The 70,270-nt window shown below is 38.8% G+C and overlaps 5 protein-coding genes and 1 long non-coding RNA gene across 36 annotated transcripts; all 6 read right to left on the bottom strand.

The window, feature by feature from the left end:
* Positions 1-21: 21 nt before the first annotated feature.
* LOC104428432 (putative disease resistance RPP13-like protein 1) lies at positions 22-7,044 on the bottom strand. Of its 3 annotated transcripts, XR_005548693.1 has the most exons (5): positions 2,742-7,019; positions 2,604-2,658; positions 2,260-2,320; positions 1,328-1,407; positions 22-692 (listed from the first exon to the last, which is right to left on the bottom strand). XR_005548693.1 is itself a non-coding variant. In XM_039307749.1 (2 exons), the coding sequence occupies exons 1-2, from the start codon at positions 6,930-6,932 to the stop codon at positions 5,348-5,350; spliced, it is 1,494 nt and encodes a 497-aa protein (XP_039163683.1). In that variant the 5' UTR covers positions 6,933-7,044; the 3' UTR covers positions 5,217-5,347. The 3 variants fall into 3 exon arrangements, 1 of the variants encoding a protein (XP_039163683.1); XR_005548692.1 differs by lacking the exon at positions 2,604-2,658 and having other exon boundaries at positions 23-692; XM_039307749.1 differs by lacking the exons at positions 22-692; positions 1,328-1,407; positions 2,260-2,320; positions 2,604-2,658 and having other exon boundaries at positions 5,217-5,383; positions 5,475-7,044.
* Positions 7,045-19,719: 12,675 nt separating this feature from the next.
* On the bottom strand, positions 19,720-29,386 carry LOC104428421 (putative disease resistance protein At3g14460). Of its 15 annotated transcripts, XM_039306123.1 has the most exons (13): positions 29,256-29,386; positions 25,614-26,722; positions 25,205-25,266; positions 24,570-24,714; positions 24,295-24,380; positions 23,831-23,893; positions 23,612-23,740; positions 22,176-22,348; positions 21,997-22,082; positions 21,485-21,605; positions 21,292-21,396; positions 20,475-20,606; positions 19,720-20,354 (listed from the first exon to the last, which is right to left on the bottom strand). In XM_039306123.1, the coding sequence occupies exon 2, from the start codon at positions 26,706-26,708 to the stop codon at positions 25,659-25,661; it is 1,050 nt and encodes a 349-aa protein (XP_039162057.1). In that variant the 5' UTR covers positions 26,709-26,722; positions 29,256-29,386; the 3' UTR covers positions 19,720-20,354; positions 20,475-20,606; positions 21,292-21,396; positions 21,485-21,605; positions 21,997-22,082; positions 22,176-22,348; positions 23,612-23,740; positions 23,831-23,893; positions 24,295-24,380; positions 24,570-24,714; positions 25,205-25,266; positions 25,614-25,658. The 15 variants fall into 15 exon arrangements, 12 of the variants coding, with proteins under 12 accessions (XP_039162057.1, XP_039162048.1, XP_039162050.1 ...); XR_005548126.1 differs by lacking the exons at positions 25,614-26,722; positions 29,256-29,386 and adding an exon at positions 25,377-25,488 and having other exon boundaries at positions 24,570-24,727; XR_005548125.1 differs by lacking the exons at positions 25,614-26,722; positions 29,256-29,386 and adding an exon at positions 25,377-25,485.
* A 24-nt stretch (positions 29,387-29,410) lies between these two features.
* LOC120290508 (putative disease resistance protein At3g14460) lies at positions 29,411-32,001 on the bottom strand. The gene is made up of 2 exons (XM_039306785.1): positions 30,986-32,001; positions 29,411-29,862 (listed from the first exon to the last, which is right to left on the bottom strand). Exons 1-2 carry the CDS (start codon positions 31,080-31,082, stop codon positions 29,411-29,413), a joined length of 549 nt encoding a protein of 182 aa, XP_039162719.1. The 5' UTR covers positions 31,083-32,001.
* A 10,466-nt stretch (positions 32,002-42,467) lies between these two features.
* On the bottom strand, positions 42,468-50,881 carry LOC108957422. Of its 4 annotated transcripts, none has more exons than XR_005548129.1 (6): positions 50,444-50,881; positions 48,213-49,666; positions 45,587-48,117; positions 44,435-44,522; positions 43,048-43,149; positions 42,468-42,956 (listed from the first exon to the last, which is right to left on the bottom strand). It is a non-coding gene; the product is annotated as an uncharacterized LOC108957422 (long non-coding RNA). The 4 variants fall into 4 exon arrangements; XR_005548128.1 differs by having other exon boundaries at positions 45,587-49,220; positions 49,319-49,666; XR_005548130.1 differs by having other exon boundaries at positions 43,048-43,204; positions 45,587-49,666.
* A 9,159-nt stretch (positions 50,882-60,040) lies between these two features.
* Positions 60,041-68,967, bottom strand: LOC104428429 (putative disease resistance protein At3g14460). Of its 12 annotated transcripts, XM_039306104.1 has the most exons (12): positions 66,124-68,967; positions 65,711-65,772; positions 65,099-65,243; positions 64,823-64,909; positions 64,576-64,706; positions 64,325-64,387; positions 64,106-64,234; positions 62,665-62,837; positions 62,478-62,563; positions 61,965-62,085; positions 61,772-61,876; positions 60,041-60,831 (listed from the first exon to the last, which is right to left on the bottom strand). In XM_039306104.1, exon 1 carries the CDS (start codon positions 68,362-68,364, stop codon positions 66,169-66,171), a length of 2,196 nt encoding a protein of 731 aa, XP_039162038.1. In that variant the 5' UTR covers positions 68,365-68,967; the 3' UTR covers positions 60,041-60,831; positions 61,772-61,876; positions 61,965-62,085; positions 62,478-62,563; positions 62,665-62,837; positions 64,106-64,234; positions 64,325-64,387; positions 64,576-64,706; positions 64,823-64,909; positions 65,099-65,243; positions 65,711-65,772; positions 66,124-66,168. The 12 variants fall into 12 exon arrangements, with proteins under 12 accessions (XP_039162038.1, XP_039162040.1, XP_039162034.1 ...); XM_039306106.1 differs by lacking the exon at positions 64,576-64,706 and having other exon boundaries at positions 65,099-65,256; XM_039306100.1 differs by lacking the exon at positions 64,576-64,706.
* LOC120290507 (putative disease resistance protein RGA4) lies at positions 68,580-69,768 on the bottom strand. Its single transcript, XM_039306784.1, has 3 exons — positions 69,154-69,768; positions 68,766-68,877; positions 68,580-68,587 (listed from the first exon to the last, which is right to left on the bottom strand). The coding sequence occupies exons 1-3, from the start codon at positions 69,766-69,768 to the stop codon at positions 68,580-68,582; spliced, it is 735 nt and encodes a 244-aa protein (XP_039162718.1).
* Positions 69,769-70,270: the final 502 nt, after the last annotated feature.

Below are 70,270 nucleotides of genomic sequence, written 5' to 3'. Positions count from 1 at the left end.
ATAGGAAAAATATAGGATCGCGTCAAATGTTGTCAAGAGATGGAATGGATATTTGAATATAAGAAAGATGATCTAGGCAATAGTTTGAATATGGGTTTTTATGTGAAGGGCTCATTCAGAATTTTGCTGTTATATTCACGTATTCAAAACCTCTGTTTTCAATCCATTCTTCCATCTCTACAGTAGTTGTTATTGCAAGAAAGTACAAATTTTTTGTTGACTAAGAAAATATTTTCTATAAAATTCTCCTAAACAGTGCCAAAAAAATGAAAATGGGGAAAATGTTTCTCTACAGTTGACTTCTCGTAAAACAGACACTTAGTTGCCTCCGAAACTATTGGCAAATGGCACTGCATACTCAATGTAAAATACTTGAGTTCCACAAGCGCTAATCAAGTTTATATGATAAATAAGGGCTGATGTAATTGTAAGTATGTCCTGCATACCAGCAGCCATCCTCTGTCCTTCTTTGCTTTCTCTCTGTAGCTAAGACTCAATTTCTGTTTTGTAAGGAAGTGTGACCCCGGTGAACCACTCTTTGCTGATGACAAGAACTAAACTCATCTGATTCCATGAGAGTAGAAGTATCTTCTTATAAATCCTGGAAATCTGCATGGAAAGGCGTCACCTTGCCTTTAGGAACCACCCAGAGCTCGTCCATGCTTACAGATTAGATGCTCATCTTGACTAACCTGCAAATCAAGGTGAAAAGAAGGCAATTAGCTGTGAAGATGATCCATCGTTTGCCAAATTGAAGTATTTTGGCGAGGAAATCAATCTCACAACCAGAATTCCTCCTTGGAACAAGACCTTGAATGAATGCCTCAACTACATCAAAATCCTATAGTTGGGGATGGTGAAAAATGCAAAGTCATACTCTGTCTATCCTTACTCCTTAGATAAGAAACTATTAATTTACAACAATAACACTTTAGTAGTCCCTGGTCATTAAAGCAGAACTTAAAGTCCACATTTATAAACAAAGAAACTTCCACATTAATCATGTGCAAGGCCCAATACTGCCGATAGGCCCAGATACCCGAACTACTTGGTATCATAGATCACTGTAATACAAAAACACTAGCCAGGCTAGCATAAATGTTCTATTCCCAATATTGCCAGTCGGAACAATTAGATTGGTTTTGGTTCCTATATAAATTAGATATATGATGGCAGAGGCTCCCTGTAGCTGTGATCACTAATTGGTTGTACTATATTCTCAATGTAAAGACTAGATTCCGATAAGTTCAATTAGTGTAAGAACAATAACAAGCTGACTAAAAAGTTTATCGAAAATCATAAGGTGGAGAAAAATGAGTTAACTTACCAGATGATAGCCGTCAAGCAAAGCTATCTGAGGTTTCTTGAAAGTTATCTTGGCAAATGCAACTCTGCTTTTCTGACCACCTAATTGTATGATCAAAGTACCATGTTATATGTGCGATAACATCCAAAAAGCCTCAGATAAAGTAGAGAGTGAACCACAATTCAGATTAGAAATTGGCTGCCCTCTAATATAGCTTCACAATGTCATAATAAAATTGCTTCAACAAAAACTTTACATATGCAACAGTTTTAGAGGAGGAGATGTGCCTGAAAAGTTACACATTGGTTGAAGCGCAAAATTTCCAATTACACCAGATAAACCCAAGCGAGCTCAAAGCTTTTGTTTCTTTCAGATACAATAATGTATGACATTACTATATTCCACGGTGGAGAAAATGCAAACGACTAATACTTTAAAGAACCGAATAAATATGCCCCAGAGGTCATTGCTGACTGCAAACATAGAGGCGGGCAGACTATTGTTATAATCTCAATCAAACAAGCATTAGTATATTAGCTGAAATTTCGAGCAAGTTGTAAGTCTTCGTTCCTAGCCCACCAGAGATCAAGACCTAAACAGGAGGTGATTTATGGAATATCAATGCTGTCATGAATTAGAGTTCTACTGAAAGCTAAAGCCATGACATGCCGAAAATTTTTATCCTGGATCACCTGGTTAAAACTACGAAGGATTATCATCAATAAAAAGAAGGTTCTCGATTCTAAAGAAAACCACAAGAAAAAAATAAAATTGCGTCCCCTAGCCTCCACATTAGATTTCGAAAAAGATTATTCTTATTTAGATCTTATATACTAGAAGAAAATTTAGAACATATTAGTGCACCAGATAAAATTAAACACTTTTTTTTTCCTTTTTGGGGATGGGGTTGAATTGCAGAAAACAACACATAACATTGACAGCATTAGCCCTACCTCAATAGCATTCGCAAGTGATCCTTCCAAGAGATTTTGCCAATACAAATCACAATATTATCTGCAGAACAACCAAAGTGAATGAGTTGGGACACAAGAAAAATATGTTGGAAAGAGAGCATACAACAAGCTCTGAAATTTCAAAGGAATATAATTGAGGAATGCTATAATTCTTCGTGATTCTCATGCAAAGTATAGTCCATTTTCATGCACAACTTGTTTGGACATCAAGCAGAGTTAAAGATATGTCAGAGATATAGCAAGAAGCAGCACTAAGAGCATTTCGTCCTACACTTCAATTGTCCAACAAAACTGAACTGATGCAACCAGATGAGAACACCCACCCAAATGTCAGTCTTTGAGCTTCAGTGGTTGGTTTTGGAAATTTATGTGAAACATCTTCATAGAAAAAATTAGGTTGTATCACACATTGAATTGAGGAAGGAGAATCGAAATTGATGCCTTCAAAACCAAAAGCTTACCTGAACTTTAGGAAACTTGACTGTAGTCAACAAAGACAAATCTTTTAGCATGGTTCGGATGTAGTCGATCGCAATTCATTGGATCTGAACCCGATCAATGTCGATGAGAGGGATCTCTTGGATTAGGGGCCAATACTGTCCGGTGAGTTTTGAGCATTGATGTTTTAGCATCTCGCATCCTTCTATCCCCAATACTTGGAGGGAGGGAGGAAGTCCATCCGCTGGCAAGTACCTCAATTTCGGGCAAATCATAAAGCATAACCATTTGAGAGACGAGAGATGGTTGCGAAAACCACTTGATAGTCTTTCAACGTTCCTCATATTGTAAATGGAAAGATAGGTTAGAGAGGAAGGAAATAGAAGACTCCACGCATCCTCCTCCTTCTTGTCCTCCGAAGGAAACCACGCTTTCTCTCCCTCCCTTCCCATGCTCAAGTCAATTGTCAAATACTTGAGGGATGTGAGCATGTATAAGCCCCATTCTCCTACTGGCTGCTTTAGATTCTCACACCCTAAAATTATAAGCCGCCGCAAATTGGGAGGCAAACCTCCTTCGGGGAAGCATTTGATATTTCCACAAGCACTAATGTATAGTTCCTGGAGGAATGTAAGATGATGCCATTGATTTGGTAGAGACTTTATCTTCGGACATTCAATGAGAGATAAAAGTGACAGGGTGATGGGAACGGGAGGGAAGTCCTCTATCTCCAATGTTGGACAATTAAATATTTCCAAATGAGTGAGATGAGAGAGCGTGTGAATGCACTGTGGTAGGCTTCCCAGATTCTTGCAGCTAGCAATACCCAAAGTATTTAGTGATTCTACGGTAATTTCTTCCAAATACTCCACTCCATTGCACCCACAAATATAAAGTGTCTTCAAAGCAGGAATTGTACCCTTGGCAAAGGGAAAGGATGTTAGAGAATCACATTCATCTAATTTCAAATATTCAAGTTGAGATATCAAGTTGTTACTGCTGCGATCATCTAGAGGAATGGTTAATCCTATGAGTTTAGGACAATTCCAAATGCTCAAATGTCTGAGTGTGTGCATCTTGCTTGGAAGCTTTTCTAAACTCGTGCAACCCCTCAATTCCATCCTTTCAAGGTTGCAAGGTAGTTGTATTTCTCCTTCTCCAGCCACAAAAGATGTGAATTGAAGACAACTATCGATGACTAAACTCTGAAGGCAAATAAGATTTTGCATTTCATTTCCATCTTGCCACAAGTGTGTTAACTTGTCACATTGTCCTATATGAAGCTCCTTTAACTTGACCAAGCAACTCATATACCCATGATCAAAGCAAACAAGCTTTGCAAGATTCCTAATTTTGAGAATGGTTAAAGAAGTTAGGTTTGCAAAACTCTTCATGATCTCCTCATTACAATCCTCAAGGTATAACTCACGAAGAGATGGAACACAAACTACACTGGTTGAGTTATTCAAATGTGGGCATGAATGAATTTCAAGCTTCGTGAGATGATCAAGTTGATGAGGCAATGTCCCAACTAACGAAATACAGCTTCGGACAACAAGATGCTGAAGACAAGAGAATGGGACTTCTTCTCCTGAGCCCTTAGCATACCAATCCTTCCATTCCCACATTTCGTCAAATTTCAAAGTTGTTAAGGATGAAAAAGGCTTTTTACCTCCATAAAATTCAGAGCTTATCATGCTTATTGTATTTAAACCTTCAAGAGATAATTCTCTAAGTGAAGGTAGCTGTCCAAGTGACGGCAACAATGTAACTTTAGGACAATCCCGCAAGCATAATGACACCATTTTAGAATAGGATGGATCATCTAACCATCTTGGGAATATTACACCACCATAATCAGAGATGGTGAGATTTTCAAGATTAGTGTTAGGCCGTAGAGAGCGAAGCACCAGTGCTTCATGCTCATCATTTCGAATGTTTCCAAAATTGTTACCCCAATGCAAGAACAATTTGTTAATGCCTCGCTTTCCAATCAAATTAGCATCAACTGCATCTCTTACTTCTTCCACCTTTTGCAATTCTGATATGAACAATTCTCCTTGAAGATGTGACAAGTTCTTTAACTCCTTTATTTGTGTTCCTTTCTTTGGTCCTACTATAAATTTGGACAAGATAATAAGATTCTTCAAATTACTAATATCCAATGGCATCTCTTTTAGACTCTTTGTATCTCTAATGTCAAGAAACCGTAAGTTGATCATTTTTGTGATCCCTGGAGGCAACATAGAAAACTTGCGACAACCTCTTAAGATCAAAGCTTGTAATTTGCACAGGGCAACAATTGACTCCGGTAGCCTTTTAATATCCGTGTATGAGAAATTGAGATATCGAAGGTGTTTTAAATCACCAACACAATTCGGTACCTCTATGATGGAACAATGACATAACGAGAACACCCTCAAGTATTTCAATTTTATCAACAAGTCTTGTAACACTTTATTGGAAATGTGAAATTTGTCTTTCCAACTGAATCTATCATGCAGTAACATTAAACTTCTTATTACCTTCATGTGTTCGTATGCTCTCAAGCTTTTTGATGTAACGAATAGCGTCGAGATGAATGATGCATACCTAGCTTTTTCAAGAGATGCATCATCTTCATCAGCTGCTAGCAAAGACTCCCCTGAGCTAAAGCATGTCCTACCTGCAATTGACTTTGCTAGATCATTAAGAAGATCATGCATTGAAAACTTAGATGCGTCAAATCTTGATTGTTGAAGAAATGATCTAGATACCAACTCATCGAAGTGATCCCATCCCAATCTCGAGATGTCATCATTTGCTTTTTGTCCATCCAAAAAGCCCTCCGCTATCCATAAGAGTACCAGCTCATCCTTCTCAATTTCATAATCCTTGGGAAACACCGCACAATAAGCAAAACATCTCTTCAAGTAAGAAGGAAGATGGACATAGCTCAATTTCAAAACTGGGAGAACCTCATCTTTTTTTCCCTTTGGAAGATCCCATATTCTATTATTTAAGATGGATTTCCATTTACCAGGATTCCTTTCATTACATAGGGCACCACCCAACATCTTCGCTGCCAAAGGTAAGCCTTTACATTTTTCAGCTAATTCCTTGCCTATTGCTTCAAGATATGGGTGGCTCTTAAAATTTGTCACTCCAAGAGCATGAAAGGCTAATAAGCTTGTACAATTATCAAGGGACAACTCCTCCAAAGGATATGGCGAAGCTCCTCTTATGGAAGCAACAGGAAGGTTGCGAGTTGTGATGATAATCTTGCTTACCTTGGCCCCTGCTTCAAATGGCTTTAAGAGGTCAGTCCATTTTCCGTAATTCTCATTCCAGACATCATCTAAAACCACAAGAAACTTCTTTCCAGATAAACTATCTTTCAACTTAACTTGAAGCCCATCAAGATCTTCACCCTCGCAGGACAACCCGGTGAATGACCGCAATATAGTCTTTGTTATGTCAAGAACATCAAAAACATCCGACACACAAACCCAAGCTCTCCTCTCGAAGTAGCTTTTCACTTTGGAATCATTATACAATCGTTGAGCCAAGGCTGTCTTTCCAACACCACCCATCCCAACTATGGGGACTATGCTTAGCGTGGCATCGGAATTTTCGACCTCACTGATCAATAGTTCGAGTACCTGTGCTTCTTCCTTCTCCCTACCAAAAAACCGAGGCTCTGGTAGAGAAGAGGTGGGATCCCTTTTGTTGGTGTAGTTAGATCTGTCCACAACATTCTCTTTTAAGCTTAGACGAGCCTTTCCGGTGACAATTGTTTCCAACCTGCCCTTGATCTCCTGGACCTTGGTTTTAGACACAAGTGAGCGTGGGATCAGATTCAACATAGAGGATTTATGTTGGCCAAAGCAAGAGAACTTCCATTTCACCCCGCCTATGCTTGTGCCGGATTCTACCTCTGACTTAACTTGAACAACTTTGAGCGCGAACTCATCGAGCAAGTCTTCCATGTCATAAGCCAAGTCCCTAACATCGTCCAGCCACAGCTTCACTAGATGGTTACCATCGAGTTGCCTTTCTTCTGCATCAGCTAGCACTGCATCGATTGTGACCAGCATCTCCTTCCACTCCTCGAGCAGGGCAACGCTGATTCCTTCTTGCTGCACATAGCCCAATGCTAGAGAAGTCAACTTGTCAAATAGGACCTCAAAAAAGGACGCCAAGAAGGAACCCAAAACTATCTCTCGGATGGCCATGGTGAATCAGCAGTGTTGAGAACAACAAAGGTGCTGTGATGAAGCAAATGAGCTAATAGAGAGAGACAACTATGAAGTCTAGGAAGACCTAACATTCAACTACCAAAAATATTAAATAAAGACCTATGAAGTCTAGGAAGACCTAACATTCAACAACCAAAAATATTAAATAAAGACCAAGACGTTCATCTACCAAAAATACTAAAGAAAGTTGAAGACTTTTAAGGATGCACATCAAAGGTTAGACAAATCAAATTAAAAAACATTTGTCCACAAGTGCTTCATTCGTCAATTGCTCTCCTTTATCTTCAAATCAAAATCTTTGGTTGTTGGACCTTGACTTTCGGCCGTCCAAAACAGAGTCTTCGCATGCTTAACTTAGATTGCACGCATATTTTCGTCAAAAGTATCGTCACTCGCGACTGTTTCGTTGGCTTTTTTAGCATCAGTATATTCTCAGTATCTTTATGATTCTAATGTATTTGTTTTTTTTGCTTTATTGGTGAATACACGATCCGTGTACGCTTTGGTATGATAGTTCTATTGCTAAAAATTCACAGCAATAACCTGCGGAAGAATGTTAAGATGGTAGTTGATAACTCGGAATCACTTAATAGGTGAAGCTTGGTCCTTTGAACATGATTTTTTTGTTCATCGGTGCGATGCCTAAAGTATAATTTGTGTCATTTTCCTTAGATTATGTATTTTTGAGTAGGTAATTTGTGACTCGTTTACCATTTCCATAAAGTAAATTAAAGCAACTTGGTTAATGCATTAGTTGGTCTGCTAACCCTTTTTCTTATCTACAGTGAATGAAGTTAACTGCAGTTATTGATATTGGCAAATAAGCATCTTCATGCAACTTGCACCGACTAAAATAAACAATTTGAAACCTAAGATATTGAGGATGCACCCAACGATTGCATCTTATTTTCTGTTGTAGATTTCCAAGTCATCAAAGACGGCTTGTCTTTTCAATAAGAAAAGCAGAAGCATGTGCTTTTGGCTAAGCACGAAAAAGGGTCAGCCACACCAACTAATCCATAAAGTAACTTGCTTTATTTTACCCTATAAATATTAAACGAGTCACAAATCACCAACTAATTGAATGTCGTGGCGAGATTTTTGAAGGGTCCTACCAAATTTCATGACTCAATAGATTTGATAGTCTCTGTTATTCACATTTGGCATAACTGCAGTTTATCCAAGGATGTGAGGAATCATAGAGGCCGTATATATATATATATATATATATATATATATATATATATATATATATATATATATATATGCTAAAAAATTATTGGATCATGTTGATCAATAGTGACCAATGTTCAGTCCCATACACGCTAAGACAAATGATGAAATTGATAGGACCTCACCTCAGCCTTTTTTTCTCACGATATCTAATCAAACATAGCATGAAGAACCATGACCACCCCCAAATGCAATAATTTGTGTTTCATCCACCAATTATTCAAGGCTAACATAGTGCATTTGATTAATACAATTTCGCTAAACACATAAGTGGTTATGCGTTTTTCAATTCACTAAACTTGTGTAATTAACAAATATATTATCATGTCTACCTACTTGATTCAAGGAAAATGTTCAATTCTTTTTCATTCAAAAAGAAGAACACTTAAAGACTCATACGGTGCAACTGATTATTGTCCCATACTATTTCAAATACCATATCATTCATGTTTTAGATATTGTGAGTTATAAGAATCAACAAGAGTCGAGAATCTAAACATGCACAGGCGGAACACGTGATGCTTGTGTATATACTAGGGGTGTCAGGAACCGAACCGTTAACCGAACCGAACCGAACCGAACCAAAAGATTTGGTTTTTTCGGTTCTGTTCTCATTAAAAACCAATATTTTTTTATTGGTTCGGTTTTTATCGGTTAACCGAACCGAACCGAACCACACAAACCGATAAAATCAAATCTTCGGTTTTATTCTGTCCCGAAGTCCTCTCCTCTCATGTCTGTCTTGGTTGGCTTGGAGGTGCAACGGCGACGGCGGCAGGGACGGCAACTGCGACGGCGACGATGACGGTGATGGCGACTGACTTTCTTCTGCAAGTCTCTCCTCCGTCTCTCTTCCTTCTGCGACGGCGACGGCGACTGCGAAGAGCACCTGCAGTCGCTCCTTCCGGACCACCATCGCCTTCAAGGACCCCATCGATAGTTTTCTCGAGGGACTGGGTTTTCGGAGGGCACCAATTAACAGGTAAAATCAACTCGAATCGTGTCGAGTTTCCAACTTTTAGGGTGCGTTTGTTTGCGTTTGTTTTAAAAAATTGTTCCGAGGAACATAAATAGAAAAAAGTGTTTCTTCCTCGGGAACAATTTTTGAACAAAACAACGCGTTTGGTAAACTTGTTAGGGAATAAAAAATAAACAGAAACATGTTTGGTAAATTTGGATAATTTTTTTATTTCTTTTTTTTTTCTATTTTTTTCTTATTTTTCCTTTTTTTCTTTTTCATTTTTTTTTCTTCTTTTGGCGGTCGCCGGCCAACAAGGGTCGGCCTCGCCTTGATCCGGCGAGGCCGAGCTCGCCCAGCCGGGCGGGCGGCGCGGCCTCGCCAGGGCCACCGCTGGGGCGATGCCGGCTCGCCCCGATCCGGCGAGACGAGGCTCGCCGTGGGCCGGGCGAGCTTGGCTCGCCGGATTTGGGCGAGATCGAGCCTCACCCAGCCGGCGCGAGGTCGGCCTCACCTTGATTCGGCGAGGCCGAGCTCGCCTGGCGGCGGTCGAGGCGCGGCCCTCGGCCGGCCGTCGGGCGAGGAGTCGGCCTCGCCGGATCGGGCGAGCTCGAGCTCGCCCGGCCATGGCGAGCCGACCCTCGCCCGGCTACGGCGAGCCTCGGCCTCGTCGGCTGGTCGCCAGCCATGGCCGGGGCCGGCGACCGGCCAAAAAAAAAAACAAGAAAATAAGAAAAAAGAAAAAGTGTTTCTCAAAAGTGTTTGAGAAACAAAACACAAAATTTGTGTTTCTTGCATTTCTTTTTGTTCCTTGGAACAAAAGAACAAAAAAACAGAAAAAGTGTTTAAAAAAAAAGAAAAAGAATACAAACAAACGGGCCCTTAGTGTTCCGCTTGTTACCCTTAGTGTTCCGCTTGTTATAATGTAACATCCCGGGTCCCACTTGTGTGATATTGTCCGCTTTGGACACTGAGTCCTCACGGTTTTAAAACGCGTCACACAATTAAAGGAACCCAAGCCTTATATACAAGGCCCATGACCCCTCCCTAAGCAATGTGGGACAAGAGGGAGAGGAATCCCTTCCCTTTCCCTTGCGCGCGTCCGAGGACCGGAGGCGCGGACGCACCGCCATCCCTCCTCCCCGCGCACCGCCGCTTGGGTCGTCACATATAATTTCTGATCGTGGACTCCGCCGAGGCGATTACGGTTCCTTGGTTTGGTGGCGCGGTCTTCGCTTGGAACACGAGGGTCGTTTCTCGGATCTCCAGATAATACCAAAGAAGAGCTGCGATTTTGGAACTCGGACACAACTCGATCTGCTTCAAAGCCCACTCTAAACGAGCACAATGTGCGGGCGAGACAGAGCAGCCCCGTTCGTCCTCTCAAAGCCCCCCGATGGCCACGCGCCGCCGCTCGATTGCTACGTCCCCATGCAGCCCCAACCACATCACCTCAACCCCTCTTCGTCTCTCTGTATCAAGGGGCTTAGGCGGCGACTCGCGAGCCCAGATCTTGGGCATCGAACCCAGATCGAGGGGTGGGTAGCCTTCGGAGATGGTCGCCAGAGGGAAAGCGATCCCACTGTGACCGCGAAGTAGGGGAATAGGCGTCATCGAGAGTCGTAAGGACTGCTTAAGGAAGGACCGAAAAACCGAAAGCTGAGAACTAAAAACCGATTTGGTTTTTAGTTCGGTTCGGTTCAAAAGATTCTTCTAACGGTTTGGTTCGGTTCGGTTTTTTTGACTTGCGGACTTTTGAGAGAGAGAGAGAGAGATCATATTACGTCAAGTTAGAGTCTTACGTTTTTTGCACGATCTTTGCTTTCTAAAAGCAAAATTTGATTCTCTCAATCTTTTAGTGGAGATGCGTTGCACGGTCTTACTTTCTAAAAGCAAAAGTCGATTGTCTTCTTTGAGTGGATATGTCTTGCCCGATCTTGATGGTCTTGCTTTCTTAAAGCGAAATTCGATTCTCTTGCATGATCTTCCTTATTTAAATCAAAAGTCATTCTCTATTTTGAGTGGAAAGACCATGACATGAAATTTGTTTTGCAAGACGTAATCAAAATTAACTACGACTTAGAATTTTGAGAACAATCAAACCCACTTATTTTGAGTGAGCGCATGATTCATATGGATGCCAAATCTTTCCTATATTATTACTCGAACTGTAATAGTGTTATTCCTTGTTAATATGCAATGTATATATGCTAATTATCATTAGTCAGGTAAAATTCAAAGTCATGAACTATCGGGAGCACGTAGACGAATGATTCGCAACTTGAATTTAAACTATATAATGAATTTGAAGCTGGACATCTATATCTGAAGTATCAAAATTATGTCAGACTCCATCATGACATGGCACCAGTTGCAGAGGATTCTGTAGCTAGCGAACTCATGTTAACATATGCCTCCGCGGTAGCTCTTTATGCATGGGGGGCCAAAATCTCGTGGAAGGATCAAAAATACAATCCAACCGGCTCAAGTTATTTCAAGATCAACACAATACTGAGATAGATTCAATCGATTTGAAAAGATGTAGAATTCTTATTGTCTCCGTAATACTTTGGTAAAATCTACATGTCGATAGCAAGTGCAAGGCCGAATTATGTAAGTATAATATTCTTAATCCATTCTTATTCAATTTTTACTCTTTTTTTTTTTTAATTATAGCTCTAATTTTTGACTGGGAAAAGACGTCGATGAACGAAGACGATTTCGGGTTCAACACCAGATACCGAGGGCGAGGCGTCATAGCCTTCGTAGGATGTTCAGGAAGAATCGATCATAGGTTGATTCTTTTGGCTGATAATCGAGGAGGTTGGACCGCCATTTGTATGCTGATTTGATTTTGGGTAGATCATTAAGGAGGTTGGACCCCTTTATGCGTTAATATGATCTTGGCTTTCTTCCTATTTTTATCATTGAGGAAGTTGGATCACTATGTGATGTATTGCTACATTATGGATGTAATGTTTGAATTAAAAATATCTAGATTTGCAAATGGAACCTAGAATATAAAATCAAAATTTGCAAGGGACTTTTAGTAAGCAAGTCCACAATCTTTTAGCCACAAAAAAATGACATGAAAAATCATACTATTAGCAACGTAATTATCATGGCGAAAAGCTACAAATATATTCACATATGGACTTCTAGCTACGTAATGTTTTATCATCGCAAATTTTTAGCTAAGAAAATTTCATTGGTAAAGCTGACTTAATTATTGCTGAATTTGAGGCATTGGCCACGAACTTTTTCGTGCCCCAATATCATTAGCCATGACATTTCGCATCGCAAAGCGACAATAGCCAACGAAATTTTCATTGCAAGCGGTTTGGCCCTTTAGCCACGGAACACAATTCGTCGCCATTGAGCGTCAATCATTTACAGTTTTGTCACGAAATATTTTCTTTACGAAAAATACATCTCTTGCGATGAAAGTACTAGAATTCGTTGCCAATGTCTATTGCCCCCGGGCGTTGGCCCTTGAGACACGCCTGACGTCGCTCCTGTGAAGATCAAAGTTTGAGTTTCGCTTGTGAATTCGGCCGGTGGAGGGTTTGTCTTAAACCGTGGCTATCTCTGCGTATTGTGAGCTTAGAGCTGTTTAAGGCGGCTAATCGTGTGAAAAGTTTTCATTGCTCAGAGTTCCATATTTTAAATCTGCGTATTGTGAAGATATTGATCGTCCAACTCAAAATGAATAGCTGAGGCTCTTGGAGAGTTAATAAGGGTCACTCTTTGGCAAACATAGCGGATGATTGACCCACACGAACATTATTAACTGAAAAATTAGAAGTATTTTCCGCGCTCCTGCGATTGACAAGAAAGCTATTCATATGTCTACCGGCTACATGTATGATTTTTTCATGGTGATTTACACTTTCTAGAGCCATTAAGCATAGTCGACGGAGAATTATCAAAAAAGTCCTAAATCTATTGTAATTGTGCCAATTCAGTCCTAAACTTTTTTTGGCTAATTTAGTCCTAAACCTTTTACAATTGTGCTAATTAAGTCCATCCGGCCAAAATTGGCCGGCCGGCGTTGACGTGGACGTCGGTTGTCCGGTGAATGCTGACGTGGAATTTTTTAATTATTTTTTTCGAATTTTTAATTCTTTTCTTTTTCATCATCTTCTTCGCCTCGGCCGGCGCCGGCGGCGAGGCGAGGGCCGGCGAGGTCAGCCTCGCCAGATCCGGCGAGGGTGAGGCCCCGCTAGATCCGGTAGGGCCTTGCCCGCCGTCCACAATGCGGCGCCGATCGGAAGCCGCGAGCTCGCTCGCACTCCGGAGGCGCAATCGCAAGGCACGGATTGAGGCGGAGAGAGAGAACGGTTCCGAGTGAGCGGCGAGGCGACCTCCTAAACCACCGAATCTTCGGTGACTATCCTCTCTCTCTCTCTCGTTTGAAGTGATGACCGAGCGGCGGCGACGTGAGCGGACGGCGACGGGTCACGCGGGCGCGGTGCAAAGCGCGGAGTACGCTCGGCCAATCGTGACCGAGACGTGGCGGCGATAGGGTTTCGGGGAAGACAACGGCGACGACGCGTTGGGCGGCAGCTTGTCACCTGTTCGTAGCGAGGGTACGGCACGGCGGCGTTGCTGGTCGGCGAGATGGCGTCGGCCCTTTGCGACAGCCGGGACTGCAAGCAGGATTTGTCTCCGGACAGTCGGGGCTACGCCTGAGCAGATGTTTGGCGGGCGCAACGACGCAGCGGAGATCCGGTGCAGCGACGGCGTCGGGGTTCGAAAGGCGTCGACGGCGCCTCCTTCCTGCTCGGATCCGGCCCCCTTCTCTCGGTTTCTCTTCCTCTCTCCGGCCCCTCTTCGCAGATCCGGAACTCCCTTGCCCGAGAACTCCTCTCCTCCGACCAGATCTCGAGATCTCCCGGCGGGGCCTCGCCCTCCCGGTGGCGGCGAGGGTTGGCCGCCGAGGCCGACCTCGCCGGGCCCGGGGCCTCGCCCTCGCTGCCTCGCCGGCCTCGCCTGCCCTCGCCTCCGGCCGGCCGGGAGGCGAAGAAGACGATGGAAAAAAAAAGAATTCAAAAAATTCGAAAAAACTAAAAATTCGAAAAAATTAAAAAATTACACATTAGCATTCACTTAGGACGACCGACGTCCACGTCATCGCCCCGGCCAATTTTGGCCGGATGGACTTAATTAGCACAATTGTAAAAGGTTTAGGACTAAATTGGCCAAAAAAAAAAGTTTAGGACTGAATTGGCACAATTGCAATAGGTTTAAGACTTTTTTGGTAATTCTCCCCATAGTGATGGATGATGAAAATAGTTAAATATTTGGCTTAATTGCGATAGATTTTGTCTTTGAATCACATCACCCCTCTATCAAACTAAACTTTGGAAATTAATGTTTTCAAAGTTGGGATACCTCATCAGATTATCAACAATCGCACAATGAGGGGAGACGGGGCCATGTTTGGCTTGTATCAACTGAAAATAATTAGAGTCATGCATCGGATATTCTAGAATGTGATCAATAGATTAATATATCAAGTGATGCATGATGGATGTTGAGTGAGTATTTAGAAAGAGAGTCATGTTGACGATCAAAACTTGCTGAAAATTAATTTGCTCAATTAAATGAATCTTTTCCTAGTCTACGTATCAATTCAACTGCCTTTGAAGCAAATTTCTTACTCGTCTCCGCCACTCTCCCGACCCAATGGTGAATTTGTCTTCGTGCGGGCGATACATGCATCAAGCACTTAAATTGAAACATGGGACTCGTGCCTCATGATCCCTCTAAAGATGATTTTTGTCGTAGAGGATTTACAAAATCAAGCAGAGGTTGGATGGGTATGAAAAACATTACAAAGCTTGTTGGGAAGCACAAGGTTTTTAAGCTGGCATTGATTTCTTGGAGACATTTAGCCCAGCCATCAACCCAACGACTATTAAAACGTTTCTACCTGTTACTATCTCTTCCTCGTTCTAAGTTGTTTTTCAAGACGATCAAATGGTCAGCTCAAGCTTCCGACCCAAATTATCACGCTCTGCACATGTCGGTCCTCATCGTCATGTTTGAGGTCCTTCAAGCCATCTTCTTCCTCTCAATTTTGGTCTAGAGTTTAGGAGGCCCCGCTACCTCTAGCACAGAAAGGAGGAAAAAGCCCTCCTCATAGAGTGCTAAACAACCCTAGGGTTCAATGCCGGTGAGTTTTCTAACTCTCTCACTATCAACGACGTAGCTAACATTTAATACAAGTATCAAATTCCTTGAATTTCACCACACATTTCCTTAGCTTCAGGTAATAACATTTTGCACCCAGCCTTAAATTTTCCATTCCCCAACATATTGACGGCGTACCATGCGCCCTGGATCTCCGTCGGGTCAGCTTATTCCCAATGCTACTAGATAAATTATAGGTTCCAACATTCTTGCTCTCCTCCGACCAAGACAAGCTTATTCTCGAGGGGTTTTCTTGAACCTTTATAAAGCCAGACCCACTAGAGTATACTGCGTAGGTGAGACTACAAATCAGCAACAAGACGCTCCATTCAAATCTCGTCACGTGTATCATAGGGTCCCACCTAAAAGATATTTTGAAATTCCCTTTCTCTCCTCTCCCTCACTCTCTTCCCTCTCAATCCCAGCCTTCTCTCTATTCCTCGGACGAACTGCGCCTCCGCCTCCGCCGTCGCCTCCGGAAGCTCCACCGGCGGCTCCAGTTCGTCGTCTGCGTCCGACGAGCTCAGGTTAGGGTTTTTCCCTCTTTCGCGATTATATCCTCGAGTGTTACTTTTGTGGGGAACTGGTGGAATGGGTGGCTCTTTGGAAGAAATTCGTGGTCTGGGAGATTCTCTCTTTCCTGGCCAGACGTTAAGGTCATAGAAGATGCATCGACTTGATAAATTCGTTATTCCTGGTTTGGTGGATTTTTTGTTTTTCTGTCAGCTTTCTGGTACTCCCAAATTTCCATATTTTAACTTGTAGTGCATGTGAGTATGAGTCTTTGAGTTATTTCTGCTGTAAGAGTATGCTTTTTCATCCCACTCGCTTTAGCGCATTCCCCTTTGAGATATATAATGTAACGTCGATGCGTTTGAATCGATTATGGAAATTCAAAACAGAGAATTGACAGAGGAGGATGCTGGCTTTATTGGAGTCAAATTCAGAGTCTGTTGCACGTGCATCTGAAATGGGAACCTTTTAATGAGTTTAAAAGGGAACTGAAGTCAGTGTAGACAACTGAATGTCCAATGCTGAATCTTGCTAAACAGATACTGGCAGCATGAGCTCAATTACATAACTATTGAGTACTTAGGATTTTGAAGCTTGAAGTTACCCAAGTAACAATCTCATTCCGAGAAAAACAAGTATTGCTTGGTGAGCATTACATTTTTAATTTAAAAATTTCTTATATATAGGAATTTTGGCTTGCCGAGTACGAGTTCTGTAATCGACCAAGGGCATTTTTTCCCTCTATGAAGATTGTTACTAATGCCTGCTATTCGAGCTGGCTTATTAACCCTCTGGATTGGAATTGGGTCTGCGAAATAGAAATTCTTGCTTGAATTAGCAGGGGCCTTAGCAACTTTTTAACCTTCTAGATTGAATTTGGGTAGAAATAGAAGTGGTTGCTTGCTCTAGCTGGGGCTTATACTTTTACGCAGTCGGCCTACTAAATAGATCACATAGTAGCTGGGGCCTTGGCAACTTTTTAACCCTCAGGACTGAAATTCTTACTCACCTTGCTTGTGTCAGAGTTTGTATCTGCTAACTTGACACATACGGGACAAAGCCATTTGCGAGAGATGCATTTTGATTAAGAGGAGTTCTAGAGATATGTCACTTTAGGAAATAAAACATTACATATGTCCGCAGATGTCAAATTGGATTTTCAATTTCAAAAAAGATGTAGCGAAAAAATCTAAAAAGCAAATTGAAAGTTCTGTTTTAGAAATAATTTCGTCACTGGATTTCAGCATCTAGAAAGAAGAGGAAAATTGTGATAACGGTGAGGAAGCCATTGGGTTATCTTTTTATGTTTTGACTAGGCTTGGATGGATTATATGTTCCCCGATTGACTGCACATTGTTTTGAGCCCCTACTTTGTATGGTTGGAGATATAATACTTCGTTCAGATATTCTCTCGTCGTTGTCATCCTCCTATCTGTCCATGCTACATTCTAATCTATAAAAGGCTCAATCCCAAAGAATTTTGGGCAAATTGATGCATGTTGTGAATATTTATGATGCGATGACACAAAATAATTTTTGAGGAGTAAATTAGTTGAAGATACTAATTAGTAGAAATTTGTAGTTCTTCCCCTTGTCCTTATACGTAAATAAGCTTTCAGTTCAGTCACGATATTCTCCACCGTCGGAGAATGAAAGTGATAGAAACCGAAGGTGGAGGCAGTGACAAAAACGAACGATAATGAAGTCGTCAAGGGAGGCATTTGGCTAATATTGGCACCAGTTTAAGTCAGATTTAGAAACTTCAACTGAATAAAGTAAATTCAAGACAAATTGAGACCGGAACCGCAGAGCTATTGGCGAGACTCAGAAAGCATTTCGCCATGGAAGGAACTGGAAGAGTTACGTTTGAAGGCAGAAGAAGCCGATGCGAGGTGGCGGAGATGGCAGAATACTAGAATCGGCCACGAATAACCTCCGGTGAAACTCGAACCGCGGAGATGGAGCTTCGGGCGGGAAAACGGAAGAGAGAGAAAGAGAGAGGATAAACCGAAGATGTGGCTGGGCTTGGTTCTTTTTCGCGGGCTTTGGGCTGATGGGCCTTTTGGGCTCAGCTTAAACTCGTGACTCAGCGTGATATTACTCGTTGAGAATTTCCTGCTTGGCTGCACATTGTTTTTTTTTTTTTTTTTTTTTTGGGGTCGATCCTGCACATTGTTTTTGTGCTATTACTTTGTATGCTTATGATGCAAATTACTTTATTCAGGTCTAATTCTATCGGGCTTGCGATCCACATATCATACAACATTCTAAATCTATAAAGACACCATTCCAAAGGAGTCTGGGTAAATTGATGCCTATTGCAAAAGTATACGGTGTAATGACATAAAATAAATTTTAAGGAGCCAATCAATTGGAAAGACTAATTTTCAATAGACAATCTATACTTCCTCCTCACCTTTTTTTTTTTCCAGATAAGAGAATTTTTTATCATATTAGAGAAAATGCGAGGAAGTTGGCATATTTTTCATCTTGGTGCTAGATGAGAATTTCTTGCTTCAATTAATAACCAACTCCAAAATTATTCAGTCACAAAAATAAAATATAAAATATGTATTTAAAAAGAAAGTAAAAGCCCCAGATTTTTCTTTAATTCCCTGGCTTTTGCTAATTGCCATCATTATCAACCAACACAATTGGAATAATGACGTCATTTGTATCGAAGACTCTTCAACAAGAAGAACAACATAAGGCGCAAGATGAACATAAGAAAATTTAAAAAATCCGAAAAAGGAACAATTAATTAAAATTATCTTTCATACATAATAAAGAGCTATGAGAGTGATCAGACAAACAAAGTTATATGTAATGGTAATAGAAAAGGGATGGAGGGTATGCATTGGTTGAACCCAAAATTTCTAGTTACACCAAAGGAGCCCAAATCAATATGGCGTCAAACTTTCGACCCAAAAAAAAAAAAAATTAAAAATTGGTGTCAAACTAATCAATCAAAAGAAAATCTAAGTAATAAATAAAATGAAAATCATTTTGGTGATCCCAACAATGTAAATCAAGAAAACACCACTATATTTCAAATTAGAGGGACTACTATTTTTCCCCCTCAAATAGTTCGTCTTACAATCTTGTGCCAAACTTTCTGAATAAATCATAAAACCGATTGCCAGCTGCTAGAGTTTCTTGGTTGTGCATTTTTTGAAATATGTGGTGGATGAGGGACCGCAATAGAACAACACCGTCATGCCTTTTTTCCCATGTAGATATTCCTCCGTACTATTTTCGTACTCAACTTTTTAAATTAAAAAAAATTTTCTTTTTTTATTTGATTTTCTGATTGACTAAAAGTAATTTCCTTTGACCAGCTTTTTTTATCAGACTAAATAACGAAAAATGAAAATAACATTTTTCTTTATCAAAACGTTTCTCTCAAAACAAACAGAATACTAGAAGAAGACCTTTTCAAAGATCAATCATAAAATAATGCATGGTGACATCCCTCCGGATATTCATTATATTGCAGATCTTCATCTTATAACCAAAACTTTTTTAAGAATTCATTCTCGTTGAAATATAGACTCTATCGAAATAACTCATAACCAATGTCAAGGATCCTAATAAAATACCGAGCCAAAAATGTCAAGTCTCTAAAAGAGAAGAATCAAGCTCCATACACGGAGAAAAGATTTTCTGTAACAATCAAGATAATCAAGCTCCACACACGGAGAAATGATTTTCTGTAACAATTAAGCCTCTTCAAGAACCTCTTCATCTTCAGATGTCAGATATTTTCAGACCTGAAAGTAATTGTTCGCATGTTATGTCCAGTAGACCGTGAGTGTTCTATTCTCGAAAGACAACTAAAAAATTAAATGGTGGGCAAATTTTGCCCCTCAATTCGCAAATGAAGAAGCGGTTATGGTTCGCTGTAGATCCTACTCGGTCAAAGCCACAGACTACCAGGACAACCTCAAATTTTCCTCCACAAATGTCAACATCAAGCTCAATTCGCAGCAGCTCCAGATCAAAAGTCTCTGCTAAAAGTAGTTTTTGAGACAGTGTCTCAAGCAGGGTCTGACGATGAAGAAGTAGAAAAACAGTTTCGCTCCTCAACATGGAAATGATTGTCATGGCAAAAACCTCATATAGCAGGCAATAACTTTATAATGTAACAGAAGTGTCCAATAATAGAATTCATGTAGCAGTATTCCTCAATATTGTATATCATGGAAGCCATAGTAGCACATTTCCTTTTTGGATCAAATTCCCTTCATTTGCCTGAATTCAAGGTATATCTTCAACATGTGAGCTCATGAGATTGAAACCAATTGCAATGGAAATGCGTGTATGTTGTCACGTGTGAATGGTTCTGGACCTTCAGCACCTCGATGGGGGTAAATGTGGTGGGGCTTGCCCCCTTCAAGGAGTTAATCATGAGTGATGCTAAGTGACGATCTTCTTGGAATCAGAATATCTCATAGCAGACGCAAGTCCTCAAAGAAACATCCTCCTTCCCGTTCCCCGTCCTGCACAGGAAATATAATATGTAGGACCGCTAAAAATGTTGTCAAGAGATGGAGTGGAGTGGGTATTTGAATAAAATGAAAATGAAATTCAATCTTTGACCAGACAACCAGTTTACTAACATGTTTTGACCTGTAGGCTCATTCAGAATTTAGCTGTCACATTTGCTTACTCAAACCTCTGCTATCAGTTCCGTTTGTCCATCTGCACCGTAGCAATTGGGAGAAAGAAAGCTTCTCATTTTCAATGATGACCTGAACATGTTAAAAGGATATTATCTAACAAATCCAGGTATTTATATGGAATTTCATTATAGTATTTTTGGTTACGCAAGGCTTACATTATAATTAGTCAACGCAATTCTGTAGTTAGAGTTGAATATAAAGTTTTGTTGACCGTGATAATATTTTCATAATTAATTCTCCTGAACACTGCAAAGAATGAAAATAGGGAAAATATATTCATATAAAAATAGATTGTCCTACAAAATAATTTATTTTGCTAAAAAGATTTTTTTGCAAATGATTAAATCATTTTACTATGTATGGGAAAGCTGACTTCCACGGCGACAAAGTGTCAAACTTCTAGGGGCACAACAAATGAACCTATTGCTAGAACAAAATGTGCAAGAAAGCATAAATTATACCAGGAATACAATCCCAACCCAGTTCTTAAGCTATTGCAAATGATACTGCACACTTAATTTCAAAACTTCAATTCATCCTTCCACAAGTCCTTATCAAGTATGTATGACAAACGCGGGCTAGGGTCATAGTGAGTCTATCCTATACATTAGCACCAATCCTCTCTTCATCTTTTTTGGCTTTCTCTATGTAGCTAAGCCTCATTTTCAGTTTTGTAAGGTAATGGGAACCCAATGAACCACTCTCAGTTGATGCTAATAACTAGATTCACCTGATATAACAAAAACTGGAGTACCTTCCTATAGTCCTGAAAATTCCCATGGATAGGTGCCACCTTGCCTTGTGGAATCACCCAGACCTCATCTGACTTTCCAGCTATTAGATGCTTATCGTGACTAAGCTGCTCAAGGTGAAAGGAGGGCTATTAGCTGTGAAAATGATCCATGGTTGGTCAAATTGAAGTATTTTGACAACAAAATCAATCTCACCATCTCAATTGCTCCTTAGAACAAGACCAGACCTTGAATGAGCACCTCAGCCACATCCAAATCCTCCAGTTGTGGATAGGCAAAACAGCAGAGTCGCACTCACCCATCCTTGGACAAGAAACTAACAATTTACAAAGATAATTCTTCAGTAGTCACTACTCATTAAAGCAGAGCTTAAAGACCACATTTATAAACAGAGCCCAATACTAACTACAGGCACATACATCAGAACTCTTTGGTATTACAGATTACTCCAATACGAAAAAACTGATCAGGCTAACTATTCTATTCCAAATATTTTCCAAGTTGAAATGATTAGATTGGTTTCCGTTCCATTATAAGTTAGATATATGATGACAGAACAGAGGCTCTCTATAGTTGTTATCACTAATTGATTCTCTTGTATTTTCAATGTAACATCAGATTCCAATAAGTTCAATTAGTGCAAGAACAACAACAGGCTAAATGAAAAGTATTTGGAGTCATAAGGTGGACAAAAAGAGCAGACTTACCAGATGATTGGATGGCTCATCAAGCAAAACTATGTGAGGCTTTTTCAAAGTTATCTTGGCAAATGCAACGTTGCCTTTCTGAGCACCTATTTATATGGTCAAAGCACCATGTTACATATGCAATAACATCCAAAAAGCCTCAGAGTAGTACACAGTGAACTACTTGCAAATTGACTAACCTCTATTAGGGCTTCACAATGTCATAAAACAATTGCTTCAAAAATAATTTACATATGCAACGGTAGCGGAGAGGGAGGCAATGTATCATAAAGGTATACATTGGTTGAAGTGCAAGATGTCCAATTACACCAAAGGAACACAAGTGAGCTCGAAGCTTTTCGATCGAAAATCCCTGCAAGAAGAATGCTACATAAGAAGGCATTTGCAGATAAAACGACATGATGTATAACAAAATCATATTCCGCAATGGAGTAAATGCAAACAGCCAATACTTTAAAGACCTGAATAGATTTGCCCCAGAGGTCACTACTAATAATGCAAACACAAAGGCAGGCAACATATCGTTACAATCTCAACCAAATAAGCACGAGTATATAGGCTAAAAATTTCTAGCAAGCTGTAAACACAAACAGAATGGTGATCTATGGAATATCAATGCTATCATGATGGAGTTGTATTAAAAGCTTGGAGCAATAAGCTGCCCCAGAAATGTGTCCCAAATAGATTGCTTAATACTACAAAGGATCATCATCAATTAAAAAAAAAAAAGGGTTCTCGATTCTAAAGAAAACCCTTGAAAAAAAAACAATGAATGAGCTAGGACACAAGAAAAAGATGGTGGGAAGAGAACATACAAGAAACGCTGAAAATGCAAAGACATAAGATTGTGGAACGCTATAATTCTTCGTGATAGTGCATCTTTCTTCACAGTTTGTTTAAGCATCAAGTAGAGTTGAAGATATGCCATCAATATAGCAAGAGGCAGCATTGAGTGAATTTCGACCTAAAGTTTATTGTCCAACGAAACAGAGCTGATCCAACCAACAAGAAATCCCGCTCAAATGTCAGTCTTTGACTTTCAGTGGTAGAGCTTGCCTACATCCTAAGAATGGGTTTTGTTGGCCATGATAATATTTTCATAATTAATTCTCCAAAATAGTGCCAAATAGTGAAAATGGGGAAAATATATTGATATAGCTTTCTCACAAAATAGATTTGTCTTACAAAATAATTTACTGTCTAAAATATTCTTTTGCAAATGATTAAATCATTTTAGTGTGCATGAGAAAACTTACTTCGGTGGCAATAGAGTATCAAACTTCCAGGGGCACAACAAATGAACCTATTGCTATAACAAAATGTGCAAAGAATCATAAATTATACCGAGATTACAATCACAACTCAGTTCTTAAGCTATTGCAAATGATACGTATGCTGTCAAAAACTTAGACTCATCGTTCCACAAGCCCTTGTCAAGTATAAATGACAAATGAGGGCTGGTGTAACGGTGAGTCCGTCCTGTATATCAGCAGCAATCCTCTCTTCATCCTTTTTTGCTTTCTCTATGTAGCTAAGCCTCATTTTTTGTTTTGTTTTGTGAGGTAATGTGAACCCACTGAACCACTCTTTAGTCGATGGCAATAACTAGATTCACCTGATTCAATAAAAATAGGAGTACATTCCTATAGTCCTAGAAATTCCCATGGAGAGGTGCCACCTTGCCTTGTGAAACCACCCAGACCTCATCCAAGCTTCTAGCTATTAGATGCTCATCGTGACCAACCTGCAAATCAAGGTGAAAAGAGGGCTATTAGCTGTGAAATGATCCATCATTGGTCAAATTGAAGTATTTTGACAAGAAAATCAATCTCACCATCAGAATTAATCCTTGGAACAAGACCAGACCTTGAATGAGCGCCTCAGCCACATCCAAATCCTACGGGTGTGGATAGGCAAAAAAAAAAAAAAAAAAAACAAAATTGACAAGAAACTAACAATTTACAAAGATAATTCTTTTCACAACAAACAAAAAGGGGTCCACATATTTGTATGTAAAGCCCAATATTGCCTATAGGCATAAAGATCAGTACCATTTGGTATTGTAGATTGCTCTATTTTGAATATTTTCCACATTGGAACAATTAGATTGGTGTCTGTTCCATTATTTGCTAGATGCATGATGACGAGGGCTACCAGCAGCTATGGCCACCATTTGGTTCTACTATATTTTTAATGTAAAAACCAGATTCCGACAAGTTCAATTAGTGCAAGAACAATAACAAGCTAACTGAAAAAGTAATCAAAGTCATAAAATGGAGAAATATGAGTAGAACTTACCAAATGATAGGATGGGTCGTCAAGCAAAACTATGTGAGGTTGCTTGAAAGTTATCTTGGCAAATGCAACTTTGCTTTTCTAACTACCTATTTATGTGGTCAAAGCACCATGTTATATGTGCAATAACATCCAAAAAGCCTTGGAGAAAGTACACAGTGAACCACAATTCAGATTACAAATTATCTAACTTTTAACAGAGCTTCACAATGTCATAAGAACATTGCTTCAACAAAAAATTTATGCATGCAACACTAGCACGAAGAGAGGAGATATACCAGGCAAGATACAAATTGGTTGAATCACAAGATTTCTAGTTACTCCAAAGGAACCCATGTCAGCTCGAACATTTTGTTCTGGAACTCCTTTTGGGAAGAATGCCACATGGTCACCGCTGATGATGGAAACCCGAAGGTAGGCAGCCTATCATAACAATCTCAACCAAACAAGCATAAGTATATTTGCTAAAAATTTCTAGCAAGCTGTGAGCAACAGTTCCTAAACCACAAGAATTCGAGACCCAACCAGAAAGCGATTTATGGAATATCAATGCTGTCACGTGAAAGCTTGGAGCCATGAGCTGCCTCGGAATTTTATCCCAGATTGACTGTTTAATACTACAAAGAATCATCATAAAAAAGGAAGAAGAAGGTTCCTATTCTTAAGAAATCCATAAAATGAAAAAACCGCATCCATTTTCTTCACAATCACATCATAGCTTCCACAAAACTAATCATCCTTTTAGATTTTGAAAAAGATTTGTTCTTATTTAGATCATATTCACCGTAAGGAAGGAAAATTCAGAACATGGCAGTGCGACAAATATATTTAATTGCTTCTTCCTTTATTGATAAATTGCAAAAAAAGAAAAAAAAATGAAGCAAGACAATGACACCAACAGCATTAGCCCTACCTTAGCAGCGTTCGCACGTGATCATTCCAAGAGATTCTGCCAATGCAAGATCACAATGGTATCTGCAAAACAAGCAAAGTGAATGAGCTTAAGGGCCCAAGAAAAAATATGTTGGGAAGAGAACAGACAATAGACGCTGAAAATGCAGAGGACTATGATTGTGGAATGCTACGATTCTTCGTGATGGTGCGATTTCATTCACAAATGGTTTGGGCATCGAGCAGAAATGAGGATATGTCGTCAACATAGCAAGAGGCAGCACTGCGAGCGTTTCATCCTACAGTTCATCGTCCAACGAAACAGCCAATCCAACCCAACGCAATCCCCCACCCAAACATCAGTTCGTATTGAGCATCGAATTGAGAAAGTAGAATGGAAAAGGATGCCTTCAAAACCAAAAATAACTTACTCGAACCCTAAGAAAACTCACTGTAGTGTAGATGCACGAATCAATTCACCAGATGTGAACCTCAGGGATCTCTTGGATGAGGGGCCAATAGTCGCCAGTGAGTTTTGCGCATCGCTCTTTCAGAATCTCGCATCCAAATATGCGCAAGTTTTGGAGGGAGGGAGGGAAGCCATCCTCTGGCAAGTACCTCAACTTGGGGCAATCTCTAATTAAAAACAATCGAAGAGAGGAGAGATGGTTGCAGAGACCGCTCGATAGTCTTTCCGTGTTTCTCAAATCATATATCTGAAGAGAGGTAAGAGAGGAAGGAAAGAGACTCCAAGCATCCTTATCGTCCGAAGGAAACCACTCCTTCTCTCCCTCCCCTCTCATGCCAAACTCAACACACAGACTCTCGAGAGATGTGAGCAGGGGTAAGCCCCACTCTCTCACTGGCGGCTTCAGAGCCACGAGCCCCTTAATTTCAAGGTCTCGCAATTTGGGAGGCAGACCTCCTTTGGGGAAGCATTTGATATTTTGGCAATATAAAATTCTTAGCTTTTGGAGGGAGGTAAGATGATGCCACTTATTTGGTAGGGACTTTATCATCGGACAATCCCAAAGTTCAAGACTCTGCAGGGTGATGGGAAGGGGTGGGAAGTCCTCTATCTCTAATAGCGGACACTGCCATATTTTCAATTCAATGAGATTGTTACAGTTGGCAATGTTACAGTTGGCAATAGACTTTATCTTAGAACAATTTCTAAGATCAAGACTCGAGAGGGTGACGGGAAGGGGAGGGAAGTCCTCTATCTCCAATGCTGGACAATTATAAATATCCAATCGAGTGAGATGGGAGAGCGTGTGAAGGCACTGTGGTAAGCTTCCCATATTTTGACACATGTTAATTATCATTGTTTCAAGCGATTCTACGGCAATCCCTTCCAACGACTCCACTCCCTTGCAATCAAATATATCAAGTGCCTTCAGAGGAGCAAGTCTACCCTTGGCAAATGAAAAGGACATCGAAGAATCATAGTGATGTATCTTAAGAGATTCAAGTTGAGAAATCGAATTATTGCTGCTCGAGTCACCTTGAGGAATGTTTAGAGCCATGATTTTTGGACAATTTTCAATCACCAAATGTTTGAGTGCGTGCATCTTGCTTGGAAGATTTTCTAAACTTGTGCAATCCACCAATTCCATCCTTTCAAGATTACAGGGTAGCTCTATCTCTCCGTCTCCTGCCACAAAAGATATGAATTGAGGACAATTTTTTATTACTAATTCCTCGGAGGCAAGTGAGATTTTGTGTTTCATCTCCATCTTGCCACAAGCATGTTAGCTTGTCACACACTCCTATGTGAAGCTTCTTTAGCTTGCCCAAGCAACGCATAAACCGATGATCAAAGGAAACAAGCTCTCTGAGTTTGTTAATTTTGAGAACTGTCAAAGAAGTTAGCTTGAACAAGCTCTTTAAGACCTCCTTACTACAATCCTCAAGGTATAACTCATCGAGAGATGGAAGACATAACTCACTGGTTGAGTTATTCAATTGTTGGCATGAATGAATTTCAAGCTTTATAAGATGATCAAGTTGACAAGGCAATGTCTCGACCAACGAAGGACAAGTTCCGGACAACAAGATGCTCAAGACAGAGAATGGGACTTCTTTTTTGGGCCCCGGCATAAGGAGACCAATCCTTCCATGCCAACATCTTTAAACTTCAAAGTGATTAAGGATGAAAAAGGACTTTCACCTCCATAAAATTAGAGCCTATTATTCTTACTGCATTTAGACCTTTAAGAGATAATTCTCTCAATGAAGGTAGTTGTCCAAGTGAAGGCAACGATGTGACATTAGGACAGCTCCACAAGCTCAAAGACACTATCTTTGAATATGATGAACCATCTAACCATGATGGGAATATTGCACCGCCATAGTCAAAATAGTGAGATTTTCAAGATTTCAATGGGAGGTTGCAAAGAATCAAGCACCCGTGATTAGTGCTTATCATTCCTAAGATTTCAAAATCTTTATCCCATTGCAAGAATAATTTTCTTAGGCCTTGCTTTCTTGACAAATTAGCATCAACAGCATCTCTAACATCTTCCACCTTTTGTAATTTTGATATGCATAATTCTCCTTGAAGACGTGATAGGGCCTTTAACTCCTTTAACTTTAGCCCTTTCTCTGTTCCTACCATAAACTTGGACAATATAGTAAGATTCTTCAAATTACCGATACCCAGTGGCATCTCTTTTAGACTTTTTGTATCTCTAACATCAAGAAAATGTAAGCTAACCAACTTTGTGATACCGTGAGGCAACTTTGAAAGTTTATGACAATCTCTTAAGATCAAAGCTTGTAATTTGCACAAGTTGCCAATAGTCTCAGGTAGCCTTTCGATATAAGTGTTCGAGAAATTGAGATATCGAAGATGTTTTAATTCATGAACACAATTTGGTACCTCTACGATGTTACAATGACATAATGAAAAAACCCTTAGAAACTTCAAGTTTGTTAGCAATCATGCAGCACCTTGTCGGATATAAAGAGAGAGTTCCCACTAGATCCAATACGCACCAAAATTAAACTTCTTAATACCTTCATATCATGATATGCTCTTAAGCATTTTGATGTAACATACCATGATGAGATGAATGATGCATAACGAGCTCTCCCAAAGATGCATAATCTTCATTAACTACCGGTTGAGACTCCCAGAGCTAAAGCATATCCCACCCTCAATTGACTTTGCTAGATCATTCAAAAGATCATGCATTGAAAACTTAGATGTGTCAACACTTGATTTTGAAGAAATGATCTTGATACTAATTCATTGAAGTAATTCCATCCTAATTCAACTTATTTTTATTTTTTTTTGTCCATCTAAAAATCCCTCCGCTATCCATAAGAGTACTAGCTCATCCCTCTCAATTTCATAATCCTTAGGAAATATTGCACAATAAGAAAAGCATCTCTTCAAATAGGAAGGAAGATGGACATAACTTAATTTCAAAATAGGGAGAACCTCATCATTCTTTACCATTGGAAGATCCCTTATTATGTTATTTAAGGTATCTTCCCATTCACTGGGATTCATTTTATGACGTAGGACACCGCCAAACATCTTCGCTGCCAAAGGTAAACCTTTACATCTTTTAGCTATTTTCTTGCCTATTGTTTCAAATTCTGGGTGGCTCTTAAAATTTGTTGCTTCAAGAGCATGAAAGGCCAATAAGTTTGTACAATCATTGAGGGACAATTCCTTCAAAGGAATTGGCAACGTTTTGTTATGGAACAACAGCATGGTTGCGAGTCGTGATAATAATCTTGCTTCCCTAGCACCCACTACAAATGGCTTTAAAGATCGGTCCATTTTTCGTACTTGTCATTCCAGATATCGTCTAAAACCACAAGAAACTTCTTCCGAAAAGATTGTCCCTCAACTTAACTTGAAGCCCATTTAGATCTTTGCCCTCACATGACAACCTAGTGATTGAGTGGAAAATATTCTTTGTGATGTTGAAAACATCAAAAACATCAGAAACACAAACCCATGCTCTCATCTCGAAACATCTATTCACTTTGACATTATTATACAGCTGTTGAGCCAAGGCCGTCTTTCCAATACCGCCCATCCCAACTATGGGGACTATGCTTAGTGTGGCATTAGAATTTTTGACCTCATTGATCAATAGTTCGAGTATTTGTTCTACATCCTCCTCCCTACCAAAAAATTGAGGCTCTGATAGAGAAGTGGTTATCCTTTTACTGGTGTAGTTGGATTTGTCCACAACATTCTCTCTCAAGTTTAAATGAACCTTTCCAATGACAATCTCTTCCAACCGGTCATTGATCTCTTGTATCTTGGTTTTAGACATGAGTGAGGGTGGTTGGCCAAAAAAGAGAACTTCCATTTCCCCAAACCTTTGCTTGTGCTGGATTCTGCCTCTAACTCAATGTGAGCAGCTTTGATCTCAAACTCATCGAGCAAGTCTTCCATGTCATAGGCCAAGTCCTTAACCTTGTCCAGCCACAGCTTCACTTGATGGTTACCACTAAGTTCCTTGTCCTCTGCATCAGCCAACACTGCATTGATTATGAATAGCTTCTCCTTCCACACCTTAGGCAAGGTAGTGCTGATTCCTTTATGTTGTGCATAACCTAATGCGGAAGAAGCCAACTTGTCGAACAGGACCTGAAAGGATGAAGCCAAAAAGGAACCCAACACGATCCCTCCAATGTCCATAGGTGAATCAGTCACTGTAATGAACAAGAAAGGTGTTATGGTGAAGCAAAGTGAAAATGAACTAATGGAGAGAGAAAACTATGAAGTCCTAGGAACACTGAGATGATGACCTATGAAAAAGATTTAAAAAAAAAAAGACCAAGACTTTCAAGGGATGCACATCAAAGGTTAGACAAATCAAAATAAATACTATTTGTCCACAAGTGCTAGTTACATCAATTACTCTATTTATTCTTCGGATCAAGACTTTTTGGCTATTGGATCTTTACTTTTGGCCATCCAAAACAGAGTCTTAATATGACCAACTTAGAGTGTATGCATATTTTCGCCATAAGTGTTATCACTCACGAGTGTTTTGTTGGCTTTTTTAGCGTTTGTATATTCTTAGTAACCTCATGATTTCAATGTCTTTGTTTTCTGCTTTATTGGTGAATATGAGATTAATGAAGTCTTTTACATGGGAGTTTCTATGCGAAAGATTCATAGCAAGATGGGTGATAATGATTTGTTGAAGTGTGTTGAGGTAGTTGATAATCGGGAATCACCTTGATAGGAGAATCGCGATCCTTTGAACACGATTATCAAGTTCATTAGTGTAATGGGTAGAGTGTGACATCCAGTGGATTATATGTTGTTAATACTGGACTCGTTTACCATTTACAGAGAAAGCAACTTGCTTGATGGATTGGTTGGTGTGCTTATCCCTTTTTTCTTATTTAGCGATGTATGAAGTTGACCAAGTTAATAGGATCAGCAAATAAGCATATTTGTGCAACTTAGTAAAATAAATGCTTTTGAAACATAACATACTGAGGATTCGCCCAATAATGGCATCTTATTTTCTGTTATACATATACATGTTATCAAAGACAATTAACTTTGTCTATCCACTAAGGATAATAGAAACACGTGCTTTAGGCTAAATAAGGAAAAGGATCAAGCACACCGACTAATTCATTAAGCAGCTTGCTTTATTTTACTCTGCAAATAATGAATAGTCAGAAATCACCAAATGACAATGTATAATCTACTGAAAATTATACTCTACCAATCACACCAATGATCAAGAAAATCGAGTTCAAAGGACCATGAATCTCGCTTCAAGCGATTCCCCATCATCAACTACTAACACATCACCTTTCAGCAGATATTGCCGCCCATCTTGCTGCAACTTTTTCTTCTTTTTCTTTTCTTCACAAGTGTTTGTTCTGTAATATTTAGAGATTATCCCCATACATATGTAGTATCCACGATCATATACTTGTTCATATAAAAAAAATCATAAACTCGGGAAGACCAAAACTTCACTGGGTATCATGAACTTTTTTGTCATGAAAGTGAAGTATAACTGATAAAGAGCTTATGGGAAAGAAAATTTAATAAAATCGAAGAAGACTAAGACTTACGGAGATGCAAATTGGATTTGTCGCTTCACTTTTCAAATCCTCCTCTTCCGTTCCCATGTGAATGTCTTTTTTACATTACTAGTAGTTTTCCACGCGTTACATGGATGCCATTTTTTATTTTTTTTTTTTGTGTGTGTGATTGACAATTAGCAGTGATTATTGTTCTCTTGCTCAAATTGACAAAACTATAGTTTTAGTCCAACTTTTGTCATTTTTAATCATATTATGATTAATCATTCATTAATCTCTGTTGTACTTGTCAATTGGAATTATGTCTAGATTTCCATTTATCTTTTCAAATATAAGTCTAATAAATGGAAAAAGAGCAAGAAGAAAAACTAAATAAGAAAAACAGAAAAAAACTGATGAAGAAAAAAAAATGCAGGAATGGGGCGATAATACTCTTCATGACTCGAAGGAGAGTTCCACTTCACATTTTTTTTTTTTTTTTTTTTTTATGAAGATGCAATCTAAATTTATTAATATGCAAGATATGATTTTCCTAAATTTCCCAAGTTATAGCATGTGATTTATCAAAGGAAATGTGCAAAAAAGAGAATTAACAATAATGCACTCCAAAAAGCCTAGATACGCATGATAATGCTTATCCATGAAAATTCTAAGTTTTCTAATATAATTGTCCTGATACGGATATAATGGAATTCTATGCTAATATGTAATGAAAAATCATAAAATAAAGGTCTGAGTTTTGGCTCAAACAATTATGCGTGCAGATGTATCACCTGATTAAAAAACTAAAATTAACAAATCACCATGAATTATGCAATCAAGCTGCAACTTTAACCTGGCCAGCAAGTATATGGCATCAACTTTCCCCAATTTTGTTATTAAACTTGCTGCATCAGTTCAAGGGAAAAAGAGAGCAAGTAGAAAGATGTCTTTTACCTATTCCAAGTAGACTTCCTGGAGCTGACCAGGCGAATGGGATAAGATCCACAACAGCAATCCAGCAAGCACGAGCGCTAGGTTTGGCAGTTCACTGTGTACGCGTGCGTATTCAGCTACGGCAATGCGTGGTCGCCGCTTGCAACGACGAACGATGGTATTGACTGAGCGACGACTAGAGATTGTGGTGATTGGCGACAATCGATGTGTATGCAAGAAGTGAATTGAATGAGAATGGAGTCTGTATGCGAGAGTTTGATGATGATGATGGTGGTGGTGGTTGAAGAACAAGTGAGGCGGTGTGGTTTCAAAGAAAGGAGCAGGAGAATCAAGATGAATTCAGCCGTGTGTGTTTTTCTCTCGGGGGTTCCCATTTTATCTTTGCTTTTCTTTTTTTCTTTTCTTTTCTTTTTTTTTTATTTGGGGAATAAATTCGAAAGAACCTAATCCTATTTGTCGAAATTCTGGTAAATGCTTATAAAATGCTTTAATTCCTATAAACTTCTTCTTTGGGAGGAAAATCTGTTCCAGTTTTCCAAAAGTTTATGAAACCACTTTTGGACAGAAGTTAGGTATCGACAAATTTTAACAATTAAATGATTATTTTTAGCTATTTATACTTATTTTGGTAACTCGAGATTTCTTAATTTTTGGATGTGTGGAGCTGCCAGATGATCCTTTCCAGGCGTGGCTGTAACCGCCTGCTTATTGCTCACGTTTCGCCTCTTTGTAGAGGAATGGTTTTGGAGGTTTTTTTTTTGGTCTGAGAATGGTTTTGGAGGTTCAAACACTAGGATTTGTACCTGACTTCTGCTCCTTTTCAGATTTTCCATTATGTTCCTCTTTTGATTGAACTGAGTAAATTCCTCTTATTTTGCTCCATGAAAGTAATTCAAGGGTGTGTTTTTTTTTTTTTTTTTTGGTAAAGGTAATTCAAGGGTGTGTTTGTTTTGAAAAAACTTAAGATTTGAATAACATTTTCCGAAAAATGACTAGTTATGTCATTCAAAAAAATTGACCAACACAGAGTATTTTTCATTGCCAACATCAATTTTTTTTTTTTTTTTTGGTGAAAATGCCAACATCAATTTATACCTGCATATTTCAGTAAATGATGAAAAATTTTGATTTGTTCATTTTTGTGAGCAATAAATCAATCAGTTGAGAGTAATCATGGAGACTATGCATATGCTAAAACAATTATTGGATCATGTTCACGAATAGTGACCAAAGATGGGTCCCATACATGCTAAAACAAAATGATGGAACTGGGAGGGCCCTGCATTATTAGCCTTTTTTGTCACCATGTCCAATCAAGCATAGCATTAAGGACTTGACCCTCCGAGGATCCCCCCGGGAAAAAAAAAAGAAAATCTCTAAGGCACTCATTTGTATTTCGTCCGCCAATTATTAAAGGCTGAAATGAAAATGTTCACCATTTTCATTTGAAAAAGAAGAGCATTTAAGACTCATATGGTGTAACTGATTGTTATCATAAAATTAGTCCATCGTATTTCAAATACTTTTATTAATCATGTTTTAGATATTGTAGGTTCTAAGAATTAACAAAAGTCGAGAATCTAAATATGCATGAGCGGAACATGTAATGTGTGTGGACATGGAATGACTCGAGGGGTTTAACCAACTAGAGAGAGAGAGCCATTATATTACGTTAAATTGAAGTCTAGCATGTATCGCATGATCTTGCTTTTTTAAAAGCAAAATTCGTTTTCTTTCTTTAGTGTGGAGAATAAGCCAACTAGTATGGAATACTTTCTAAACAATGGATCTAGATTGTCTATAATTTTAGAATTTTGAGGACAATTCAACCTACTTATTATGAGTGAGCTCCAAATTAGTATTATGCCTTTCCTCCAATATTACTTGAAGCGAATTAGTATCATTCGTCGATGTATATACTAATTATAATGATTCCAGAGAATTCACAATTGTGCACCATCAGAAGCCCATACACAAACTATTTGAAATTTGAACTTAGACCGTGTAATGAATTAGAAGCTGTACATCTATTGTCGCAAGAATTCTGTAGCTAGCCATCTCGTGGCAACATATGTCTCCCCGGCAGCTCCTCGTGCATCATGGGGCCAAAATCACATCAAAGGATCGTTGCTTTGTCAAAGTTATTGAAACCTAAATTATTGAGTATATAACCAACAATAGCATCTTATTGTATGTTATGTATCCACAAGTCATCAAAGAAAGTTAGGTTTGTCTGTTTGGTAAGGAAAACAAAATCACATGCTCTGGGTCAAAAGAAATGGTCCCCTATTTTAATCGACATCCGAAAGTCTTGATTTGAAGAAAAAGGATAACAATATAACTCAATGACATAATGTGCGTCAAAACATATGCTCTCCAATCTAACTCAAACTTCTTGGCGTATTAGAAAGACCAAGACTTTGTTGGGACTCATCAACCTTTTTGTGTGAAAAATTAAGCAAAAGGGAAAAAGTGATAGTGGGAAAGAAACTTTAATCAATTCCAGGAAGACCAAGACTTTACAGGACACAAATTGGCTTTATTGCTTCACTTTTTACATCCCTCTTCTTCCATCCTTATGTTAATGTCACTTTTTACATTACTAGTAGAATTTCCACACGTTACATGTCTTCTTAAGATTAACAATACTAGAAATAAGTATAAGAAGGAAGCCAAGAAGGGACTCGAAAAGATCTCTCCAATGATCATGGGTTTACCAATCATTGAGAGAACAACAACGGTTCTAGGTTCCAAGTTCCAGAACATATAGGGTAGGTTCCAGGTTCTAAAAATGAGAAACCTACTCTAACAAAAAAATCATTGAGTCCTAAAACTTTAGACAAAGACAAGGACCAAGGCTTTTTAAAAAAATAATAATAATAAGTGCACGGGAAGTCCGAAAACTTATCATTAAAGTATAATTGAATTATAAAATTTTCAAAAGAAACAATTGAGTCCTAAAACTTGTTACAAAAGTATAATCCAGTCCTAAAACTTTCAAAAAGTGCAATTAATTCCTAAAATATGTCTTGAAAGTGCAATTAAATCTTAAAACTTTCGAAAATTGCAATCAACGAATAACTTAATTGGACTAATTTGACATGTTTTAGGACTTAATTGCATTTTTTGAAAGTTTTAAGACTTAATTGTACTTCATAACAAGCTTTAAGACTTAATTGTGCTTTTTGAAAGTTTTAAAACTTAATTACATTTTCATGATAAGTTTTAGAATTTATAATGCACTTATCCCTTTTTTTGCATCCGTACATTCTTAGTAACCTTATAATTTCAATGTCTTTATTTTATGTGTTATTGGTGAATATGCAATCAATGTAGTAGGCTTTTATGCGGTAGTTAGAGTGCTATAGATTCGCAACCAAACAAGCAACAATGATCTACTGAAGGGTGTTGTGTTAGTGGTTAATGATCGAGAACCGTTTGATAGGAGAATCGTGGTCCTTTGCATGATTTTACTGTTCATAAGTGTGATGCCTAGAGTATATCTAGTACTTTCTTAGTTGGTGATGCCTGAGCCTTTTTCTTGTCTAGCGATGAATGAAGTTGACCACAATTAATAGGACTGACAAATAAGCATCTTTGTACAACTTGCACCGACTGAAATAAATGTTGACAATCCACCTAACAATGGCATCTTACTTTCTATTATAGATCCGCAAGTCATCAAAGACAACTAACTTTGACTGTTCGATAAGAAGAACATAAACACGTGCTTTGGGCCAAACAAGAAAAAGAGTCGAGTACACCAATGAATCCATGAATCAACTTGCTTAATTTTTACTTTGGGAATAGTACATGATTCACAAATCATCAACTAATCCATCAAGCAAGTTGCTTTGGGCTAGCTTTTTTTGTTCAAAGGACCATGATTTTCCTATCAAGTGGTTCACTATCATCAACAACTACTTTAGCACCCTTCAATAGATAATTGCCGCCCACTTTGCTGCAAATTTCTAGCACTATAGCTGCCATGTAAAAGCCTATACTCAAAAAAAAAAAAAAAAAAAAAAAGCAACAACAACAACAACAACAACAACAAAACATTGTAAGTTATAAATTTTTTATGAAAACATGCATGCCCTCTAAGTTGGTCATGTGAAGAAAGGGCAAAGTACCAAAAAAGTTATAAACCTATGACATTTGTACCAATTTAATCCTAAACATTTCAGTTAGGCTAATTTAGTATTAAATATTTTTATATTGGTACTAATTCAGTCCTTCTGGCCAATTTTGGCTAGTTGGCTGGCTATGACATGGACATTTGCGGGCTGGCGAACGCTGATGTGATAATTTTTTTTTTAAAAATTGATTTATTTATTTTTTTTCCTTTTTTTTTCCTTTTCCTTTTCCTTTTCTTTTTCTTTTCTTCTTCTCTCAGCCTTCTTCTCCTGCAATGCCTAGCAAGCCTTTGATAACTCACCAGTGGTGTGGTGAGGGCTTCATGGTCCTCGCCTAGTGGCTGGCAAGCCGCTAGAGGCTCGTTGGCCACTACAGGAGAAGAAGGTTGAGAGGAATAAGAGGAAAAGGAAAAGGAAAAGGAAAAAAATTATTAAAAATTCGAAATAAATTATTTAAAAATTGCCACATTAGCGTTTTTGCCAACCAGCAAACATTTATGTTAGATTGGTCGGCCAAAATTGGCCGAAAAGGATTGAATTAATACCAATATAAAAAGGTTTAGGACTAAATTGGTTCAACTAGAAGGTTTATGACTGAATTGGTATAATGTCACAGGTTTAGGACTTTTTTGGTACTTTTTCCTGTGAAGAAATATCACCTATTATCCTATATTTTGGATGGCCACAAGAAAAGGTCCTCTTTTTCAAACAATAGCCAAAAGTCTTGATCCGGAAAAAAAAGGAGAACAATTGATTTATCTAACTCAAGGACACAATGTGCATTAAAACATGGTCTCTTTTGTCTAAACTCAAGTTGCTTGGCTTGATAGTATACTCATAAAGTACTTTTCATCAAGAAGACCAAAACTTTACTGGAAGGATGCAAATTGTCTTTGTTGCTTCACTTTCTACACCCCTCCTCTTCCATCCCTATGTGAATGGGTCTTTTTCCATTACTAGTAGAATTTCCATGTCTTGCTTAAAATTAACAATTCTAGAAATTAGTATGAGAAGGAAGACAAGAAGGAACCCAAAAAGATCTCTCCAATAGTCATGGGACAATCAGTCGAGAAAAACAAGGGTTGTGGTGAAGCTAAGTGATAACATGCTAATGGATAGAGCAAACTATAAAGTAGACCAAGACTTTCACCTACCAAAAAGATTAAACAAAGTCCAAGACTTTTATGCACATCAGAGGTTAGAGAAATCAATATAAATACTTTTTGTCCACAAGTGCTTGTTTCACAATATCTAAAGAATATTCCCAGAGACTTTGCTAGAAATCATGTGCTTTTTTGTCCAGAAAGTGAAGCAAAAGTAGATAATTTCCACCCATTACATGTGAATCAAAAGTGAAGCACTTTAAGAAAAAGTGAAAATAAATTTAAAAACAAAAAACCTTTAGATAGACCAAGACTTTGCACAAAATAGTGATGATTGGAGAGAAACTTCAATCAATTCCATGAAGACCAACACCTTGCAAAAAAGTGATGATGGGAGAAAAACTTGAATCATTGTGAGGAAGACCGAGACTTTGTAGGATGCGAATTGGCTGTGTTCCTTCAGTTTTCACATTTCTCATTCAATGCTATGTGATTGTCTCTTTTTCTGTTACTAGTAAAATTTTCACATGTTATGTGTAAAATTAACAATACTATAATTTCGGTTAACTATCATCATGTTTAATCATATTGGGCTTTTCATTGATTAATAACTATTATACTTGTCTATTAGAATTATCTCTGGGTTTTCATTCATGTTTATGAGTTTAAGCTTGATAAAAGAAAAAGGCAAGAAGAAAAGCGAGCAAGAAAAAAAAAAACAGCAAAAGCTTAATAGGAGACAAAAAAAAATCAGGAATAGGGCGACATAGAGAGGGCCACCCATCCAATGGCCGTCGGCATGCTGCTGGAGTAGCACCTCCGTAGGATGGCTCATTCCAACCCTATCGCCACTTTCGCAGTTGGCACTACTATTTGGACTAACCATCACAACCAATTATCCTAAATTACCTATGACTAAACTAACTTAATCTATAGATATATTCACAATGAAAGAATGAATTCTAGAATTTACAATTTCTCGTGTGCAACGTGAAAGGTTGGGTTCAACATGGAGTCACATCATTCAATAGTGGATGTGAGCTGGGCTCACATGCTTTGGGTTCATTGAAAAATTTTCTGCCATCCTGACAAGAGTTGCTACCATAACAAAAGAGTCTTTCTTTTTTTCTTTTTTTTTTAAGTAATAAAAAAAAGGACTTAGGCTCAAGAGACCCAATTCAAATTTATTACGCCCATGAAGCTGCATCTTGGAATCCCGACAGACTAACTTCCTTCAGCTTAGTTATAATCGTTGTAGTTGGCTTATCAGTGAAAAGAGGAATAATTAAGAGGGAGAAAGAAGAATCAAGAAAGCTGGAAAAGGGAAGTGAACCGCGCTCTAGATAGAGAAAGGACTCGGTTCAAGTTTGCAGGGGACATCTTAACACGTTGAATTATGTCGTACAAGAAGTGCTTGATAAGAATTCAAAGACCAAAATTTTCTAGATTAAGCTGTAATTTCAATTCCATTTGGGTTTTAGGTTGCTAGGTTTATTATAGAGATTGTTGAGCTATGAAATCATGTAGTAAATAAACTTCGGTGTGTCATGAAACTTTGGGACTTTAAAGAAGTCAACTTAGGATTCCAACTTGGTTGGGGTGAAATTTTGAAATTTATTGTGCACTACCCGAACCATATTCAAACTATTGTGTTTGGCACTGGTTTTCGCCAGTTTATGGAACTCTATTGGGTAGAAGGTTAGTTCTCATTTTAAGCACGTTGAGTTAGTTTTCCAATGACTTTGGACCTACTTGAAACAGATGTCAGTAGAGTTCGTTTTTTAAGTTTTGCACACGAGCAGCCACAATACAACAGACAAAAGTAATTGTCTACTTTGGGCGAGCCTTTTGTTCGTGCATCAGAGTTATTTGTTACCAAATAAGCTTAGTTTAGTCGAGTCTAAGTTAAGGTACTTATCTACTTGATTTTGATAGCCGTTTCTCACTTAATTGATTGGATTTCCCATTCTTTCATTTGAGGTAACTCTCGTAGTTTAGTTTGCATCTTCAGGTGAATGGTGCTTGTTTCTTCTATGATTTTTTAACACATGTCTTGATAATAACATAAATTAGATATTTATAAGTTTTAGAAGATGTATTTCATATTGTTTAGAGCATATTTGTTGCATGAAACGGGATAAGACGATGACTATCCTTTTAGTAGTTGTTTTTGCATAGCAAAGTATCTCTTGAAATAGTTTGGAAGTTAATTATTTGTGAAATGATTTTAGAAATACTATGTGAAATGTGTCCTTCTTGATGGAGGAATTGTGAAAGGATACAAGCATCAATTTGTAAAACTGGTTTTTAAAATGAAGTCTGAAGTTTTTTTACGTTAGTTACTTGTACAAATTTGTGCCGAGCAACCAAGTGTTTGTGCCCCTGTTATCCTAATATGTGGCCCAAATACTGTTGCAACTTTTGGGTGATCTTTGAGCGTGATCTATTAAAATTTGAGCACTTTTTGGACAATTTTGGGACGCATGTGGCAAGAGAGCATGTGGAACTGAGGCCCTTTCCAAATCTGGTAACCAACTTTACTTCAGTAGCTGCTGGATTGGCAAATTTTGTGACTCTGAAACCTTTCTAAAATTAAAGTAAAGTTTCCTGCGACATGTATTTGAATCTTCCCTAATCTTGTCATATAATAAGAAACTGAGACTCTCAATTGCAAGTTTAAATGCACTGATCACTGCAGTTTTATTAAATTCACCTCTGGTTGGAAGATGGATCAATTGATACAAGTTCATGTTGTGATTTTGGCTCTCTTTACGTCATTTATTTCTAACATAAGATGCTTTTACTCAATACCCAGCATTTCATATCACTTGCTTTATTACACATTCTGATCACAATAATCTGTATAGAGTGATTCAATAAACCGTAGAAAGGCACATCAATTTTTTGCACAATTTATTTCTGAATCTTTTAGCTTTGAATCCTTCAAGTTTGCATTTCCACGACTTTCAGGGAGAGAGAGCTTTTGTTGTGGATGGTGCCGGTACCGGGGGATTCTCTTGGAAGAGAGAATGGGGAAATCAGAACCCGATGTATGCGGCTTTTCTTGAAGACAAATAGTCGTCACTTTGCTTCGAAACGGAGTCTTGAAGAAACCAGCTTCACAAGTATATATTAATCATTCTTAAGATAAATCTTTGGACGCAGAGAGAGAGAGAGAGAGATTGAACTTTCTATTGTATAAAATAGGTTGAAGTTGGGGTTTCTTGATATTCTAGGCTGCTTGGGCTACTGCTGCCACTCTTAGCAGTCTCTTTTGTTTTCAATTTCCTTCTCTCGTTATTTTTGCTGTCCAATTGATTGCAATGAAGTGATGATCTAAGAGATTGTTAATCTGGTGCTTTGGTCCAGAAAGCCTTTTTTTTCCTTGCAAACTGGTGCTCATACTGATGACGCGGTGACTAATTCTTTCGCATGATCTCCCACAAATTAGATTAGTGAGAATAATCTTGGGCATATAAGGACGGATTACATCTTTCGGTGCCATTATTTAGTCAAGCCTATTAGGCTGTGATCCTCCTGAGTTATGATCATACCCACTTTGACAAGTTTTTGTCCCCTCCAATCAATTTAGTATCAGTCTAATGCACGTTGCATGATCTTGATGATAGCTCATTGATGCTAGAATGATTGTTTATTGAGGAAAAAAATAATGGGACTTGCTTTGGGGAATATTATTATACGGCCAGAATCTTGAGGGACCCTTTTTTTGTAATTATATCAGGTAGTCACGTATTAAGAACACCACCATTTGGTAATATATAATTTCAGTTCCACTTTGGATTGTGATGCTATAGATTCTTCGAATTATTCATAGCTGACAATAAAATATTATTCAGTTTCAAAAAACTAGTTAAATCTGACCAAGTTGATTGTCATAGAGGAAATATCCTAAAAGCTCATGTTTAGTTTAACACTGGGAATAAAGTGACTGCATGTTTAGACAAAGTGAAAAAGAAAGTATATTCTTTAATAAGATTGGTGATTATCATTTTAGGAAAAAAATTGGGGAGTAAGGTATTCTAACGATTGTAGAATTAGGCAAATTTAGATCATTACATTCTTGCTTCTTTTTTTGTTTTTAATAATCCAAAACACGGTTGTGGAAATCCAACTACCTAAAGATCCATTGGACATCTTGCAAACCCCATGAATTGGTTTAACACAAAAGTTTGACCTATGCATGTGACTCTTATCCAAAGCAGCTAGACGTAGTTGATGGGATTTGAATGAATATCATCTAATTTCTTGAGTTAGAAATTTCCCAATGCCCCAATTAATTGTATTGATCCTATGTAGATCATTAAATTCACAAATATGGTATCCTCTGTAGGGGCACAAAATATCAACTCTAAATTTAAAGAATCTCTCTTCGGATTAGTTCATAATTATATGCTAGAGGCAAGGCACGTGCTGTGCACGTGTATGAAGCAAGATTGCTATGTTTTAAAAAGTATTGATAGTTGTTAAAGGAAGAGGATCAAGAGGGTGTCTTATGAGAAGAATATGTATTATAGTCCCTCAAATGACTTGCTACCTTCATTTTTAGGTGATCTAATTGGTATTTCAGTACCTTGAAGATAAGTTGTGTCATTTCGGACTTTTGCTCAGATTTATTTACCCAAAAGAAAAGTGAAAATTTTGTTTTCCTATCCAATTGTTTCGGGGAAATATTTTCAGTGAAAATACTTTGTTCAGATCTAATTCTACCGTGCTTGCGATCCACATATCGTACCATACAACATCCTAATCTATAAAGACATTATTCCCAAGGATTTTGGGCAATTTGATGCGTGTTGTGAAAGTTTAAGGTGTGCTGACATAAAATAAATATTGGAATGTATATGTATGTATTGAAAACAAAGTAAAAGCCCCAGGTTTTTTTAATTAATTTTCTAAATTTCGCTACTCTCCATTATCGTTCATCCTACAATATGAATCATGCTGTCATTTGTATTGGAGACTCTTCAACTTAAAGAGTAACATATAACATGAGGAGCATAAGAAAATAAATAAAAGAATCTGGAAAGAAATGATCAATTAGGCCTGAATAAAGATTATCTTCCATGCATTAAAAACATCTATAAGAGTGATCAGACAAACAAAATTATATGTATACGCACCCGGCAGTAACCAAAAATGAACAAACAAGACAAATTGGGATACTTCACTTTCCTACTCTCAGAAATTAGTGTCGCTTTCTTTTGATGATTTTTTTTTTCGCTTAATATATATTATGATTAAATGACAAACGATAGCCAATGCAACTCTAAGTACATCCAGTATATCAGGAGACATCCTCTCTTCATCCTTTTTTGCTTTATCTCTGTAGCTAAGCCTCAATTTCTGTTTCGTTAGGTAACTCTACCCCGGTGAACAACTCTTTTCTGGTGACAAGAACTAAACTCATCTGATTCTACGAGAACTGAAGTATCTTCTCATAAATCCCAGAAATCCCCATGGAAAGGCGCCACCTTGCCTTGAGGAACAACCGGAGCTCGTCCATGCTTACAGATATTAGATTTTCATTGTGACTAACCTGCAAATCAAGGTGAAAAGAGGACTATTAGCTGCGAAGACGATCCATCATTGGTCAAATGGAAGTATTTTGGCAAGAAAATCAATCTCACCATCAGAATTCCTCCTTGGAACAAGACCAGACCTTGAATGAGCACCTTAACCACATCCAAACCCTTCATTTTTTTATTTTATTTTTGGTCGGTATCCAAACCCTTCATTTGGGGATAGCAAAAAATGCAGAGTCATCCTCTATCGTTAGGCAAGAAACTAACAATTTACAAAGATAACACTTTAGTAGGTCATCATAGCAGAACTTAAAGGCCACATTTATAAACAAAGAAATGTCCACATTAATTAAGTGCAAAGCCCAATACGGTCACGAGTAAGATATTTGAACTACTCGATAGTATAGACTACTGTAATACAAAAACACTGATCAGGCTTAGCATAAATGTTCTATTCCTAATATTTTACCAGTTGAACAATTAGATTGGTTTATGTTCCACTATAAGCTTAGATGTAAGATGGCAGAGGCTCTTTTGGGCCTTTCTGGTTGTAGCCGTGTATAAATGTAGCCGTGTTCACTGATTAGTTCTACTGTATTTTCAATGTCAAGACCAGACTCCGATAAGTTCAATTGGATGGGAAGAAGGGGAAATTATGCAGAGCCCTTCCCTTTGGGTGTGAAAGGAGAACGGGGCATTTAGGTCAAAGGGGACAGGATATAGAGAGAGGAAGGAGAGAGAGAGAAGGATTGTATCTTGATGCCCTTGTGGATTTGGGTTTTCAAAATTTGATATTTGGAATGGACTCTTTTGGGCCTTTCTGGTTGTGCGTTCTTGGTTTTGGACCTCCTATTCTTTATTTGGGGGAAGTTTTGTGTAAGTGGGAAATTGGGGGGTTGGACTATGTTTGTCCCTCCTTAAAACCTCATGATTTCCTCCTTATTCTCTCTCTTTTTCCTCCTATATTAACAATTAGTGGGGTAGCATGTACCATGCATAAGATAATGGCAAAGTTGATTAAACTTTTTCAGGTCATGCGAGCCGCCACCAGTAGAGCATAAGGATGGACACCGAGCAGGTGCAAGGTCGAGAATCCCGTTTCCCATTCCCCAACTCGTGAAGCAGCACTTTGCCCCAAAAAACATATTAAAAATATATAATCAATCTAATTATGAGTTATTTTATGAGTCAGAATGCAGAAAAAAGACTAAAACTTACTGAATGATTGGATGGCTGGTCAAGCATAACTACGTGAAGTTTCTTGAAATTATCTTGGCAAATGCAACTCTACTTTTCTGACCGCCTATTTATATGGTCAAAGCACCATGTTATATGTGCAATAACATCCAAAAAGCCTCGAGAAAAGTACACAGTGAACCACAATTCATATTATAAATTAACTAACCTCCAATAGAGCTTCACAATGTCATATGAAAATTGCTTCAACAAAAAATTTACATATGCAACAGTAGCAGAGAGAGAGGAGATGTACCGGACAAGATACACATTAGTCGAAGCACGAGATTTCCAGTTACACCAAAGGAACCCAAGTGAGCTTAAAGCTTTTGCTTAGAAACTCCCTGAAGGAAGAATGCCACATAAGAAGGTATTTTCAAATGAAATGATATAATGTATGACGAAATCATATTTCGTGGTGGAGTAAAACACAAAAGCAAACCCAGAGGTCACCATTGACAATGCAAAACCAGAGGCAAGCAGCATATCATTACAATCTCGACCAAACAAGCATAAGTATATTGGCTAAAAATTTCCAACAAGCTGCAAGCAATAGTTCCTAAACCCCCAGAGATCAAGACCTAAACGGAAGGTGGTTTATGGAATATCAATGCTGTCATGAATTGGAGTTGTATTGAAAGCTTGGAGCCATAAGCTGCCCTAGAATTTTATCCCAGATTGACTACTTAATACTGCTAAGGATCATCATCAGCAAAAAGAAGGTTTTGACTCTTAACCATAAAAAAGAACTGCATCCTCCTTTCTTTTCAATCATGTCACTTTTTTCCACATAACCAATCATGTTTAAGATATCGAAAAGATTACTCTTATATACATCATATTTACTAGAAGAAAAATTATAACATACCAGTGCACCAAATAAAATTAGTAGCTTCTTCTTCTTCTTTTTTATTGCAAAAAATGACACATAACATTAACAGCATTAATCCTACCTCAAAAGTGTTTGCAAGTGGTCCTTCAAGAAATTTTGCCAATACAAATTACAATGGCGAATGAGTTGGGGCACAAGAAAAAGATTGTTGTGAAGAGAATATACAACAAACGCTGAAAATGCAGAGGACAATGATTGCGGAATGCTGAAAATGCAGAGGACAATGATTGCGGAATGCTATGATTCATCGGGATTCTAATGCAAAGCATAGTGCATTTGCATTCCCAATTTGTTTGGGCATCAAGCAGAGTTCAAGATATGGTATGTTGTCCTACAGTTTATTGTTCAATGAAACAGAGCCGATCCAACCCAATGAGAACACCCACTCAAATGTCAGTCTCACCTTCAGTGGCTAGTTTTTGGAAATTCATGGGAAACATTTCCATCGGAAAAATATCAATTTGTATCACACATCAAATTGAGGAAGCGGAATTGAAATCAAAACCAAAAACTTACCTGAATCCTAGAAAATTGACCATATATGGATTCACTGGATTCAAACATCATCAATGAGGATGCTCGGGATCTCTTGGATGAGGGGCCAATGGTCGCCAGTGAATTTTAAGCATCAATCTATCAAAATCTCACACCCATCTATGCGCAATTCTCAGAGGGAGGGAGGGAGGGAGGGAGCCCATCCTCTGGCAAGCACCTCAACTTCAGGCAATCGTGAACGTGTAAAATTGTGAGAGAGGAAAGATAGTTGCGAAGAAAGCTTGATAGTCTTCCCACGTTCCTCATTTTAAATATCCAAAGACAGGTTAGAGAGGAAGGAAAGAAAAGACTACGCGCATCCTCATCCTCCGAAGGAAACCATACCTTCTCTCCTTCCCCTCCCATGCTCAAGTCAATTAACAGAAACTTGAGGGATGTGAGCATGGGTAAGCCCCACTCTCTCACCATCTGCTTCGGGTTCTCGCACACTAAAATTGTAAGGTCCAGCAAATTGAGGCAAAGCTCCTTTGGGGAAGCATTTGATATTTTGGCAATACATAATATATAGCATATGAAGGGATATAAGATGATGCCACTGATTTGGTAGAGACTTTATCTTCGGACAGTTACAGAGAAAGAAATATGACAAGGTGATGGGAAGGGAAGGGAAGTACTCTATCTCCAATGTTGGATAGTTACTTATTTTCAAAAGAGTGAAATGGGAGAGTGTGTTAAGACACTGTGGTAGGCTTCCCAAATTTATACAGCTGTCATAGAATTCAGCAATTCTACAGCAATCTCTTCCAGCAACTCCACTCTCTTGCAATGCCCAATAATAAGTGTCTTGAGAGCAGCAACTTGAGGCATCGAATTATTGCTAGTGGGGTCATTTGGAGTAAATTGTTAATAATCCCATGAGTTTTGGGTACTTCTCAATTAACAAATCTATGAGCGTGTGCATCTTGCTTGGAAGCTTTTCTAAACTCGCAGTCCCTCAATTCCATTGTTTCGAGGTTGAAAGGCAACTCTATCTCTCCTTCTTCTGCCACAAAAGACGTGAATTTAGGACAACTTTGGATGGATAATTCCTGGTGGCAAGTAAGATCTCGTGTTTCATTTCCATCTTGCCACAAGTATGTTAGCTTGTCACAGCTTCTTATATGAAGCTCCTTTAGCTTGACTAAACAGCTCATAATCTCATGATTAAAGCAAACAAGCTCTGCAAGATTTTGAACCCTGACAATGGTTAAAGAAGTTAGGTTGACCAAGCACTTTAAGGTCCCTCTATTACAATCCTTAAGGTATAACTCACAGAGAAATGGAAGACAAACTGCACTAGTTGAATTATTCAAATGCCAGCACGAATGGATTTCAAGTTTTATGAGACAATCAAGTTGACAAGGCAATGTCCCAACCAACGAAAGACAACTCCGGACAACAAGATGCTAAAGACATGATAATGGTACTTCTTCTTCTAGACCCCCGGCATAACGAGACCAATCATTCCATGCCAACATCTCTTCAAACTTCAAAGTTGTTAAGGATGAGAAAGGCCCTTTACCTCCATAAAATTCATAGCCTACCATTCTTACTGCATGTAGACCATTAAGACATAATTTCTTAAGTAAAGGTAGTTGTCCAAGTTGGGGTAGCGATATAACATTAGGACAGCCCTGTAACCACAAAGACACTAGCTTACAACAGAATGGACCATCCAACCATGACGGGAATATTGCACCACCATAATATGAGATAGTGAGATTTTCAAGATCACTGCGAGGTCACAAAGAGTGAAGCACCTATGCTTCGTGCTTATATTTCCATAGATTTCCAAAATCTTCACTCCAATGCAAGAACACGTTGCTAAGGCCTTGCTTTCCAAAAGAATTAGCATCAACAGCATCTCTAGCTTCTTGCACCTTTTGCAATTCTGATATAGCTGATTCTCCTAAATGATAGGACAAATTCTTCAACTCCTTTAACTGTAACCCTTTCTTAGTTCCTACATCGAAGTTAGGCAAAACAATAAGATTTCAAATTACCAATACTCAAAGGCATCGTGTTTAGATTGTGTGTTTCTCTAATGTCAAGAAACTGTAAGCTCACCAATTTTGTGATACCTAGAGGCAACATAAAAAGCTTTTGACAACCTCCTAAGATCAAAGCTTGTATTTACACAAGGCGACAATTGAATTAGCTAGTCTTTTGATGTCTGTGTATGAGAAATTGAGATATCGAAGATGTTTTAAATCACCACCACAAATTCAGTACCTCTATGATGTCAAAATGACATAATGAGACCACCCTCAAGTACTTTACTTCTGTTAGCAAGTCATACAACGCCTCGTTGGAAATGTGGAACTTGCTGCCCCCTCTAGATCCAATATGAAGTAGCATTGAACTTCTTAGTACCTTCATTCAGTAAGATGCTCTCAAGCATTTTGATGTAACAGACCATGACGAGATGAATGATGTATAAGGAGCTTTCACAAGAGATGCATGATCTTCATTTCCTACTAGCTGAGACTCCCCTAAGCTAAAGCATGTCCCACCTACAATTGACTTTGCTAGATCATTCAAAAAATCATGCATTGAGAACTTAGATGCAATGACACTTGATTGTTGAAGAAATGATCTGGATACTAACTCATTGAAGTAATTCCGTCCTAATCTCAAGTTATTCTCCTTTTTATTTTGTCCATCTAAAAGCCCTCCTCTATCCACAAGAGTACCAGCTCATCCCTCTCAATTTCGTAATCCTTGGGAAACACCGCACAATAAACAAAACATCTCTTCAAATAAGAAGGAAGATTAACATAGCTCAAATTCAAAACTAGGAGAACCTCAACATTTTTTCCCTTCAAAATATCCCACATTCTATTATTTAAGATAACTTTCCATTCATCGAGATCCCCTTTATTATGCAGGAGACCACCTAACACCTTCATCACCAAGGTGAAACTTTACATTTTTTAGCTATTTTCTTGCCTATAGTTTCAAGATCAAGGTGCCTCTCAAAATTTGTTGCTCTAAGAGCATGAAAGGCTAATAAGCTTGTACAATTATCAATAGACAACTCCTTCAAAGGATGGGGCAAAGCTCATGTTAAGGAAACAACCGAACTATTGCGAGTTGGGATGATGATCTTGCTTCCCTTAGCCCCTGCTTCAAATGGCTTTAAGAGGGCAGTCCATTCCCCATACCCAGACATCATCTAAAACCACAAGAAACTTCTTCCCTGATAGATTGTCCTTCAACTTAACTTGAAGCTAGTTGAGATCTTTGTCCTTGCATGACAACTCAGTGATCAACCGCAAAATAGCCTTTGTCATGTTGAGAATATCAAAAACATCTGAAACACAAACCCATGCTCTTCTCTCGAAGCAGCTGCTCACGTTGGCATAACTATACAGCCGTTAAGCCAAGGCCGTCTTTCCAACACTGCCCATCCCAACTATGGGGACTATGCTCACCATAGCATCGGAATTTTCAGCTTCACCAGTCAATAATTTGAGTATCTCCGCTTCTTCTTTCACCATGCCAATGAGTCTCTGATAGACAAATGCTATGGGGCCTTTTGTTGGTGAAGTTAGTTCTACCCACAACATTCTCTGTCAAGCTTAGATAAGCCTTCCTGGCAACAATATCCTCCAACCTGCCATCAATCTTCTGAACCTTAGTTTTAGACACAAGTGAGCTCGGGTTTGGATTGGATCTGGAAGATTTATGTTGGCTAAAGAAATAGAACTTCACCTCACCTCCACTTGCGCTAGATTCTGCCTCCGATTTGGCCGGAGCGGCTTTGATGGCAAACTCATCAAGCAAGTCTTCCATGTCATAGGCCAGGTCCCAAACATCATCCAACCATAGCTTCACTAGACCATTATCACTCAAGTGCTTGTCCTCTGCATCACCCAGCATTGCATTGATTGTGTCCAACATCTTCCCCCATTTATTGAGCAAGTCGATGCTGATTCCGGAGAAGGGCAATGCTCCTTCCCTTTGCATATAGTCTAGTCCCAAAGAAGCCAGCTTCTTGAATAGGACCTAAAGGAAGGCACTCAAAAGGATCTCCCCAATGGCCATGGGCAAATCCGTCAACTGTAGAGAACAACAGAGGTTATGGTGAAGAAAAGTGACAATGAGCTAATGGGGAGATAAAACGGGTGAATGAGTCACTGTATATAACAACAAGGGTTATGGTGAAGTGAAGTGATGGCAAGCAAGACTTTCACCTCCCAAAAACATTAAACACAGACCAAGACTTCCAAGGATACACATCAATGTTTAGAGAAATCAAGATAAAATACTTTTTGCCCAAAAGTGCTTCTCTCTTAATGTTTAGAGTTTATCCCCAGATATCTTATTTAAAGACAATGACTTTTTGTTACACATCTACAAGTTATCAGAGGCAGCTAACTTTGTCTATTCAACAAGGAAAACAAAACCACGCTCTTTGCACTACAAATGTACAAGTCAGGCACACCAACTAATCCATTAAGCAATTTGGTTTATTTTAATCTGGAAACGGTAAATGAGTTAAAAAATCACAACGAATAACGTATAGTCAATTGAATAATAACTCTCTAAGCATCACATTGATGAACAGGAAAGTGGCGTTCAATCCCTATGTGGGAAGGAAACTTCAATGAAATCTAGGAAGACCAGGACTTTGCAATACGCCAATTGGGTTTGTTGCTTTACTTTTCACATCCCTCCTTTTCCATCCCTATGTGAATATCTTCTTCTTCTTTTTTTCTACTGTTTGATGCTAGAAAGTTAGTTGGTCCAGGAAAATTATTTCCACTGAGAGGAAAAGCCACGCCTCAAGATTGAGGAGAATAATTTCAGATCATAAAATCTAAAATTGCTACTTACCCCTCTCACTATCGCAGACCAATTTCATCATCATCCCTCTCCTCTCTTCTGCAAACATGCGCGAATGCCACCCTCCCATTTACCCACCATCGTCATCTACCACCAACATCGATTACCCAACAGAACCAAATCGCCAACCCCATTGAGCCATCCTTCTTCAAAACCATTCCCAACCGCAGTAACAAGCACCACCACAGACTCGATCACCACGACCGCCACCGCCACCGTTCACAGCCAGCAAAAATTCAGGAAAAAAGAAAAAGAAAGCTAGGGCGGAGGAAATTTCACCAATCGGATGGCCAAGTAATCGAAAAATGTGGGTAGGAGGGGCTTCTCGAGCTTTTCTGCCACCTAGTCGCCACCATTTGACTTTGTATTCTGTGACTACCATGGCTGCGGTGTGAATGAATGGTGTTTAGCTTTTCACGGTGCCGGGCAGAGAAGAAGGGATAAAAGAAAGTGGTAAGAAGAAGAATAGGAGAATGTTGGACCAAAAATGTGAAGAAATATTTGGCCCAAACCACTTTCCCTGCCCATATAAGAGAATGATATCTAATTTTCTATCCGAACAGCTTAAAATAATTTTTTTCATTTTCAAATTTCTACCAAACATCAAAAAAAAATCATTTACTCGAAAATTAATTCTAAGAAACTAGTTGAAAATATTAAATTTTCAGTTAATCAAGCACAGCCCTAGTTAGTTGATAATTGCTTTCTTCAAGTAATATCAATATTATACTTAAAGGTGTCTCTATGAAAAATAAACTAAAGACCACTTTATACCACTCGAAATAATAAAAAGGCCCCAGATTTTTTTTTTAATTCCCTATTTTTGGCCAATTGCGGCGATCATTAATACAAAAATTTCATATCCAATCACAACCATTTTAGACTCTTCAAGTACCACCTGAAGTTTGCTAGTGAGATGAAAAATGGGAATAAATAAAGAATTTGTGATGAGAAAATCAAGTCGTCCCCATTAAAAATTATTTTGTCATGTAAATAAACAATTATAAGGGTAACTAGACAAACAAATTGTATTCATACTCATACGAAAGCAACCAAAAACCTACGAACAAGACATATCAGGGTACTTCCTATTCCAAGTCTCATAAATGAGTGACCCTTTCCATCATTTTGTTTTTTTCTTTTCTTTAAATGGCCCTTTTGATTATATTAATGTAGAATTATGGGAGACTATAGATCCCCAGTAATGGTGACCTAATGGTATAGCATCATGATTTCATAAATGTTAGTTCACAAAGATAAACCACTAGGGAGGGTAGTGACGTGTATCTTATCTTGCCTGCAACAGGACCTCAAGTGATTTGCTGTGCTTCTTGTAACTGGACTTGGATGACAACCTTCTCACAATTTTATATTGGAATACCTTATAGCAGGCGTGAGCTTTTTTATGATAACTCAATAGAGCAATAAAGCATTAGAAATAAAAATAAAAAGCAGGGCAATAAAGCATGGTCACCTTGGATGCTACTCTCCACCCTCCCTTTACAACAAAGAAAAAGAAAATGCGGGACTGGGACCGATAAAACCGTCGGTATGAGATTATGTGGGAATTTAAATAGAAGAAAGATGGGCTTTGAAATTTAGAAAGAAGTCATATTTAAATGGATTATAATCTTCAGGCTTATTTCGAATTTAGCTGTTAGATTCGCCAACTCGAGAACCCCCGTTTTCCCATCTTTAAAGTAGCTGCTGCTTTTAAAAAAAAATAAAAAAATTAGCTGCTATTATTAGAGGTAAGAGAGGTTCTTTGATTGGCTTTGAACACCATCATACAGATTAATCTTAATTAGAGCACGTTACCGCCAAATGTCAACCTTGGAACTTCAGTAGCTGGTTCGTGGAAATTAATGTGGAGCATGGCCATGGAAAAACATGAACTTTTTTGCATTGAGATGTGGAAGAAAAATTGAAGTCTGAATTGTTACTTGATGTAAATAATCAAACAGTAGAGAGAAATTTTCTCATGAGATCCAAACTCAATCAATTTCAATGAGTGTGATTTCTTGGATGAAATACCGGTAATCGCCAGTCATTTTTCAAGTATTGATATTTTGGAATCTTACATTGAATTATGTGGAATACTTAATGGGGGAGGTTGGGGAAGCATCCTCTCGCAATTACTTCTCAACTTATAGACCTCTATCTTAATCTATCATGTAGGTATCATTTTAAAGTTTTTGAAATTTGAAACTCATCTTAGGAACATTTTGAACTTACTTAAAATTTGTCGGTTTCATGAATTTCAAGCTACCCTATATTACCTTGCTCAAAATGGATGGTAAAATGGATTTTCAATTAAGTAAGCTAAAAAATCTAAAAAGAAAACTAAAAGTTTTGTTTTATTCTAAATAATTTCACCACTAGTTGTGAGCATCTGCAAAGAAGAAAAGATATATATATATCCTTTTATGTTTGTGGGCAGTTGGGACGCAGAAATTAAACTAGTATCTGTAAAAGATAAATTATACTTTCTTTTTTATTTTTTGACTGGATTTGCATGGATTCAAAACCATAAATGCTAAGATTATATCTTGAATTTGACCTCAAAGAAATCCAATCCAAGTAAACTTTCTGATTTGAGTGGATTTTATAGAAGGGAAATAATTTTTATGTACAAAGTGGGTCTTCTTCATGAAAAGTATCCAACACTAGCTTTTCCTACGATCAATTAAGTATTACATTCCTAAGGATTTACAAAGTGTACTGAAGCAAATTAATTTTGTGGTAAGATCTGTGCATAATGTCACAAGAAGAGGAGGAGGACAGTTCACTCCAATTCCAACTAACCAAAACCCCACGAAACTGGGAGACAACAAAATAAAATAAAAACAGAAGCCATCGGAATTTTCGAGGAAATTAAAGTCGAAACCTTTTATCTCTATTTTAATGGCAATCCTTACGACCCTCTCCTTCTCCAAACTGTCCTCCCCGAAGATCCCACCTTTCTCCTCCATCTCCCACTCCCCTGCTTTCCTCATCTCGTCCCGCATTCGCAGGAACTCGTCCAACCTCGTCGCCCGGCACCGGAGACGAGCTCGCCGGAAGAACCCGCCGGAGCAGCCGCGGCCGCCGCCGGGTAACGACATGTCCACCGCCGTCCAGATGCCGGCGGCCCTCGCCGGTGGGACGAGGATCATGACCGGTTGCTGAATTCTATGGGTAAATTTCATTGCGTCGATTTTTTCTTACCCAATGATTGTTTTCGCCAATTTACCCCAATCGTGGACGCATTTGTTTTATCCTTGAGGAATTTATGGTGTTTGATTGAGCGTAGGTGGAAGATGATGCTTGAATTTCGGATGTTTGTTTGGTAACCAATTATGGGTTTTGCTTATTTGGGTTTATGTTGGTCTGAAGGACTTGTGAGTCTGCTTGACGTGACGGTGGCGATGTAGTTGTTGTGGGTTTAACTGGTTAAGTGGTGATGGGTATAATTCAATTCATCCGGCGGTACATTGGTCCTCTTGGCCGATCATCTTTGCTCGTGCTCATCTCTGATTTAAGTTGAGCTGATGTGTCACCTGTCTGGTCTAGTTGAAGTTGCACAAGTAGAGATGAGAGTGTTCTTCGAGCATTGTAAAATACCGTTCGAGTGAAGTGAAACCTGCTGAAATATCAATTTTATGGGCAAATATGTGCTGCTTCTTGGTTGTGTGGAGTAAATGCAAGCGCATCATCTCAACTGCTCAATCTTTTCGAACATGAAAAATGTGTGGGCCTGTGAAGTGATGGAGCTTCACAACTTACGTCGGAAGTGGACTCCTAATTGAAGGGTCACTGACCTGAAGTGGCTTTTTTCTCTGTTATTCATTTTGGCAGCTGTCGAATTCTAGTCAGGAACATGATTTAGCTTGTTACGATCATTTCTCGAACATTATCCATAAAACTGATGCTGCTTCCCTAATGCCACTACTGCTCTGATGCCGTTTTTCCTTTTATCTGTTTTCGTTGATAATCCAGGGGCAGGAAATGGCAATACGTTGACAGAAAACAATGACAGAGAAACAAGCACTTCCAGTAAAAATGTTCTTCGCAAGGAAAAAAGCTATACAAGTTCAATAAGTTTTTTGGGGTCGACTTGTCCCCAGACAATATTGTAGTTGCGATGGTCTATTTTGTTCAAGGTGTCTTGGGCCTTTCAAGACTCGGCTGCATTTTTATTCGAAAGATGATTGACATCTAGATCGATCCTTCAGAGGTATGTCGTTGTATTTGAAGGATTTTTAATGAAAAATCAGATCTCCTTTGAGAGCATTCAATTTGTATTAGGGGTGAGCGGTTCCAGGTTCCGGTTCGGTTCCGTCTGGAACCTGGAACCTACCTCGGGCACAGGTTCCAAAAAAATCTGGAACCCGAAACCTACCCATCGAGCAGAACAGGAACCTACCCGGTCATAGGTTCCAGGGTCGGTGCCCAGGTTCTAACACGTTCTTTTTTTTTTTCTTCATTTTTAAATTTGAATTATCGGATATGCTGGCTGTCACCAATCTTTCTTCTCAAACCATATGTTTTTATCAAAACATGGAAATCCTTTTGTAAGTCCATGAAGAAGTTCTCTGCTATGCTTAACCTGTTAACAGCAGGTTCATATTAGGAGTAAATCTACCAAAATCATGCTGGTGCATATTTCTGTTTTCAAGCACTTAAATATCCCTATGAACACAAAAAAACCTAATCCAATCCTTAGAACAAAAGAAAACAACAAACTCAGAAAAACGTAGATTGGGGCGGTAGAATGATGTAAGCACAATCTTTGTCTCCTTTGACATGCAAAGCCGCTGAATAACATCTTCTCAAAGCCATTGGTGTCAAATTTCAAGAACTTCATCTTAGAGTCTTTGAAGTTATCTCTTAACACGATAGTTTCTGAAATGTGAAAAAACTTCAGTCGGGAAAGAATCCTTACCATAAACTTCAACCAGGATAATTAACATGCAAAGCTAAACCAATGGTCAAAGTCATGGTAAATAACCGAGCAACAGGTAAGAATAAAGGATGTGAAACCCCAATCGCTCTCTCTAGCAGTGAAAATGTGTTCTGTCTCTGCAAGATCAACGGGAGTTTAGTGGTTTCGAAGAATGTAGATTATAAATAGAGTATAATAATATAGACATTTACCATGCTATGTACGAACGACATTCGACAGCAGATCAAGTAACTGGAGTAAAGTTGAAACATGTTTGAATAAAAGATTCAAAACACAGCACCAGAATGTTCTAATTTACTTCAGCAAAACATCAATTTGGTCCTTCAGATTTCTTTAGCATCAAATCTACACTCGCCAGCAACTTTCAACATGGTGAATATTCACTCCAAAGCACCCAGATCACAAAGCACCGTGCACACAAAGCACCCAGATCACATTCACCAAGAACAAAACATTCATCCTCAGCACGCCTCCATTATCATTAACAAGAAGAACAACATACACCAAGAACAGAACATTCATCCCCAGCACGCCTCCATTATCATCAACAAGAACAGAACATTCATCCTCAGCACGCCTCCATTATCATCAACAAGAAGAACGACATCGACGCGCGCTAAAAGCGTCGCCTTAAGATCGACGGAAAGCGAGATTAGATGAGGACCGTACCTTGATTGATCCTGGCAAATGCCGAATTCAAGATAAGGCAAATCGCAATGTTTCGAACGGGGACCCTTAGGCTTCGTGATAACGAGTCCAGCCGACCGGCGCGAGCGGCGGCGGCGTGGCTGCAGCGTCGGCGGCGGCCTCGAGGGCAAGAGGCGTTGGCGACGGGCAAAGCGGCCTCGGCGACGGGCAGAGAACGGGAGGAGAGAGGCGCGTCGGCGAGGGTTCGGGCGAGCGGCCTCGGCGACGGGCATAGCACGAGAGAGCGGCGTCGAGCAGCGAGGGTTCGAGCAAGCGGCCTCGGCGACGGGTAGAGCACGAGAGAGCGGCATCGAGCGACGAGGGTTCGGGCGAGTGGCCTCGGCGGACCGGCTTGTCGGACGGCGAGATGGCTTGTCGGACGGCGAGATGGCTTGTCGGACGAGGGGTGGGTGGTGGTGGTTCGGTGGCCAAGAGGTGGTGGTGAGTAGGGCGTGGGGGGCGGCGGTGTGGTGGTGGGTTAAGCAGCGGCGGCGGCAAGAGGAGGAGGAAGAAGAAAAGAAGAAGAAGAAGAAGAAGAAGAAGAAGGGGTAGGGTTTCGGCCGAGAGAGGGGGAAAGGGAAGAGAGAGAGAGAGAGAAGAAAAGAAAAGTTGGGGGGGCAGGAAGTGACGTGACGAGGGAAAATGGGAGAAAAGAAAAGAGAGAGAGAGAGAAGAAAGGGAAAGGGGGGGAAGAATCCGCAGAGGGGGAAATCTTGCGGGGGAAAAGTTCGGGTTATTTTTTTGGAATTATGACCGGTTCCGGTTCGGTTCCCAGAAAAAGGGAACCGGGAACCGGAACCGGTCTCTTTAGAACCGGGAACCGAACCGGACCCTCCTCCGGTTCGGTTCCCGGTTTCCGGTTACCCGGGAACCATGCTCACCCCTAATTTGTATGTTCCAGCAGTCTGAAGATAGAAACTCGTGACCTTTCCCTCTGATAGTTTTTATGCCTCTTTACTTTCCTTAATACTTGAGAAGATTCTTGTATCTATTTTTCATTTCTAGGGGTATTATTCACGAACTAGATGGTCGTTGCTGCAACTCCGTCCCACTTTCTGGTTACCGAAGAAGATCATTACTTGGTTTTATCGGGGCTTCTGGGAGCACTTTCATCGAGTTTACAGTGGCCACCTTTGCTGATATCAAAAGTACAGTGAAGCTTTCTGCATACTGCTTGAATCTGTAAGAGTGGATTTCCCGTGGCCACATGATCAACAGACGCAGAGGCAGACAAACTACAACCATTATATACTTTGTAATCCATTGAGATGTTCAGTTGTAAAATGGCATACACACGGGAAACATCTCGCTGGTAGGATTTAGCAGAGAAAAGTAATTAAACAAACCCAACACCATATCAATGAGCTAAATATTATCGGTCGTGTATAAGCTGGTTGCAGCAAATCCAAGCGCAGCTTCTATAAAGCGTTTGATCAGCACAACATGTTGAGATTTGACAAAAGTAAGTCGACAAACATACTGTAAAATGTCTCAGATCAAGCACGCACTACAAAATCAGATATGAAAATCAAATATGCATGTCAATACGGTACATGTATGTGAACGAGATCATCACAAAGCAACGTAGCAAGTTCAAAACAGTAACACAGGCTCAGTCATGATTGATTTTTACCCAGGCAGTGGTTTGTACGTAGAACACCAGGAAACAGAGCATATGTGATTCGATTGGATAGAGGATGATTACCGGTGGCTATTCTATTCATGATCGGACCTTAGTAAGGTGATCGTTGAAGCAGCTTTGTGAACTGGAATCGTCAAGAGAGACATGCTGACTGCAGTTCGAGCACTTCAGCAACGATGACCGAGAACAGGGGCGAACAGAGCTTCGGATGGCGACGACCGGTGTGTGCCAACGGTGTTCGAGGGCGATGGTGAAGGAAAGTCAATAAGGAAGCCACTGGAGATTCAGAAAAGGGCCGAGAATCAATGCTGTTGCTTGAAATGAAAAATGAAATCCAGAGAATGAGAGAGAACTTATCTTCAATATTGTAGCAGTAACCGAATGATGAAGAGCTCGAAGCGAAGAATCCGAGTTCTATCTTAGTTTCAGTCACGACTATTCTCCTCCGTCGGAGAACGAAAGTGATAGAAACCGAAGGTGGAGGTAGTGACAACAACGAACGATAATGAAGTCGTCAAGGGAGGCTTTTTGCTACGATTGGCACCAGTTTAAATTGAGAAACTTCATCTGAATAAAGTAAATTCAAGACGAATTGAGACCGGAATCGCAGAGCTATCGGTGGGACTCAGAAAGCATTTCGCCATGGAAGGAACTGGAAGAGTTACGCCTGAATGCAGATGCGATATTACTAGTTGAGAATTTCCTGCTAGGCTGCACATTGTTTTTGTGCTATTACTTTGTATGCTTATGATACAAAATACTTTATTCAAGTCTAATTCTATTGGGCTCGCGATCCACATATCGTATCATTCAACATTCTAAATCTATAAAGACACCATTCCAAAGGAGTCTGGGTAAATTGATGCCTGTTGCCAAAGTATACCGTGTAATGACATAAAATAAATTTCAAGGAGCCAATTAATTGAAAAGACTAATTTTCAATGGACAATCTATACTTCCCCCCCCCCCCCTTTTTTTTTTTTCCAGATAAGAAAATTTTTGTCCTGTCATACAAAATGTGAGAAAGTTGGCATTTTTTTTTTTCATCTTGGTGCTAGTTGGGAATTTCTTGCTTCTATTAATGACCAACTCCAAAATTATTCAGTCCCAAAAGATAAAAAAAAAATATGTATTGAAAAAGAAAGTAAAAGCCCCAGATTTTTCTTTAATTCCCTGGCTTTCGCTAATCGCCATCATTATCAATCAACACAATTTGAATCATGCTGTCATTTGTATCGGAGACTCTTCAACAAGAAGAACAACATATGGCGCGAGATGAACATAACAAAATTTTAAAAGTCCAAAAAGGAACAATTAATTAAAATTATCTTTCATCATAATAAACAACTATAAAAGTTATCAGAGAAACAAAATTATATGTAACGGCAGTAGAAAGGGGGAGATATATCAGACAAGGTATGCATTGGTTGAACCCAAAAAATCCAGTTACACAAAAGGAGCCCAAATCAATAAGGCGTCAAACTTTCGACCAAAAAAAAAAAATGGTGTCAAACTAATCAATCAAAAGAAAATCTGTGTAATAACTAAAATGAAAATCATTTGAGTGGTGATCCGAACAATCTAAATCAAGAAAACACCACTATATTGTACCAGCAAATTAGAGGGACTGCTCTTTTTCCCCTTCATCTTACAATTTTGTGCCAAACTTTCTGAATATATCATAAAAACGATTGCTAGTCGCTAATTTCTTGGTTTTGTATTTTTGAAATATGTGGTGGATGAAGGACCGCAGCAGAACGACACCGTCACACCTCTTTTCCCGTGTAGATATTCCTCCATACTATTATCGTACTCAACTTTTTAAATTAAAAAAAAAAATTTATTTGATTTTCTGATTGACTAAAGTAAGTTCCTTTGACCGGCTTTTTTTTTTTTTTTTTTTTTTATCATACTAAATAGCGAAAAATGAAAACATTTTTTCTATTAAAATGTTTCTCTCAAAACAAACAGAATACCAGAAGACCTTTTCAAAGATCAATCATAAAATAATGCAGGGTGACATCCCTCCGGATATTCATTATATTGCAAATCATCATCTTATAACCAAAACTTTTTTAAGAGTTCATTGTCGTTTATACAAACTTTATTGAAATTACTCATAACCAATGTCAAGGATCCTAATAAAACACCAAGCCAAAAATGTCAAGTCTCTAAATAAGAAGAATCAAGCTCCATACACGGAGAAAATATTTTCTGTAACAATTAAGAGAATCAAGCTCCATACACGGAGAAATGATTTTCTGTAACAATTAAGCCTTTTCAAGAGCCTCTTCATCTTCACGTCAGATATTTTCAGACCTAAACATAATTGTTCGCATCTTAGATTTTGTCCAGTAGACCGTGAGTGTCCTATTCTCGAAAGACAACTAAAAAAATTAAATGGTGGGCAAAATTTGTCCCTCAATTCGCAAATGAAGAAGCAGGTATGGTTCGCTGCAGATCCTACTCGGCCAAAGCCAGAGACTACCAGGACAACCTCAATTTTTCCTCCACAAATGTCATCATCAAGCTCAATTCCTAGCAGCTCCAGATCAAAAGTCTCTGCTAAAAGCAATTCGTGAGACAGTGTCTCAAGCAGGGTCTGACGATGAAGAAGTAGAAAAACAGTTTCGCTCCTCAACATGGAAATGATTGTCATGGCAAAAACCTCATATAGCAGGCAATAACTTTGCAATGTAACAGAAGTGTCCAATAATAGAACTCATGTAACAGTATTCCTCAATATTGTATATCATGGAAGCCATAGTAGCACATTTCCGTTTTGGATCAAATTCCCTTCATTTGCCTGAATTCAAGGTATATCTTCAACATGTGAGCTCACGAGATTGAAACCATTTGCAATGGTAGTGCGTGTATCTTGTCACGTGTGAATGGTTCTGGACCTTCAGCACCTCGATGGGGGTAAATGTGGTGGGGCTTGCCCACTTCAAGGAGGATCAATAGCAGACGCAAGTCCTCAAAGAATCATGAGTGGTGCTAAGTGACGATCTTCTCGGAACCAGAATATCTCATAGCAGACGCAAGTCCTCAAAGAAACATCCAGAGGGTAGCCACTGCTATTGATCCTCCCTCCCGTTCCCTATCCTGCACAGGAAGTATAATATGTAGGACCGCTAAAAATGTCGTCAAGAGATGGAGTGGAGTGGGTGTTTGAATAAAAGAAAAATGAAATTTAATCTTTGACCAGACAACCAGTTTACTAACATGTTTTGACCTGCAGGGCTCATTCAAAATTTAGCTGTCACATTCGCTTACTCAAACCTTTGTTTTCAATTCCGTTTGTCCATCTGCACCGTAGCAGTTGGAAGAAAGAAAGCTTCTTATTTTCAATGATGATCTGAACATGGTAAAAGGATATTATCTAACAAATCCAGATATTTATATGGAATTTCATTATGGTATTTTTTTTTACTATGCAAGGCCTACATTATAATTAGTCAACGCAATTATGTACTTAGAGTTGAATATAAAGTTTTGTTGACCGTGATAATATTTTCATAATTAATTCTCCAGAATAGTGCAAAGAATGAAAATAGGAAAAATATATTCATACAAAAATAGATTGTCTTGCAAAATAATTTACCATGCTAAAAAGATTCTTTTGCAAATGATTAAATCATTTTACTATGTATGGGAAAGCTGACTTCCACGGCGACAGAGTGTCAAACTTCTAGGGGCACAACAAATGAACCTATTGCTAGAACAAAATGTGCAAGAAAGCATACATTATACCAGGAATACAGTCCCAACCAGTTCTTAAGCTATTGCGAATGATACTGCACACTTAATGTCAAAACTTCAATTCATCCTTCCACGAGCCCTTATCAAGTATGTATGACAAACGCGGGCCAGGGTAATAGTGAGTCTATCCTATACATTAGCAGCAATCCTCTCTTCATCTTTTTTGGCTTTCTCTATGTAGCTAAGCCTCATTTTCAGTTTTGTAAGGTAATGGGAACCCAATGAACCACTCTTAGTTGATGCTAATAACTAGATTCACTTGATATAACAAAAATTGGAGTACCTTCCTATTGTCCTGAAAATTCCCATGGATAGGTGCCACCTTGCCTTGTGGAATCACCTAGACCTCATCTGACCTTCCAGCCATTAGATGCTTATCGTGACTAAGCTACTCAAGGTGAAAGGAGGGCTATTAGCTGTGAAAATGATCCATGGTTGGTCAAATTGAAGTATTTTGACAACAAAATCAATCTCACCATCTCAATTGCTCCTTAGAACAAGACCGGACCTTGAATGAGCACCTCAGCCACATCCAAATCCTCCAGTTGTGGATAGGCAAAACAACAGAGTTGCACTCACTCATCCTTGGACAAGAAACTAACAATTTACAAAGATAATTCTTTAGTAGTCACTACTCATTAAAGCAGAGTTTAAAGACCACATTTATAAATAGAGCCCAATACAAACTACAGGCACAGATATCAGAACTCTTTGGTATTACAGATTAGTCCAATACGAAAAAACTGATCAGGCTAACTATTCAATTCCAAATATTTTCCAAGTTGAAATGATTAGATTGGTTTCTGTTCCATTATAAGTTAGATATATGATGACATAACAGAGGCTCTCTATAGTTGTTATCACTAATTGATTCTCTTGTATTTTCAATGTAACATTAGATTCCGATAAGTTCAAATTAGTACAAGAACAACAATAGGCTAACTGAAAAGTATTTGAAGTCATAAAGTGGACAAAAAGAGCAGACTTACCAGATGATTGGATGGCTCATCAAGCAAAACTATGTGAGGCTTTTTCAAAGTTATCTTGGCAAATGCAACTCTGCCTTTCTGAGCACCTATTTATATGGTCAAAGCACCATGTTACATGTGCAATAACATCCAAAAAGCCTCAGAGGAGTACATAGTGAACTACACTTGAGATTGCAAATTGACTAACCTCTATTAGGGCTTCACAATGTCATAAAACAATTGCTTCAAAAATAATTTACATATGCAACGGTAGCGTAGAGGGAGGCAATGTATCATAAAGGTATACATTGGTTGAAGTGCAAGATGTCCAATTACACCAAAGGAACACAAGTGAGCTCGAAGCTTTTCGATCGAAAATCCCTGCAAGAAGAATGCTACATAAGAAGGCATTTGCAGATAAAACGACATAATGTATAACAAAATCATATTCCGCGATGGAGTAAATGCAAACAACCAATACTTTAAAGACTTGAATAGATTTGCCCCAGAGGTCACTGCTAATAATGCAAACACAAAGGCAGACAACATATCGTTACAATCTCAACCAAATAAGCACGAGTATATAGGCTAAAAATTTCTAGCAAGCTGTAAACACAAACAGAATGGTGATCTATGGAATATCAATGCTATCATGATGGAGTTGTATTAAAAGCTTGGAGCAATAAGTTGCCCCAGAAATGTGTCCCAAATAGATTGCTTAATACTACAAAGGATCATCATCAATAAAAATAAAAAAATAAAAAAGTGTTCTCGATTCTAAAGAAAACCATTGAAAAAAAAAACAATGAATGAGCTAGGACACAAGAAAAAGATGGTGGGAAGAGAACATACAAGAAACGCTGAAAATGCAAAGACATATGATTGTGGAACGCTATAATTCTTCGTGATAGTGCATCTTTCTTCACAGTTTGTTTAAGCATCAAGTAGAGTTGAAGATATGCCATCAATATAGCAAGAGGCAGCACTGAGTGAATTTCGACCTAAAGTTTATTGTCCAACGAAACAGAGCTGATCCAACCCAACAAGAAATCCCGCTCAAATGTCACTCTTTGACTTTCAGTGGTAGAGCTTGCCTACATCCTAAGAATGGGTTTTGTTGGCCATGATAATATTTTCATAATTAATTCTCCAAAATAGTGCCAAATAGTGAAAATGGGGAAAATATATTGATATAGCTTTCTCACAAAATAGATTTGTCTTACAAAATAATTTCTTGTGCTAAAATATTCTTTTGCAAATGATTAAATCATTTTAGTGTGCATGAGAAAACCGACTTCGGTGGCAATAGAGCATCAAACTTCCGAGGGCACAACAAATGAACCTATTGCTATAACAAAATGTGCAAAGAATCATAAATTATACCAAGATTACAATCACAACTCAGTTCTTAAGCTATTGCAAATGATACTGTATGCTGTCAAAAACTTAGACTCATTGTTCCACAAGCCCTTGTCAAGTATAAATGACAAATGAGGGCTGGTGTAACTGTGAGTCCGTCCTGTATATCAGCAGCAATCCTCTCTTCATCCTTTTTTGCTTTCTCTATGTAGCTAAGCCTCATTTTTTGTTTTGTGAGGTAATGTGAACCCACTGAACCACTCTTAGTGGATGGTAATAACTAGATTCACCTGATTCAATAAAAATAGGAGTACATTCCTATAGTCCTAGAAATTCCCATGGAGAGGTGCCACCTTGCCTTGTGAAACCACCCAGACCTCATCCAAACTTCTAGCTATTAGATGCTCATCATGACCAACCTGCAAATCAAGGTGAAAAGAGGGCTATTAGCTGTGAAATGATCCATCATTGGTCAAATTGAAGTATTTTGACAAGGAAATCAATCTCACCATCAAAATTAATCCTTGGAACAAGACCAGACCTTGAATGAGCGCCTCAGCCACATCCAAATCCTACAGGTGTGGATAGGAAAACAAAAACAAAAACACTAATCATTAGACAAGAAACTAACAATTTACAAAGATAATTCTTTAGTCACTGGTCATTAAAGCAAAACTTAAAGATCGGATTTACAAACAAAAAGGGGTCCACATATTTGTATGTAAAGCGCAATACTGCCTATAGGCATAAAGATCAGTACCATTTGGTATTGTAGATTGCTCTACTCTGAATATTTTCCACATTGGAACAATTAGATTGGTGTCTGTTCCATTATTTGCTAGATGTATGATGACGAGGGCTACCAGCAGCTATGGCCACCATTTGGTTCTACTATATTTTTAATGTAAAAACCAGATTCCGACAAGTTCAATTAGTGCAAGAACAATAACAAGCTAACTGAAAAAGTAATCAAAGTCATAAAATGGAGAAATATGAGTAGAACTTACCAAATGATAGGATGGGTCGTCAAGCAAAACTATGTGAGGTTGCTTGAAAGTTATCTTGGCAAATGCAACTTTGCTTTTTCTAACCACCTATTTATGTGGTCAAAGCACCATGTTATATGTGCAATAACATCCAAAAAGCCTTGGAGAAAGTACACAGTGAACCACAATTCAGATTACAAATTATCTAACTTTTAATAGAGCTTCACAATGTCATAAGAACATTGCTTCAACAAAAAATTTATGCATGCAACACTAGCACAGAGAGAGGAGATATACCAAGCAAGATACAAATTGGTTGAATCACAAGATTTCCAGTTACTCCAAAGGAACCCATGTCAGCTCGAACATTTTGTTCTGGAACTCCTTTTGGGAAGAATGCCACATGGTCACCGCTGATGATGGAAACCCGCAGGTAGGCAGCCTATCATAACAATCTCAACCCAACAACTATAAGTGTATTTGCTAAAAATTTCTAGCAAGCTGTGAGCAATAGTTCCTAAACCACCAGAATTCAAGACCCAACCAGAAAGCGATTTATGGAATATCAATGCTGTCACGTGAAAGCTTGGAGCCATGAGCTGCCTCGGAATTTTATCCCAAATTGACTGTTTAATACTACAAAGAATCATCATAAAAAAGGAAGAAGAAGGTTCCTTTTCTTAAGAAATCCATAAAATGAAAAAAAAACTTCGCATCCATTTTCTTCACAAAACTAATCATCCTTTTAGATTTTGAAAAGATTTGTTCTTATTTAGATCATATTCACGAAGGAAAATTCAGAACATAGCAAAGTGCAACAAATATATTTAATTGCTTCTTCCTTTATTGATAAATTGCAAAAGAAAAAAAAATGAAGCAAGACAATGACACCAACAGCATTAGCCCTACCTTAGCAGCGTTCGCACGTGATCCTTCCAAGAGATTCTGCCAATGCAAGATCACAATGGTATCTGCAAAACAACCAGAGTGAATGAGCTTAAGGGCCCAAGAAAAAAGATGTTGGGAAGAGAACAGACAATAGACGCTGAAAATGCAGAGGACTATGATTGTGGAATGCTACGATTCTTCGTGATGGTGCGATTTCATTCACAAATGGTTTGGGCATCGAGCATAAATGAGGATATGTCGTCAACATAGCAAGAGGCAGCACTTTGTGAGCGTTTCATCCTACAGTTCATCGTCCAACGAAACAGAGCCAATCCAACCCAACGCAATCCCCCACCCAAACATCGGTTCGTATTGAGCATCGAATTGAGAAAGTAGAATGGAAAAGGATGCCTTCAAAACCAAAAATAACTTACTCGAACCCTAAGAAAACTCACTGTAGTGTAGATGCACGAATCAATTCACCGGATGTCAACGTCAGGGATCTCTTGGATGAGGGGCCAATAGTCGCCAGTGAGTTTTACGCATCGCTCTTTTAGAATCTCGCATCTATGTATCCACAATCGTTGGAGGGAGGGAGGGAAGCCATCCTCTGGGAAGTACCTCAACTTGGGGCAATCTCTAATCGATAACCACTGGAGAGAGGAGAGATGGTTGCGGAGACCGCTCGATAGTCTTTCCGTGTTTCTCAAATCATATATCCAAAGATAGGTTAGAGAGGAAGGAAAGAGACTCCAAGCATCCTTATCCTCCAAAGGAAACCACTCCTTCTCTCCCTCCCCTTCCATGTTAAACGCAACGGCCAGACTCTCGAGAGATGTGAGCAGGGGTAAGCCCCACTCTCTCACTGGCTGCTTCAGACCCACGAGCCTCGTAATTCCAAGGACTCGCAATTTGGGAGGCAGACCTCCTTTGGGGAAGCATTTGATATTTTGGCAATAGAAAATTATTAGCTTTTGGAGGGACGTAAGATGATGCCACTTATTTGGCAGGGACTTTATCATCGGACAATCCCAAAGTTCAAGACTCTGCAGGGTGATGGGAAGGGGTGGGAAGTCCTCTATCTCCAATACCAGACATTCCCATATTAACAATTCAGTGAGATTGTTACACTTGGCAATGTTACAGTTGGCAATAGACTTTATCTTAGAACAATTATTAAGATCAAGACTCGAGAGGGTTGCAGGAAGGGGAGGGAGGTCCTCTATCTCCAGTGCTGGACAATTATGAATATTCAATCGAGTGAGATAGGAGAGCATGTGAAGGCATTGTGGTAAGCTTCCCAGATTTTGACATTTTCCAATTGTCATTGTTTCAAGCGATTCTACGGCAATCCCTTCCAACGACTCCACTCCCTCACAATTGTCTATATGAAGTGCCTTCAGAGGAGCAAGTCTACCCTTGGCAAATGAAAAGGATATTGGAGAATCATAATGATGTATCTTAAGAGATTCAAGTTGAGAAATCGAATTATTGCTGCTCAGGTCACCTTGAGGAATGTTTAGAGCCATGATTTTTGGACAATTCTTAATCACCAAATGTTTAAGTGGGTGCATCTTACTTGGAAGCTTTTCTAGACTTGTGCAATCCACCAATTCCATCCTTTCAAGATTACAGGGTAGCTCTATCTCTCCGTCTCCTGCCACAAAAGATGTGAATTGAGGACAATTTTTTATTACTAATTCCTGGAGGCAAGTGAGATTTTGTGTTTCATCTCCATCTTGCCACAAGCATGTTAGCTTGTCACACAGTCCTATATGAAGCTTCCTTAGCTTGCCCAAGCAACTCATAAACCGATGATCAAAGGAAACAAGCTCTATGAGTTTGTTAATTTTGAGAATTGTCAAAGAAGTTAGCTTGAACAAGCTCTTCAAGATCTCCTTACTACAATCCTCAAGGTGTAACTCTTCGAGAGATGGAAGACATAACTCACTGGTTGAGTTATTCAATTGTTGGCATGAATGAATTTCAAGCTTTATAAGATGATCAAGTTGACAAGGCAATGTCCCGACCAACGAAGGACATCCCCGGACAACAAGATGCTCAAGACAAGAGAATGGGACTTCTTCTTTTGGGGCCCTGGCATAAGGAGACCAATCCTTCCATGCCAACATCTCTTTGAACTTCAAAGTGGTTAAGGACGAAAAAGGCTTTTTACCTCCATAAAATTCAGAACCTATTATACTTACTGCATCGAGACCTTCAAAAGATAATTCTCTCAGTGAAGGTAGCTGTCCAAGTGAGGGCAACGATGTGACATTAGGACAACTCTGCAAGCACAAAGACACTATCTTTGAATAGGATGGATGATTTAACCATGGTGGGAATTTTGCACCACCATAGTACAAGATAGTGAGATTTTCAAGATTTGTGTGAGGTTGCAAAAAATTAAGCACCTGAAAATAGTGCTTATCGTTCCAAAGATTTCCGAAATCTTTATCCCATTGCAAGAATAAGTTGCTTAGGCCTTCCTTTCCTAACAACTTAGCATCAACACAATCTCTAACTTCTTTCACATTTTGCAATTCTGATATGCATAATTCGCCTTGAAGATGCAACAAGTTCTCTAACTCCTTTAACTGTAGCCCTTTCTTTGTTCCTACCACAAACTTGGACAAGATAGTAAGATTCTCCAAATTATTGATACCCAATGGCATCTCTTTTAGACTTTTTGTATCTCTAATATCAAGAAATTGTAAGCTAACTAACTTTGTGATACCATGAGGCAACTTTGAAAGCTGATGACAACCTCTTAAGATCAAAGCTTGTAATTTGCACAAGTCGCCAATTGACTCAGGTAATCTTTGGATGTTAGTGTACGAGAAATTGAGATATCGAAGATGTTTTAATCCACCAACACAATTCGGTACCTCTACAATTCTACAATGACATAATGAAAACACCCTCAAATACTTCAAGTTTGTTAGCAAGTCATGCAACACCTTGTTGGAAATACATAATCTATTTAATCCCTCACATAGATCCAACACACACTAGAATTAAACTTCTTAATACCTTCATTCCATGATATGCCCTTAAGCATTTTGATGTAACAAACCTTGACAAGATGAATGATGCATAACGAGCTCTTCCAAGAGATGCATCATCTTCATTAATTGCCAGCTGAGACTCCCCAAAGCTAAAGCATATCCCACCCTCAATTGACTTTGCTAAATCATTCAATAGATCATGCATTGAAAACTTAGATGCGTCAACACTTGATTGTTGAAGAAATGATCTAGATACTAACTCATCAAAGTAATTCCGTCCTAATTTCAACTTATTTTTATTTTCTTTTGTCCATCTAAAAATCCCTCTGCTATCCATAAGAGTACGAGCTCATCCCTCTCAATTTCATAATCCTTAGGAAATATTGCACAATAAGAAAAACATCTCTTCAAATAAGAAGGAAGATGGACATAGCTTAATGTCAAAATAGGGAGAACCTCATCATTCTCTACCATTGCATTATCCCTTATTATGTTGTTTAAGATATCTTCCCATTCATCAGGATTTGTTATACTACGTAGGGCACCACCCAACATCTTCGCTACCAAAGGTAAACCTTTACATCTTTCAGCTATTTTCTTGCATATTTTTTCAAATTTCGGGTGGCTCTCAAAGTTTATTTCTCCAAGAGCATGAAAGGCTAATAAGTTTGTGCAATTTTCAGGGGACAATTCCTTCAAACAATATGGCAACGTTTTTGTTATGGAAGCAACAGAACGGTTGCGAGTTGTGATAATGATCTTGCTTCCCCTAGCCCCTGCTTCAAATGGCTTCAAGATGGCAGTCCACCTTTCGTACTTGTCATTCCAGATATCGTCTAAAACCACAAGAAACTTCTTCCTAGATAGATTGTCCCTCAACTTAACTTGAAGCCCGTTAAGATCTTCGTCCTGCCATGACAACCCAGTGATATAGTGGAAAATATTCTTGGTTATGTCAAAAACATCAAAAACATCCGAAACACAAACCCATGCTTTCCTTTTGAAACATCTATTCACTCCGGCATCATTATATAGCCGCTGAGCCAAGGCCGTCTTTCCAATACCGCCCATCCCAACTATGGGGATTATTCTAGCATGGCATTAGAATTTTGCACATCATTTATCAATAGTTCAAGTATTTGTGCTTCTTCCTCCTCCCGCCAAAAAGCGTGACTCGGGTAGAGAAGTGGTTGGATCCCTTTTACCGGTGAAGTTGGATATGTCCGTAACATTCTCTCTCAAGCTTAGATTAGCCTTTCCGGTGACAATCGTTACCAACCTGCCATTGATCTCTTGTATCTTGGTTTTAGACACAAGCGAGTGTGGTTGGCCAAAGAAAAGGGACTTCAATATACTTCTACTTGTGCGAGATTCTACCTGTAACTCAATTTGAGCAGCTTTTATCGCAAACTCATCGAGCAAGTCTTCCATGTCATAGGCCAAGTCCTTAACCCTGTCCAGCCATAGCTTCACTTGATGGTTACCACTAAGTTGCTTGTTCTCTGCATCAGCCAACACGGCATTGATTGTTACCAGCATATCCTTCCACTCCTCAAGCGAGACGGTGTTGATT

This window comes from Eucalyptus grandis, chromosome 2 (assembly GCF_016545825.1).
Source record: "Eucalyptus grandis isolate ANBG69807.140 chromosome 2, ASM1654582v1, whole genome shotgun sequence".
Taxonomy (NCBI): domain Eukaryota; kingdom Viridiplantae; phylum Streptophyta; class Magnoliopsida; order Myrtales; family Myrtaceae; genus Eucalyptus; species Eucalyptus grandis.
This window is presented reverse-complemented; position numbering and strand designations above follow the sequence as displayed.

Excerpts from the sequence above, each read along its gene's own strand:
- LOC104428432 (XM_039307749.1), bottom strand. The coding sequence starts at position 6,932 with ATGGCCATCCGAGAGATAGTTTTGGGTTCCTTCTTGGCGTCCTTTTTT. Across the intron at positions 5,384-5,474 it reads GGGATCACTTCGATGAGTTG|GTAGGACATGCTTTAGCTCA; the intron begins GTATCTAGATCA and ends AGTCAATTGCAG.
- LOC104428421 (XM_039306114.1), bottom strand. The coding sequence starts at position 26,918 with ATGGAGATGAAACACAAAATCTCACTTGCCTCCGAGGAATTAGTAATA.
- LOC120290508 (XM_039306785.1), bottom strand. The coding sequence starts at position 31,082 with ATGGGGATAATCTCTAAATATTACAGAACAAACACTTGTGAAGAAAAG. Across the intron at positions 29,863-30,985 it reads GCGGCAATATCTGCTGAAAG|TGACTGATTCACCTATGGAC; the intron begins GTGATGTGTTAG and ends TGTTCATTACAG.
- LOC104428429 (XM_039306106.1), bottom strand. The coding sequence starts at position 68,364 with ATGCCATTGGGTATCAATAATTTGGAGAATCTTACTATCTTGTCCAAG.
- LOC120290507 (XM_039306784.1), bottom strand. The coding sequence starts at position 69,768 with ATGGGCGGTATTGGAAAGACGGCCTTGGCTCAGCGGCTATATAATGAT. Across the intron at positions 68,878-69,153 it reads CAATGGTAGAGAATGATGAG|CAAAGTCAATTGAGGGTGGG; the intron begins GTTCTCCCTATT and ends TGAATGATTTAG.